The 71322-nt window shown below is 49.4% G+C and overlaps 1 protein-coding gene and 1 non-coding gene across 5 annotated transcripts; both read right to left on the bottom strand.

The window, feature by feature from the left end:
- Nucleotides 1-26467: 26467 nt before the first annotated feature.
- Nucleotides 26468-67883, bottom strand: JDP2 (Jun dimerization protein 2). 4 transcript variants are annotated; one of them, XM_032622720.1, is made up of 4 exons: nt 67706-67883; nt 56863-57086; nt 35637-35741; nt 26468-27339 (listed from the first exon to the last, which is right to left on the bottom strand). In XM_032622720.1, exons 1-4 carry the CDS (start codon nt 67710-67712, stop codon nt 27154-27156), a joined length of 522 nt encoding a protein of 173 aa, XP_032478611.1. In that variant the 5' UTR covers nt 67713-67883; the 3' UTR covers nt 26468-27153. The 4 variants fall into 4 exon arrangements, with proteins under 4 accessions (XP_032478611.1, XP_032478609.1, XP_032478612.1 ...); XM_032622718.1 differs by lacking the exon at nt 67706-67883 and adding an exon at nt 66946-66965; XM_032622721.1 differs by lacking the exon at nt 67706-67883 and adding an exon at nt 66541-66674.
- On the bottom strand, nt 54244-54315 carry TRNAE-UUC. The gene has a single exon. It is a non-coding gene; the product is annotated as a tRNA-Glu (tRNA).
- Nucleotides 67884-71322: the final 3439 nt, after the last annotated feature.

The raw sequence follows: 71322 nt of genomic DNA, 5'->3' as shown, positions 1-71322 counted from the left end.
GTTGCATCATGTGACAAGTCTTGAGTGCAAGTGTCCAGTGACTTCCCAGTTCCTTCCCAGAGCTAAGAACAATTTAACTCCACGGCTGGTCATTTTTGCAGATTGAATTTCACTATTGAAAGAACTGAGTCCCCAAAAGGAGAGGGACTTTGGGCTGACTATCTTGAGTCTTAAATTCCATATCTATCTATCTATCCATCATCTATCTATCTATTTATATCAATTTTTCCCCATTATCCTCCCAGATATACCTGTAATCCAATTCACCCTTAGGTGGGCTGGAAATGGCAGCACAAACACCTGCAATGGACATCAATCCTGGGAGCCTTGGGCTCACCAAAGCCACGCTTAAAATCAAAGTGCCCCCAGCAGCCCATGTCCCAGCTCAGGCTCTCATCTATGCAGAGATGCACCAATGAACAATTTCCCAACACCACCCCTTCTCTGCAGCTTGATAGAGAAAGAGCCCAGCACTTTGAGTTCCCTGCACCAAGGACTAAAGGTCACTTCTCCAGGAGCACATAGTGAATGGACACCTGAGTGGAGATTCCCAGGGACCCTGTGCTTCTTATTCCCAGATCATCACAGGAATGGAGAGAGTGGGTGGTGGAATCCATATTTGAAAAAAGAGCTACATCAGCGTGGCCTGCTACCATCCACTCAGGCCAGAAAAGACCTCAGACTTACCGGAAAAGGCACCTACTGATGCGAATCTTTAAAGACTAATTATAATACATTTCACTGTGACCAGACTTCTTTTAAAATAAGTACGTAGTTCCAATTTCTTTTATCACATTAATACATATAAAGAGTTCAGAATTTCTAGCAGTACAGAAGAATTTATAATGAAAACCAGAGAGATGCTTCCAGAAATAATCATCGTGACTACCATTTACTGAGCAACTACTACGTGCCATGCACTTTACAGCCATGATCTCATTCAAGGCTCACACCACTCTGTGAGGTGGATGCTGAGAGGGTCACATATTGCAGATGAAGAAACTGAAACTTGCCCAGTATCACACCATGTTAAGAAAGAAAGAAAGAAAGAAGCTAATATCATAAGTGCAGTGGATCTATGATTAAACTCTGAAGATTGGGATGGAAGGAAGCCCAAAAAACGAAAACAGTTGATATGGTGGGGTGATAAGATTATGGGGCCTTTTTTCTCCTTGGTAAATATTTCTGTTGTTTTCACACAGCGGTTCACTATACTACAGGATGGATACGTTGATTTCAAACACCCCAGGGGTGATGGAACCAGGAAGCCTATGGGGGAAGGGTCATGGGCTGTCAGCCTGGTGATAAGTGCCCCCCATTCCAGCTGCCCCTCCCCTTCCCCACCTTCTCTCCCGGCCACTTCCCGGCACTTTCTCAGCATCTTTGTCAATTGCTGTCGTGTGTGGAGGGAGAGTTTGGGGGAAACCCCTCCTCCAGCTCAGATGGGCTTTGGTTCTTTTTAAAACTGACTGGAAATTTGCTCCTTTGGAACCTAGGGTTTTTTTCCTCTTTCCCTTTTATGAATCAACACAGAGCTGGCCTATGTGGGCCAGAGAAGGTTCTGGAATACAAATCTTGCTGAGGTCTTAGTGCTCCTCAGCCTACAGACTCTCTCAGATTCACTGGTCCAGGCTTGCTTCAGCCCAGGCTTCAGGCTGCCTCCTGCCCTCCCTGTGCCCAGGAGGCTGGGCTCAGAGACAAAGCTCAGTCCCCAAATCCCAGAGGCAACCTGGAGGGTCCCTGTAATCCACACGCCTTAATGAAGGGAGACGTCAGCGGGGAAGGAACGGTGGTCTTCCTCCCCATAACTCAACTTCCCCTGGGGTGTCATGAGACTACCCTGGACTCCTCCCCAGGAAGAGCCCAGAGCTAAGTGACCCCACGATCCCATCTCCCCCCCATTTGTCCCCCTCCCATAGCTGGTACTGAGAGCAGTAGCCTGAGACATTTGCCCTTGTTAAGGGGTTCCTTGCAAAGTGTGTTGCCCCTCTGAGGCCATTTTGGTTAGCCCAACTCTCATACCGACCCAGGGTATCTGGATTCAGTTATCCCACTTCATAGATGAGATGATGGCAGCTCAGAAGCACGAAGTGACTTGCCAGCAGGCTCCAGGCTGGGATTCTTGCCCATCCCCCTGCCAACCATCCCCTTCTGTCTTGTTAAATTGGCTTTTTCATCTCATCTGAGGATAGTTGACAGCATAGCAGGACTGTCTTTTTGCTCATTGCTACTACCTTCATCTTAGCGCCAGTCTGTGGAAGGGGGTTTGTAGCAAGGGAAGAGGAGTGGGGATGAGCTCAAGGGGTTGGAGCTGAAGAGCGGCTTGGAATCCTGAAAAGAGAGGCTATGAGCTGTTCACAGTCCCCGCCCCAATCCCAGCCTCAGCTACAGGCCAAGGCTTATCATTAGCAGACACCCAGGGACAGTGAGGGGGAGAGAAGAACAAAAAGAGCCCAAGAGTAAAACATTCTAAATATTGTCCCGAAATAGAGATTTGGATTGTAAGGAAAAAACACTTATCTTGTTATGTCTGGAGCTACCAGATTTTCAATGATCTAATATCACCAGGACAGGACTGGTTTTTCCCTGCCATTCAAGTTGCTCTCTCTTATCGTGCTCATTTTATAAGCTACTGCAAAGTTTTTGGGGAAGTGGAGAGTATATAAATCGCCAACAGATAGATAAATGCGCTGCATCGTTTTACCTTTGTGGCAGTGGTTTGTTTCCTAAACTTGAAGCCAGGCCCTGTTGGGTACATGTGCAGGAGGAGATGTCTGCATGGGGTCCTCCTTGAGGGCAGGTGCAGAGGCACAGACAACCTGTGACCACACTTGGTGTCTCAGTTCCACTCTTAAAGCACAGACGCACCGACCTCAACCTCAGAGGGCTTTCCAGCCCTGTTCCCGGGTGAGCCATCCATGATTCTGAAACTCAGTGCCTCCAGGGGAGGAGGGGAGCACAAGAGACCACTCCCAACCACTTCCTCTGCCCCTGCAACCATTTGCAACAGATGTCATCCATTCAGCAATTATTGAGCACCTACTATGTGCCAGCTCTGTGTAAGAGCTGGGAATTCAGCAGTGATGGAAATCAGCATAGCCCCTGCTCTAATGCAGCCCACAGAATAATGGGGAGACAGATTATTAAAGAATTACAATTACACGCACCAAATGACACAAGAAAGGCAGTACACAGGAGAGACACCCAATCCAGACTCGAGGGGCCAGGCTTTTTTACTGGAGGAATTGAAATTTAAACCGAGACCTCAAGGCTATTTAAGACACAAGCCAGAGGGAATTCCCTGGCGGTGCTTTCACTGCTGGGGCCTGGGTTCAATCCCTGGTCAGGGCACGAAGATCCTGCAAGCTGTGTGGCGTGGCCAAAAAAAAAACAGAATTAAACAAAAGACATAAGCTAGGTATGGCAGAGACTGGCTGGCAGGCTGTGTTTCCTCTGCCTCCTGACACAGAGCTAGACTACATTTCCCAGCTTCCCTTGCAGTTAAGTGTGACTATGTGACTGAGCTTTAAGTTATGGAATATGGACAGAGTTGAGAAATGTCACTTCCAGGCCTGGTCCATGTTCTTTGCTCACTCACCAGTTAAATGCAGAGGACTCCAAAGCCCTTGGGGAGAGCAGAACCACGAGATAGAAAGGAGCCAGGATTCCTGAATCACCATGTGGAAGACCTGCCACCAAATGGGACTGCTCTCATGAGTTATTGCATTCGTGAGAAACACAGTTCTATTACGCAAACCACAGAGATTTGGGCTTTATCTGTTACAGCAACAGGCATCACCTTAACTTATAACCAAGTATTTCAGAAAAACATATTAGTAAAAACAAGCTACCTTAGGAGGCAGCAGTCAATCAGCCAGACGGGAAAGAACAGAGGCTCCAGAGCCAAACCAATGAAATTAAACTCTGGTTCCGTACTTCCTAGCTGTGTGATACTGGGTGAATTACTTAACCTCTCTGAATCTTAGTTTACTCATTTGTAAAATGAAGATAACACCTTCCTTGAAGGGTTACAGTGAGTATTAAATAAACAGTACCTAGAATGGTTTCTAAGACATAAAAGACTTATCAAATAATAAATCCCTTACTACTAACTATATGCATTCTTAGAGTGACATTTAACCAATAATATGCTTTGGGAACTGGTAACGGTAATAATAATAATAACAATTTATTGAGAACTAATTGTGTTCCAGGCATGGATCTAATCACTCACATGTATTAATTAATTCCATCCTCCCCGCCCTGTGAATTAGACACTGTTTTCCCCCCGTTTTATAGATAAGGAATCAGAGGCACATTGATGTTAAGTAAGGCATTCAAATGATAAGTGGTTAGAGCAGGGGTTTAAATCCAGACAGGCGTGGTCACAATTCCCTTGTTACAGATGAAGGAACAGAGAAGTGACACAATTTGCTTAAAGCCACACAATCTCAACGAGTCCCAGGTTGGGGCCCTGGAACCAGCCATTACTTACTGTGATTCCGTGGGAGTACAGGGCGTTCTCGGACCGTGAGAAGCACCATCCTTTTGCGTTTCAGCAGGTGTGCCGGTGGCTTTACAGTAATGATACTGACCAAAACCAAATACTGCTTTGATCGACTGTTAGAAAGCAGCAGGTGAGTGCGCACCAGGGCCCTTCAAATGATGTAACTCAAGCCTTCTGGCTATGCAATCAAGGCTGAGGGGGCTTTGGTCTTGACAAGAATGACATTTTCACAAGAGCTTTAAAGAAGCTTGCACTGGAACAAATCTCATTCAGTTTAATAAGGATGCTCAACCTCAGGGGGTAAAAAACAGTTATGAGAAATGGGACTTGGGCTTCCCTGGTGGCACACTGGTTAAGAATCAGCCTGCCAACGCAGGGAACGCGGGTTCAAGCCCTGGTCCGGGAAGATCCCGCATGCCGTGGAGCACCTAAGCCCATGTGCCACAACTACTGAGCCTGTGTGCCGCAGCTACTGAAGCCCGCGCACCTAGAGCCCGTGCTCCGCAACAAGAGAAGCCACCGCAATGAGAAGCCTGCGCATCGCAACGAAAAGTAGCCCCCGCTCGCCGCAACCAGAGAAGAGCCTGCGCGCAGCAACGAAGACCCAACGCAACCAAAAATAAAAAGAAATTAAAAAAAAAAAAGAAATGGGACTTAGGAAGGCAAACTTGGTTATTGGACTTGCTGAGGTCTCAAATGACCACCAGAGGGCAGCAAAGACATTGGTCAGAGGCAGGGAACTTCTGTTTGAGGTTCTGTCTAGAACTGTCCTCAAAGGATGGGAGGTGGACAAGAAGAGAAAAGGCCTCTTCTTTCACGCAGAAAGCATCCCCTAGACTTGGAATCCCAGGCTTTTAAAAGAGAATGGGCTTTGAACTTGTTCTTCAGATCATGTAACTAATGCATGATAAGAGTAGAAAAATTGGAAAATACAGAGACATGTCAATCAAACCATTAGAATCCCACCATCTAGAGAAAACTGCCATCAGTTAGTATTTCAATGAATATCCTTCTGGATAGATGTAGAGTTACCTATATATACATGTAAAGGTATACATTTACACATATTTTGGCTTCATGAAACTATCAGTCAGCATACTGGCATACCTTGGAGATATTGTGGGTTCAGTTCCAGACCACTGCAATAAAGTGAGTACTATACATACTTTGGTGATTGACTTTTAAACCCAACAGGAAAAAAAATGTGTGTATGTATATGTATATATGTGTCCTTCTTTTGTCCAAGTGTCTCTCATTTGCTCACCTGTGAGCTCCTTTGAAACCCAGTCCCCACTGCACCCAGCACGGGGATGAGAGATGGCTGGATCAGGAGCAGTGTCCTCTGAGCCTCACTGGTCACTCTGCTTTGTCTCTTCACAGTCTGGGTCTAAGCTTCCTGAATCTTGGGGGAGGGGAATCGTGGAGATTTCTAGCTAAAAAAGACTCTACTCGGTAAGCAGGTGCTCAGAGTTCGCTGAATTTCATCAAAATGAGTCACACTGAAGATGCGAAGCAGTGACAAGGTTTAAGGAGTTACCACTTCCTGGATCCACAGCAGCACATCATGCTTTTACCCCGACACAGGCACCATGATGGTGGGAATCCAGGCAGCAGCCACAGGTGTGCCTGTTCTCCCCCAATGCAGAGCCTCCACACCATTTCTTTGTCTTTGGGTATGACCATCTCTCCCTAGAGAAATGCATCAGCATCCTTACTCTGCGACCCCCTTGATCACTATGAGGTGAACGTCAAATCTAAAAAAACCCACTGAAAGTACAGCGGTGCTAGAATTGAGTCTTAAATGAGACACAAGTGTTCACCAGGTGAAGGGAGGGAGTATCACACCGCCTGGATTTCTAACACTTGCTTCATTCACAGGAATAGATGGTACACCACTGAGCCCCCAAGAGAATTCTCTTTGGCAAGTGCTTCGGAGTGAGACCAATCTGGTTTTGAATCAACTCCATCACTTCCTGATTGTGTGTTCTTGGGCATGTCATCATATAACCCTGGGCGTTCTAGGGAAGGACCAAGGTAAGAATGTCGGAATAGTTTTGGGGGAAGCATCTGCTCTTCAGTCTGGCTGGAGTCCAGGATGAGAGGAGCCAGAGCAGGAGGGAGCCAGGAGGATGGCCTTGATTGCCACACCAGGCAAGGCCACCAGGAGCTATGGCCGGATTTTAAGTAAAGGCTAAATCATGCAATAATATATATATTACCAATTGTAAAGCACTGGAGAATTTAAAGAATCTTTCATTCCATTAAAAAAACATATATTTAGGGCTTCCCTGGTGGCGCAGTGGTTGAGAGTCCGCCTGCCGATGCAGGGGACATGGGTTCGCGCCCCGGTCCGGGAGGATCCCGCGTGCCGCGGAGCGGCTGGGCCCATGAGCCATGGCCGCTGGGCCTGCGCGTCCGGAGCCTGTGCTCCACAACGGGAGAGGCCGCGACAGTGAGAGGCCCACGTACCGCAAAAAAAAAAAAAAAAAAAAAAATATATATATATATATATATATTTAGGGAATTCCCTGATGGCCTAGTGGTTAGAACTCCATGCTTCCACTGCAGAGGGCCGGGGTTCAATCCCTGGTTGGAGAACTAAGATTCCACAAGCCACACAGCATGGCCAAAAAATACAAATAAAAATAAGAAAATATATTTTTATATATTTAATAAATCAATATTCATTTATTAATATTTATATATAAATATACATTTAATATTACCTGTTTTACCAATCTCACAAGGGTCTTGGTAAAAACCAACAAAATGCATTGGAGGAAGAGCTTTGTAAACTAGAAATATACTTGTCACTGGCATTGTTCTCTTATTTGAGTGACCATTATTGGCTCCCAGGTGCAGCCTGGAGGGTCCCCACCCTGACTCTCCATCCTAGTCACGCCCATGAAACACTTCCAGTGTATGTGTTTCCTGCCCTCTCAGATCCACTGCAGTCACGGTTCACAGCTCAGAGGGTGTTTCTTAACCTTTTTCAGTCTTGCTTAAGCCTAGTCAAGTTGGTGTGGCAGAGCGAGGAGGTAAGCCAGAGGGAGGAAAGGAACGAGGCTTCCTGCCTAGCATTTGGGGACATCTGGGCACTGAACAGAGAGATGATGGTCAGGGGCAGTTTCCCCCAGATCTAAGTGCACCCAGGCCTCTCCCCATGCTCTGTAAGCACCCATCATTAAGTTGCAGCATTTCGCTGGCACCTCTACTGCAGTGGGTCCTTCATCCTGCCTTCCCTGCTGTAGATGGGAAGCAGGGCTCCAGACAGGGAAGTATCCAGGCATGTGGTCGCAGACCTGGGTCTGAATCCTGCCCCTGTCCCTGACGAGTTCATCACTGTGGGCAAGTGATGGCAACCCTCTGGGACTCCATCTCCTTGCCTGCCAAGGGAAAAATAATGTTATTTATTTACTAATAAATTTTGTATTTTTTATTTACTAATAAATTTTATTATTAATATAATATTTACTAATATTATATTATTTACTAATTCTTAGGTTATTGGGAGACTTAAATGAGATAAGCAAGCACTCAATACATCTGAGCTAGAATTATTGTTAATATTAGTCATTTTGTTCTTATAGCTTCCATTGAACTGGAAGCTCCTTGGCGGTCCAGAATCATATCGTATCATACTCAGCTTGTGTGATCAGCTGCGTGGACAGGGCCTGTGGCCCACAATACTTTTAGGAGCCCCTGAAAATGTTTTAATTTCTTTTACAATCAAAAGGAAAAAAATGAATAGAACCCAATCTTGGTTATATTTGTTTTTATATCAATGAGGTTGTAAACATATGATTTTTAATATATTTTTTTTAATGGAGGAAGGGGCCCACAGCGGCAAAGTGCATTCCACTCAGGAATGTCACAATGTGGTCCTGAATGCAAGGGCTTGGAGTGAGACAGATCAGGTTTGAACCCCAGCTCCACCACGTAGCTAAGAGAGAGATCTAGAGAAAGGTACTTAATTTTCCTGAGCCCCAGTTTCCCCATCTGAAGAAAGGTTCATCTGATAAATCCAACCTCCTAGGTCACTGAATTCTACTTCCCCTCCTTTTCTGTCACGTCACATTTCTAATTATGTATTCCATGTCTGTCTTTCCCCACTAAGCTGTAAGCTCCGCAGAGGCGGGAATCCCGTCTAATTTCATGCTTCCTACCCACAACCTTTACAGTGCTTTACGTGCTGTGCATTGTTCTGAAGGTTTTAAATGTGTGACATCAGTTATGAAGGGTTTTAGCCCCATTTTACAGGTGAAGAAACTAAATGGTTAAGTGACTTGTTCAAAATCACACAGTAGGAAGTGGCAGGGTGTGTGTGTGTGTGTGTGTGTGTGTGTGTGTGTGTGTGTTTGAACCCCAGAACCTGTGCTCTTAACCAGGGCCTCTAGCTGTGATATGGAGCTCAGAGCCTGGCAGACAAGACAGGGAAAGAAGCAGGTACCTGAGGATGCACGGAGCAGGGGAAACCACCCCTCCATGCGATTCTGATAAACTGAAATGAAGATTTGTTCATTTTAGTGAGTAGGTGGCTGTGAAATCGAGGAGACAGGAAATCATTAGGGAGAAGTCTTCCCCATAGACAAATGCTTTCCATTCATGAAGGGGGGAAAGTTTAGGTAGAGAGAATAATCTGACCACATCAAGCATGATAGTGATTGTGGCTGCAGTGAATCAAAGGTTCAGTAACCCTGGCGAGCCGGTCAGCTCAGGTCTCCCCGAGGTAGGGGAACTGACAAGCCGAGACGGGGCTCCCCAGAGTTCAAGTGTGGTCCAGGCTCAACCTGAACAGAATAGGTGCTTCTCAGCTGGAACCCCACCCCTGCCTGCTCACTTTGTGCGGCTCTCACACAGAGGAATTGGCTTTTTGTTTTTTATAATCATTATTTATATTGTTTTTATTTTATCATCTTTATTTTTATAATTTTCTTTGCTTTTATAATTATCTTTTCTGATTATAAAATAACACACATATCTTCATCTTGGAAAAATTGGAAAATACAAATACACATGCACACAAAATAAGTGAAAGTCAGTGATCATCTCACCACGTAGGAATAACATGTTTAATATTTTGTATATTTCTTTCCAATCCCTTTTAATGGCATATGAATACATGTTTATTCTTGCAACATTGAGATCGTAAATAATACAATTGTTTGTGTAGACAATTTTTCAGAAGCTTTAAGAAAAACAATCAATAATACAATTAGAATTATTGGTCTAAAATTTAAATATATAAAATAAAATGTAAATTTGGGTTTAGCATTCCTTACTTCCTTCTAGATATCCAAGGCTGTTGTAATGCACCTAAAACAAGCAATGAGTAGTCAAAAGTGAGACCTTTTGCTCTTATCATCACCCAGGAGTTGATGGACTTGACTTTTTTTTCTGCCAAGTGGGAGAGGAATCCTGGGAGTTCCATGAAGTAATAGACACAAGTTAGCTGTTCACCACATCTATTTCCCTTTCTTCCTGGGGACACACCTAGACTGTATTTCCCAGCCTCTCTTGCAGTTATGTGACCATGTGACTGAGTTCTAGCCAATGAAATGCAGGTGGATATGTATATTAGTTATCTATTGCTGTGTAACAAAGTATCCCCAAACTCAGCAATCTAAAGCAAGTCATTTATTTGCTCTATAAAAAATTATCCCCAAAGTTAACAGTTTAAAACAACAAATAATTACTACCTCACACAGTTTCTGAGAGTCAGGAACCCAGGAGTGGCTTACCTGGATGGTTCTGGCTGAGGGTCTCTCATCAATCTATTGGCTGGGGCTGCAGCCTCTGAAGATTTAATTGAGACTGGGGGTTCTTCCATTCCTCGCTGCATGGGCGCCCACAGAACTGCTCAAGACGGGGCTTCCTCCAGGGTGAGTGATGGTAGAGAAAGAGTGACAGCACCTGGGACGGAAGCTGCAGTCTCTTTATAACCTAATCTTGAAATTGACCTTCACTTCTGAACTCTATTTGTTAGAAGTAGGTCACTCATTAAGTCCAGCCTGCGCTCAAGGGGAAGAGAATTAAACTCCACCTCTTGAAAGAAGGTATAGCAAAGAATTTGTGGATTTTTTTTTTTTGGCCACACCGTGCGGCATGTGGGATCTTAGTTCCCCAGCCAGGGATTGAACCTGTGCCCTCTGTATTGGGAGTGCAGAGTCTTAACCACTGGTCCACCAGGGAAGTCCCTGTGGATATATTTTTAAACCACCACAATCTGCTGCACATTCAGGCTTGTGTGGCTCTCCTCTCTTTCTCCATCTGCTGGCTGAGCGGAGAGGACTCTAAAGTTCTAGAGGAGGAGAAGGGCACAAAATGGAAGGAACTTGGATCCCTGAGCAGGGTGTAAAGAACTCCCCACTCTGCAGCCATGTGGGCTTAGAAGAGGGGCATTGAACTCTCCTGATGTTAAGCCATTGAGATTTGGAGTTTCTCTGTTACAGCAGCTAATTAGCACATAAAGTAGATTTGTTTTGCTTTGTTTTCCTTAGGCTTATGCTTGTGGATGTAGGTTCTATCAGGAAAAGTCTACTTTCAAAATAATAGAAGTGCTTTAGAGAAACGATCCCTTTTACTGTGCAGAGAGATTGAAAGCCCTGACCTATGAGAGAAGTAATCACATTCTTTGGAGGAAAAGTGTGGGAGAATTGAGAGGCAGAAAGCCAGAGGACAGTGGGGGTCCCAGTGCAGGTGCAGAGGCTGAAGTTGAAGCTGGCTCTTTAGGGAATCTGTAGTGAGCACAGCAAAACCCTAACAGGAATGGGAGCATCTGAGCCCACCAGTGCCACACAGTGAGTCCCCATCCTCCTGAAACACAGGGAAAGAAGACAGGAGAGACAGATCAAGAAGGGCAAAGGAAAGTGACTCATTTGAGAGCTGTGTGCTACAGAAATGAACATACGATACGTGTAGGCATATATGTATGAGAATGTTCACTGCGGCCAGGTTTATGATAGCTGTTGGGGTGGGACATGGAATGGGGGAGAGGAATAGACTAAATACTCATCAACGTGGGAATGGTTGAATAGAGTTTATTCATACATACCATGGTGTATTGTGAGGGTTAATTCAAGCAGGACCGAAATTAGCGCAAGCTGATTTACTGAAATAAGAGACGTTTGTGCATAGCACAGACCCCTGGCCAAGTCATTAAATGTACTGATTAACAGTGTTGCTTTGTAACCACAGGTCTGAGGAATTGGTACCAGCTTGTCAGCAGGGTTTATTTTATTTTATTTTTTTCCTTGCGGCACGCGGGCCTCTCACTGTCGTGGCCTCCCCCGTTGCGGAGCACAGGCTCCGGACGCGCAGGCTCAGCGGCCATGGCTCACGGGCCCAGCCGCTCCGCGGCATGTGGGATCTTCCCGGACCGGGGCACGAACCCGCGTCCCCTGCATCGGCAGGCAGACTCCCAACCACTGCGCCACCAGGGAAGCCCAGGGTTTATTTTTTATTTTTACTTTTACTTTGTTCATCATTGTTTGTTGACAATAGTGAAATTGATGATTTGTACCTGGTTTTGGCAAGACCCCTGAAGGTCTCTGCTGCAGGGGATGATAAACCAGCAAGAAATATGCCTACGTGACCAGCAGGGTGTAAGAAGCCCTGGTGGAAACTCCATTTGGGGCTTCCTAGGTCTGAGGTGTTTTGTGGCACACCTGTGACCCAAAAGAGAAAGTGTCTGGTATGGCTCTTACAGAGGGAGGACAGTAGGAAATTTATACCTGGCCTCTCTGGATCCCTTGCTGTCTTACTTCAATGTTTTTAATACTTTTCCTGCAATAAATTGTAGATTTGCAAGCACTGTCTATTGGATTCTGTGACTCTTCTTTAACAGGCAAACTCTGCCTAATGACCACGGTGAGTGTCCATGAGATAGTAGCAGCCGTGGTTGCCAAGAAAGAGTGAGATCTACATGCACGTCCTGGAAAGAGGTCCTTAATGTAAGTGCAATAAGCAAGCTACAGACTAATATGTAAAACATGATTTCATCTTTTTTTTTTTGATGTGTGATGCTAGATAGGTATAAATATCAATATATTTGTAGAAACTTAGGGAAAGAATCAGGAAGCATATACATCAAGTTATAAACAATGGTTACCTTATTGGGAATGTGTAGAGTGGGGAATGAAATAGGCTGGAATATCTACTTCTAACTTTATGGGATTAAAAATGTGGAATTATAGATCTTTTTTTAAATGAATAGACTATTTTTTAGAGCAGTTTTATGTTTATAGAAAAATTGAGCAGAGTATAGAGAGTTCCATATATTCCCTTTGCTTCCCCCAGAGTCCCTTCCAGACACTTTCCTCCATAATTAATACCTTGTATTTGTGTGGTATATTTCTTATAATTGATGAACCAATACTGATATATTATTATTAGTTAAAGCCCTTAGTTTCACATTAGGGTTCACTCTTCGTGTTGTACGGTACTTAGAGTTTTGGGGGGTGTTCTGTTTTTTATTCTTTGTTCATTTTTTGGCCTCGTGGTGCGGCATTCGGGATCTTAGCTCCCCAGCCAGGGATTGAACCTGTACCCTCTGTATTGGGAACACAGAGTCTTAACCACTGGACCGCCAGGGAAGTGCCAGTACTTTGAGTTTTGACAAATGTATAATGTCACGTGTACACCATTACAATATCATACAGAATAGTTTTACCACCCTAATCATACCCTGGGCTCACCTATTCATCTCTCCCCACCTCCCCTCTGAACCCCTGGCAACCACTGATCTTTTTACTGTCTCTCTTGCCTTCTTCAGGATGCCCTATAACTGAAACTATATATACGTAGCCTTTTCACACTGGCTTCTTTCCGTTAGTAATATGCACCTCAGGCTCCTCAATGTCTTTTCATGGATTGAGAGCTCATTTCTTTTTATTGCTAAATAATATTCCACTGTCAGGCTGTACCGCAGTTTGTTTATCCATTCACCCACTGAAGGACATCTGGATTGCTGTCAGTTTTTGGCAATGGTGAATAAAGCTGCCATAAACTTTTGGGTGGACATGTGTTTTCAACTCATTTGGGTAAGTACCAAGGAGGGCAATTGCTGGATTGTACGGTTAGAGTATGTTTAGCTTTGTAAGAAACCACCAAACTGTCTTCCGAGAAGCTATACAATTTTGCATTCCCCCAGCACTAAATGAGAGTTCCTGTTGCTCCGCATTTTCACCAGGATTTGGTGTGGCCATTGTTTTGGAGTTTGGCCATTCTAATAGGTGTGTAGTTATATCTCATTGTTTTAATTTGTGATTCTCTAAAACATGTGGCGTGGAGCATCTTTTCATATGCTTATTTGCCGTCTGTATACCTTCTTTGATGAGGTGCCAGTTCAGATCTTTTGCCCATTTTTAATTGTTTGTTTACTTATTGTTGAGTTTTAAGAATTCTTTGTATATTCTGGATACATGTCCTTTCTCAGATATGTGTCTTGCAAATATTTTCTCCCAGTCTGTGGCTTTCATTCTCTTAATTATAAGCCATTTTTCACTTTTGTATTTTTCAAGTAAATGTTTAAATAAAGAAGATGACGGTGAACAGGAATGACTTAGTTTAGCCTCTCTTGCCTGGTTACATGACTAGAACTAATTCCTAGTGAGGAGGAATCCACGCCTATGTGTTATACTTTTAAACAGTTTTCGTATTTCTATAACTAATTTACTAAATCCCATTCATTGTTTATCTATAGTTTATGATGAAAGAACCCTCCCCCCACTTTTTTTAGCAAGGCCTAATTAAAGAACTGCTGTCCAGTATGGGGGAGGGGTAGAAACTGTGGACCCCAGGTCACCTTTGTGGGTCAACTTCTCCTTGGTTGGGAGCGCAGTCAGGGATGGAGGGTGAGTGAGGGGCTACCTGTCCCTCCACCTACTTGATGCAGAGTGTGTGTGTGGGTACCTGACCAGGCCCCCCAAATCAGCTCCCTAAGAAGCTGAATGTTTCACTTGACCTTATTTCATGAGACCCACAGTGGTGACCTTGGACTCCCCCTCTCCTCAGGGAAGGGACTCTGTAGAGATTGGGCTGGAAGCTGCTTAGAAATGCAAAGGTTCAGCTACTTGAAGGGAAAGCATTTGATGGAAGTCTCTCCTGATTCCCCCTGTACCTTCAAAGAGGAACAGAACTTTTTCAGAAGCCCTGTATAAAGACAGAGAGTTCAGAGGCTCTGGTCCCTGGGCCCTGAGGAGGTTTCTTCTCAGGCAGTGTTATGCAAATCTGGCTTAATAGAAGGGTGGACTGATTCTTATTTTAAGCAAGGAAAGGAAGGGAAGGAGAATGAATACCCTTCACCTTTGGACTATAAATACCACAGTAAATAGGACTGAAAGGGAAGGATTTGGGGCCTTTGGGGAGCTTGAGCCAGCTGTGAGGCCTACAGCTGGTGTGTCAGAGGTACTTCTCACAGGAAGGACAGGAGAAGCTGGGATTGAGTGACTGGAATGGGAACCAATTAGAACATCCTCCCTGAGGACATGGCCACCACTACCAGGGGATGAAGAAAAGGTTCCTGCCCTGTTGGCTGACCATCAGGGATCAGAGGGGCCAGGACTGCTGTCAAAGATTAAAACACTGGGGCTTCCCTGGTGGTGCAGTGGTTGAGAGTCCGCCTGCCGATGCAGGGGATGCGGGTTCGTGCCCCGGTCCGGGAAGATCCCACATGCCGCGGAGCGGCTGGGCCCGTGAGCCATGGCCGCTGAGCCTGCGCATCCGGAGCCTGTGCTCCGCAACGGGAGAGGCCACAGCAGTGAGAGGCCCGCGTACCGCAAAAAAAAAAAAAAAAAAAGATTAAAACACTGACATGAAAACTACATTTGGGGAAGCAAACTAAGATGGTCCCACACCAAGGTGTATGCTCAGCCAAAACGGGGTATTATTTTCCCTCAGAAGGAAAGAGCACAGGCCCGAGGGTCACCTGACCCAAGGTAGAATCTCCCTACCTTTTGCCCTAGACCTGCCCCTGCCACCTTCCCAAAGGACTGTGACCTCCGTAAAGGCAGGGATTCTGTCAGGTCCCTATTTGTCTTCCAACCTGGTTCAATAAAATGTTCTTGGACTGAATCCGGTAGTGCTACCTGCCTCAGTTTCCTCATCATTAAAATGGGACATAAAATTATAAGAACTTAGCACATGGTACATACTCAGTAAAAATTAGTATCTATCCTTTAGTTCATTGTAAAGTCATGCTACCTGCTGCAGTCGTGCAGTAATTTCTTTTTTGCAGCTATGGAATCGTGAGTCTGTGAAACTTTATAATCAATATCTACCCTTTAACTCAGAAAACAACGTATCAAGATATTAAAGTTTTGACTGAGACACCAAAGCACAACATATGTGAGGTCACATCACCAAGTGCAGACTTCACAAAAAAAAATTTTTTTAATAAATTTATGTTATTTATTTATTTTTGGCTGCCTTGGGTCTTCATTGCTGCGCGCAAGCTTTCTCTAGTTGCGGCAAGCGGGGGCTACCCTTCGTTGTAGTGTGCAGGCTTCTCATTGCAGTGGCTTCTCTTGTTGCGGAGCACAGGCTCTAGGCGCGCGGGCTTCAGTAGTTGTGGCTCGCGGGCTCTAGAGCGCAGGCTCAGTAGTTGTGGCGCACGGGCTTGGCTGCTCCTCGGCATGTGGATCTTCCCAGACCAGAGATCGAACTCATGTCCCCTGCACTGGCAGACAGATTCTTAACTACTGCACCACCAGGGAAGCCCAGACTTCACAAATTTTAAAGAACTGGTTTCAAGATGACTGGACCTTTATCCAATTTGTGAATATAAAAGGGGCTCCAGGCATGGAGAGATGGGGAAAGCATTTGTAGAATGCCATTTCTTTGAAAACAGAAAACTGTTGTGGTGCGGAGTCCTTGTTTCCACCAGGCCAGAGGGAGGGGCTGCTGCCTCCTTTTCCTAAAGCCAAGTGAGAAGGGGGCTGCCATGGGGCCTCTTGAAGAACGGTTGTACCAGGCTGGGTCTATATGCCCTAGTATTTCTGGGCAGGAGATGACTGAGAGCTTCCTAAGGCCAGTGTGGGCTGGTGTGGGCCAGCTGGAGACTGTCTAATAAGGCCATCTAGAAGATCCTGGATGTGCCAGCAAGAAGCTGGAGGTGAGAGACAGTCTCCTGGGCCTCAGGAAAGTGCTCGCTGCAGATATATCTGCCCAGGTGGAGGGACATGCAGGAGAGGTCCCTGGAGACAGAACCTATGAAGAAAGAATCAGCTTTAAACATTGGCCAGGCCCAGCGTACCCAAAGCCAGCTTAGGACCCTGACAGCTCTAGGACAGTAGGCCATTCCTACCCCTTCGCCAGTGCTCCAAGCTCCTGCTCCATCCCTGAGAGGGGCCAGAAACTGGCCAGTCAGCCCGGGGTGAAGGAAGGGAAAAGAGAGACAGGCGAGGGGAGAAATGGAGAAGAGACACCCAGCTGTCTCTCCCGGCTACAGGCTGTCAGCCTGAAGCAGGCCTGTGCTGGCGAGGGGAAAGGACTTGAGCAGATGAAGTTTGGCATTTCCATTTTTTTCTTTGACTGGACCTTCGTTTTTTGGGTTATTTATTTATTTATTTTTGGCTGTGGCGGGTCTTTGTTGCGGTGCGCGAGCTTCTCATTGCGGTGGCTTCTCTTGTTGCGGAGCACGGGTTCTAGGCACGCAGGCTTCAGCAGTTGTGGTGTGTGGGCTCAGTAGTTGTGGCTCGCGGGCTCTAGAGCACGGGCTTCAGTAGCTGTGGCACACAGGCTCAGTTGCTCCGTGACATATGGGATCTTCCCAGACCAGGGCTCGAACCCGTGTCCCCCTGCATTGGCAGGCTGATTCTTAACCAGTGCGCCACCAGGGAAGTCCTAGACTGGATCTTCTAATGAACGAGTTGAAGACTTAGAATGGCACAGGACTGTCTCTCACCTGAGAGTCAGCAGAAAATTCCTGACCTGCTGGAATTTTCACCTGGGGCAAGGAAAGATGATCCTCGTTGGATACATTTCAAGGAGACCGTGGGAGATAACATATTACGTTGTGAATTTAGCTTGAGTTGTGCATTCAAAACAGCCAGCACCTTATGGTCCACGGTACCTCTTAGCCTCACTGGGTCTGCCAGGTGATATGGTGGCAGCGTATATGGTGATACAGTATCAGTGGCAGAGCAGTCGGTGCTGCAGCCTGGCCCTGATGCGCAGCCTTTCTCGCTCTAGGTCCCACTCAAAACTAGCAGCTTTCTAAGCCACTGAGAAGTGGGTCAGAGCAGTGTTCCAACGTGAGGTGTATATGCTGCCTCCAAAATTCCGAAGCGGCCCACTAGGCCCTGTGCCTCTTTCTCAGTAGCGGAGTGCCAGGTGCAGTTACTTATCCTTTGTCTTGAAAGGGATGCTTCCAAATGCCCTAGACCGCAGGACCACTAAAAATACCATCCATGCGGCAGGCCCCCTGAATCCTCATGGAGTTTCTTTCCAATCCTCTCTCATGCTCATATACCTTCCTAGGGTATTAACCACTTCTGCTCCGCAGGTCCTATCAACACCGTTATCAATATAATGGAAGCAGCTGGATTCTTTGGAATGTCAAGGGGATCAAAGTCCCTGTGGATTATATTCTGATGGGGGGCAAGAGAGTTAATATAGCCCTTGGGCTAGTCAGTAAATGGGCACTTCTGCCTTTCTCATGTAAAAGTGAGCTGGTTTTGATTTTCTTTATGGATGGGAATTGAGTAGAACGCATTTATCAATTAATAGCTGCTTACCAAAGACCAGGTACTGTATAACCTGTTCTAATCATGATAACACCCCAAGCATGGCAGTAGTGAGAGGGAATACCACTTGGTTAGGTTTATAGTAGTCCACCATCACTCACCACTACCCATCTGATTTCACAGACATCAAATGAGTGAATTCTACAGGGAGATGATATGGACAGCCAGCACCCTCTTGCATCCTTTAAGTCTTTGCTGGTGCTGTTGCACCTAGGATGTAAAGTCATTTCTGATTTGCCATCTTGGCTGGGGATGGTAGAGTTTCAAGCACTTCCATTCAGCTTTTCCTACCAAAACCCTCTTATCAGTAGGAGCTGGGGAAAGAGCCACAGGGAGGGTCTGTGGGCCCATTAAACCCACTAGAGGCAGACTTGGGCCAGAACATCTTTTATCTCCTGGCCTCCACAAACCGATCTCCAGCTACTCCGGAAGAGCATAATAGCAGGTGCCCTGGTATCAGTGTCATCGCATACCCTTAATTTTAACGGGGATGTTGGGATTCAGTGCTCCTCAAAAGATGTGAAAATTCCTTTCCCCACTATATATAGTTACCCTTTAGGGAAGGATCGGGGAAATGTTTACTGAATAAATGTATTGTTTATTAAATAATGTATTGAATACATGTGATGGTAACACCGGGGGTTTCCTCAAGGGGAGCCAGCCTATCCTTCAATCAGTGGGCTCTGGGTCTGTGAACTGACTTAGATCTAGCAAGTCCATGAGGCCCTGCTGTCCATGATACCAGTTCATTGCCTTCACCTGGCCTCTACTGTTCTAGAATTGCATAATCCCCATTGACACTAGGGAACCCCAGTTCTACGGTAGCAACTCCTGCTGTCCAGCCTGGCCTGCAGAGGTGACCAGTTCAGGGCCTCTCCAAGGATCTAGTGGCCCCTCTGCTGTACCTCATCACTGGCTTAGTGACACTCTGGTTCTCCTGAGGAGCGTGGTCAGGTGATGGGGCCCCCAGTCTCGCATAACAAATCCATCTAACTATGGCCTCCTCCTCGGACCATCTGACTCTTCCTTAATTCCCAGCCAAGGCAGTGCAGCATCTCCACCTCATTTACTGTATAAGTTCATATCATGGGTAAGCCTCAAGGAGCAACACTGGCCATGTACTAAGATACATTTCAGGTGTCGATGCCATGGCATTGAACCTTGAGTCACAAGTGAGATTTTCCATGTAAAAAACTTATCCCCTTCCCAGTTGTATTCTGGGCCCCTCAAGACCCAGTCATTCTTCTATGTCTTCCGCTGCTGCTTGCTAAGATGGATCAGCCACATCCTGCAGTTCCTTCAACAGATAAGTGATTCCCCTCCGGAGCAGGGACTGTATTTCCCCTACTTGGGCTGAACTGAGACGTGACCCCATTTATCTGCCTGGCAGTAATGAGTGTGGCAACAGTGGATCTTGAGGGTAAACATCACACTGCAGGGTACCTGCTTCGAGTGCAATCTTTCCACGGTCTCCAAGCAAGGGAAGGCTGCTTTTAAGGGGCAGGGGGCCACTTTTGCCAGTCCAGAGGGCTCAAGGGATCCTAGAGGTTCAAGTCTCATTTACACAGATGCCCCATTTTAGGTCTCAAGGTCCTACATTTTTCCCTTTTAGCATCCTGACTTTGATATTGAAAATTTGTCAAGGATGGACATTGGTGCTCCTTAATGGGTCTGCCACCCTTACAATTAGATTCTGGGTCTGATTCTCAGCACAGTGTGCCCTGGGACTGGGAGAGACAAGTGTCTCCTTAAATACTGCCAGAGATGCAATCTGGTTTTCACAGCACATCTTGAGATTATAGTTGTCTGAACTGTTTTGCATTTTCTTTTTCTGAGGTTTCCAAAATGGTTAACAAAAGGCAACTAACTCAAGCTTTATAACTTATCCCCATACCATTCAGATGCCACAGCAATCACTTCCCTTCCCATCTGTATCACATCTCAATCCACACAGGAGAGTCTGAGTAAATACAGTAGGTCAGGGATTCTCCCCACCCCACTCACTATCACTGCCACCTGACTGGCAAATAGACTCAGCTCTAAATATCCCATCCTAAATATCCCTGAGGGTCTGATTTCTAGGGTTACTTCTGATACCACCTCTTTTCACTTGGGTGCCCTCCCGAAGCAGAACCTGAGACAAATGCGTGTGCTCAGGTAGTTTATGTGGGAGTGAGAGGAGTGAAACAGAGAAAGAGAGGAAACCAATACAAGGTGTGTTATTGAGTTGGGTACCTCTGTCAGTCACTTCTGCAGGTCTTGCTTAATCCTGCCCTGCAAGACCTTTTGAGGAACCTAGGAAACGTGCCTCAGAACTCTCCACCTGGAGGATGAAAGGGGAGAGCATCTATCCGTTGATTCTTCCCCCCAGTTAGTCAAAGGGGACCCTATGGGCATCGAGTCCCCCGAATTTCCAAGTTGCATATGTGTAAGTGCCAAGGGGGTAGTCATGGATGTCCCCGGGACAGAGGTGGGAGGCACAATCTGTGTGCGATCTGCACACAGATTGCACCTGTGTGAAGTTGCTCACACCTGCTCAGAACCGGTCACGTGATAGAGCTGGGGTCAGAGGACTTAACGTGGGGCACGACGGGTGCCCGGTACAGTCCACCCAGGTGAGCACTGTCCTTCCGAACAGCAGAAGCTGATGCTTAAGTATGACTTCACTGAAGTTCTTCCAAAGCACTGGGAGTCGTTTCTTTAGGAATAACCCACAGAGCCAGTTTAGGACTTAAATGAGAAACGCAGTCTCTTCCTGTATTTAGTTTTTAAGCCAAAACAGTATGCCTGGATTAATTAACCTGATCATTAACCATAATTTAGCTCTTACCAAAGAAAGACAATTTGCCAGTATGGAGAACAAGCTCATTTCAAAGTTACAGAAATGTAATATAAAGGAATAAGATTGGCATCAATCTCATTGCTTTGTACTTAGTCACACCTTATATGAATAAATGTGTGTCTATATATCTGTGTGTTGTGTATGTAACTGTGTCTGCCTCTGCCTGTATTGTGTCACATGTCTGAGTATATCTGTGGATTTGTGTGTGGTGTCTGTGTTCATTGTGCGTTGTGCGTGTGGACCATCCACTAAGTGCCAAGCACTGGGCATGCCTGTATAGAGACTCCATCCTTATGGCACTTACTCGGAAAACAGTCTATCTTGCCAGGGAGTGAGGAGGGCTGCCATTAAGAATCTCCAACTCTTGGGACTTCCCTGGTGGTCCAATAGGTTAAGACTCCATGCTCCCAATGCAGGGAGCCCGGGTTTAATCCCTGGTGGGGGAACTAGATCCCACACGCATGCCACAACTGGGAGTCCACACGCTGCAACTAAAAAGATCTCGCATGCCACAACGAGGATTCCGCATGTCGCGACTAAGACCTGGCGCAGCCTAAATAAATTTAAAAAAAAAAAAGGAAAAAAAAGTTTCTCCAACTCGTAAATTCCTACTGTGGTAGGCAGAATAATGGCCTTCCAAAGATGGAAACTGTGACTATGTTATGTCACGTGGCAAGGGGGAATTAAGGTTGCAGGTGGAATTAAAGTTGCTAATCAGTTGACCTTAAAATAAGATTATCCAGCATTATTCAGGTGGGGCCAATATAATCACAAGGGTCCTTAAAGGATGTAAGGCAGAAGAGTCACTGTCAGAGTGATCAACAGGAGAAAGACACAAGCAGCCAGTGCTGGCTTTGAAGTTGGAAGGGGCCATGAGCCCAAGGAATGTGGGCAGCCTCCATAAACTGGAAAAGGCCAGAAAACAGATTCTCCCCCAGAGCCTGCAAAAAGGAACACGACCTGCTGGCACCTTGATTTTAACCCAGTGAGACCCATTTTGGACTTCTGACCTCCAGAACACTAAGATATTAAAATTTGTGTTGTTTTAAGCCATTAAATCTGTGGTACTTTGTTATAGTGGCAACAGGAATCCGATACACCTGTGACACCCGGGTCTTTAAAAGGTTCCCCCTTTGCTTTAAAGCTGCACTTAAAGGTGTGGTGGAGTTGCATTTTACACAGGGATTGGGTTGAATATTCAGGATGTAACAAGAAAAGGTAGAGTCGGAATTAACCTTGAACATAACTTGCATGGCTCATTATGTAGAGGGCAGGGACCAGGACCCACTGAAGTGGTACAGATAAACACTCCCCAAGGTGCCCTCACCCCGGGGTACCCTCACCACCAGGCACTCGGCTTATTAACTGGAAGGACCAGCTAAACAAACCACACGTTTTGAATCATCTTTCTCTCCCTCAAGGCATGCAATTAAATTCGCATAAATTCAAAGAACGTATGCTGCAACTCTATTGTAATTTCAGATTTTGTTTTATTTTCTGAGTTTGCCAAGGAAAGAATAGAAAAACAAAACCTTCTATTTGTGGTGTTTGTGGCTTGTTCTTTTTATTAGGAAATATACCAAGCATACAGAGAAGCATGAAGAAGATAACCCGCATCTGTGTGCATATCCCTCACCCCTGACAAATTCTAAGATTATTCTACATTTGATTCAAATTTTTAAAAATAAATGAAATGTTACACATACAGTTGAAACCCAGTGTCCTCTTTAGCCTTGCAGATACCATCCCCAAACCCCTTCCTCCCCACCCCCCAGGAGTAATTCCCTATTACTTCCTTTTCTTTTTCTTTTTTTTTTTTTTTGCGGTACGCAGGCCTCTCACTGTTGCGGCCTCTCCCGCTGCGGAGCACAGGCTCCGGAAGCGCAGGCTTAGCGGCCATGGCTCACGGGCCCAGCCGCTCCACGGCATGTGGGATCTTCCCGGACCGGGGCACGAACCCGTGTCCCCTGCATCGGCAGGCAGACTCTCAACCACTGCGCCACCAGGGAAGCCTCCCTATTACTTATTTTGATGTTGACAGCATTCCTGTGCATGCTTTTGTACCTCTATTACCCAGATCTGTGTGTACCTATAAACAATAAAGTATCAATTTCCATGTTTGGAAACACTGTATAAATGGTGTACCGCATACATGCTTCTGCAGCTGGCTCCCCATCCTCCAGTTCAACAGTGTGTTTCTGAGGTTCACCCACGTTGATACCTGTAGCTCTGATTCATTCTTTATAACTGCTTAGTAATACTCGATTTTATGAAAACACAATTTGTTGACCCGCTCTTCTGTTCATAGGTATTTAGGCTGTTTGCAACTTATCTTTATTACAGACGAAGATTCAGTAAACGTGCTTGTACTTTTCCTTGTGCCCCTATGCCAGGGTTCCTCCAAGGTGTATCCTTAGGAGGGAAATTGCGAGGTCAAAGATGTGTGTAGCTTTAGTGTCACCGCTTATTGCCAAGCTGCTTTACACGGTAGTCACACCAGTTTCCCACTGGCAGTGTAGGTAAGTTCCCTTTAACCTGAATCCTGACCAATACATACTAGTTGCTGCCTCTCTGATTGCTAATGGTCTTGTCCTTCTCGGGTTGCCCAGCTGATTCTCACAGCAACCCTGGGCAGATGCGGCACAAGTCTCATATATGACCACCTGGCAGGAGGGCACAAGGAAGCCCAGGGAGAGGATGATGAGCCCAGCACAGCTGGCTGTGGCGGTTCAGGAGCCGAAAGAACCCAGGAGTCTTGGATCCCGGGCATCCATCATCACAGGAACCAGATACATGGCCAGAACAGTAACTCTGCAGCCACTTTTAGAGAATAAAAGATATTCAAGTAATTAGTACTATGTGGTAAATAACAACCATCCACGCTAACAGAGGGCAAGATAATTACCATTTTGTGGAGCTTTGTATTTCACCAAACACTTCTACATGCGTTCCATATTTGACCTTGACAACAACCCCATAAGGGGGTTGTTGGTTGGATTACTGTTCCTACTGTACAGATAAGAAAAGTGAGGCTCATGGCTGGTCAGTAGAAGACTGGATCTTGAACCTACTTGCCTTTAAAGTTATGTCTTCTGTATGTACACTTGGAGATGCGTGTCTGAGAGTTGGGAATTCTCAACCTGTGCCATCTCTCCTGGCCCTCTGCACACAAGTTCTCCCAGTAACTGAGGTCACACCACAAACACAGAGCATTTCCCCCAGGGTGAGGCCCAGGCCAGCTTTTTACACCTGGAGTCAGACTGTAAGAACATCCTAACTCTGTCACTCAAAGGACTGTGATCTGGGGCAAGTTACTTCGTCTCTGTGCCTCGGTTTTCTCATCTGTCACGTGGGAATGATGGCACCTACCTCCCAGCAAGGTCGTAGTACGGACTGGCTGCGGTAGGTAGCACATCTAACCTGTCAGGTACACAGGAAACATGGGAACATTAGCCCTTATGAGGCAGACTGTGACTGACTTCTGGCTTCCCACAGCAGGGAGCGGTGGTCCTGATGAGGAAAGGTGGGCCGCAGCACAGCACATGCCACTGATTCCGGGAGACAGCCCGTCCTCGGAGGCGAAGGAGGGCTCTGTCCTGGAGGTACAGGCTCGCGGCACCCAGCACAGGACCAGAGGAACCACAGCCAAGGGCAGGCGGTGGTCCTGCAGGAATGTCCACCAGGTCACATGAGGGGCCTGTAAGTCCACATCTTCACTTTTCTCAAGGCTTGGTAAATGTCAAAGGATTACAGCCTGAGGGTTCGCCATGTGCCACCACAGCTGCCAGTGAGCTGACCAGGCACTGCTTCCAAGGCAGGGCTCGGAGGGTGACGGCTGGGTGTGGCGCACCAAGCGTGTTGGGTAGAGGGGAGCTGAGATAAGGCAGTAAGGAACCAAAGGTGTATTAATGACCTATTCTTGGTTCCTGTCCATCCCAGAAGGAATCGTTCAAGATCTGAGAAGCAACCCAAGCTCACTGCTGTCCTTGACATGAAGCCTCACCGTGAGCAACTAGTTATCTAGCCCCAGTAATGGAGAAGAGAGAACACACAAGTCTAAGGACAGTAGGGTTCAGCTCCTGGGTCTGCCTGTTTACGGCTGGGTGAACGTTAATCTTCGTAAGCCTCAGTTTGCACAGCAGTACAATGGGACTAAAACACCTATCCCACCTGCCTCATAGAGCTGGAACATCAGATGAGTAACTTGCATGGAAGTGCCCTGTGAACCATCACATGCCACGTAAACGGTAGCTCTTGCCTGTGGCACTGAGCTGTTCTTGTTCTCGGTGTGGGGGGGGCAGGTAGTATTCATTCACACCATTTGCTCACATCACTGGTTCACTCCATGACCGTGGCACAGCCTGGAACTCTATCCAGCCCTCCCAGAAACTAGATCTGTAACCATGGCCTCATAGGCCTCCTGTTCTAATCAGGTGAGACATTCCACCACGGGGACAATCTCACAGTCAGCTGGCCACAGGTGGAGAGAGTCACGGGCCTTTGGACGCAGAGTTCAAACGTCAGCTCTGCTCCTCACTAGCTGGGTGATCTTGGATGAGCCACTTACCCTCTCTGAGCCTCAGTTATTTTTAAAATGGGGGTAATGAGGCCTATTTTGTGCTGTTGAGAGAAGTGAATGAGACTATATATGCTGGTCACCCAGTAAGTCCTCAACAAGGCAAGTTTAAACTCCCTGGGCCTAGAATTCCTCATCTACAAATGGGGACAACGGCTGCTCCCTGATAAGGCCGTTGTGAAGATGAACAGAGACAGTGTATGGAGCACACACAGGATTTAGCTCATGACCGTCAGCTCCATAAGCGCAGGGCCTCGGTTTGTTTTATTCCCAGGGACTACCCAGCCCCTTGTAGCGTACCTGGCACACACCCAGCTGGCACTCAGGAAACATTTGTTGAGTGAACAAGCAAAGTAAGTACTGCAGATTTAACTTCTCTGAGCCTCGACTTCCTCGTCTATAAAATGGGCATGTAAATACTTACCTGGGAGGGCTGTTGTGAAAACCAAGGGCCCACGGCAGATGCTCCAAACATTCTCCGACACCGCACACCGGGAGGTCACCAAGTGTGCCTTGCACCCCATTCCCCAGGCAGACACCACAAGAGGCGGCTGGGTAAGTAAGAGTAACGTTTACTGAGCGATACAGGACTGAGTACTATGAAGGGTTTACCAGGATGGAAACGCACCCCACCCCCTCCCCGGACACCCCGCAACACCCAGAGACTACAGTACTTAGGAGTTACACACAACGGCCATAACTGCTGGATATCTGTTCGTAACAGACAAACCATAACATATTTATACTGTATCACATCGAGTGATTATAGAAATCCATATATATATTGCTTGTATAAAATCTTTTTTTTTGTAAAAAATATTAAAAAAAAAAAAAGAAAGATAAAAAACATGTGCAGTTGAAAGCCCTGCCAGGACAGCCAGTCTGTAAACATTCAGTGAGTATGTGCTTTGGAAGGGCGCCCGCGCCTCGTGCCCGCAGCAAACTCCAGCAGGGCCGGCGAGGGTGCACCCGGCTGCTACTCCCCAGCAAGGCCGCACCGGGCCCCGCGTCACTGCCCTCTCCGGCCTCGCATCAGGGTCAGGGGTCAGGGCTGGGGCAGGCAGATGGCAGTGTTACTCAGCTCCATCCTCAGCCGTGTTTGGTTGTAACTCATGGCTTTTCCTGGCTGCTCGGAGGTCCCTGGGGTAGGTGGCCTGGCGGAGAGGCCGGAGAAGTGCCCAAGGCTGCCTGGCTGGGCGTCTCTCCGGCCTGGGTGCCTCTGTCCTGCCCCGTTTGAGCTGGGCCCCAGCAGGACAGCCCCACCCTCAAGTCTACTTTGGTCTCAGCGCTTGGTCCTTCTGGGTTTCGTCAGCCTGCTCTTCCCCTTATGCGGCTGATCTGAGTTTCACAAAAAAGCCCCACTAATTACTGGCTGTGCTGAGCCTTGTTGTAAAGTTTTTCATGCACCAAGGAAGGGCCCTCTGGTGGCCTCCTCCTCCTCTTCCTCCTCTTCCTCCTCTTCCTCCTCCTCCCAAGCCCATGGTCACTTCTTCTCTAGCTGCTCAAGCAGCGGGTTGCCTTCGGACTCGGGCGTCTTGACGCTGTCCGTCCGAACGATGCAGGTGGGGCGATGCCGGTTCAGCATCAGAATGAGCTGCTGTCGCTCCTGCTTTAGCTCCTCAATCTGGGTCTTTAGCTCTGCGTTCATGAGTTCCAGCCGCTCGGATTCCTGCATGCAAAACAGACACATGGCTTTAGGCTCTCACCGGGAACCAGCTCCGGGAAGAGACTCTCTCTCCGGGTAGGCACAGGGCACAGCAAGCTGGCGTTTGCCTGTTTTCTGTCTGCCAGGTTCCCACTAGAGGAAGCACAGAATCTGCTACTGAGTCCCCCTGGGGTAACTGACTTTCTTTAGGCCGTGCCTGTCACACCTGTGACACTGGCCTGTGTTGCTAGTGGGATGAACCCAGGTTATATCCTGGGGCCAGCCTGGCTCATGTCCCACCTCTCTTCCCCACTCAATCCACTCCAGCCACAGTGGCTTCCTTGCTGTTTGCTCAAATACGCCAAATACTCTCCTGCCTCAGGGCCTTTGCACAAGAAACAAAGGGTGGGACAAGAACGGAGGCCAAGCGGATCCAGAACAGATGCACGGAGGGTCCACGGAGGGGTTAAAGGTGGCCCACGATGGCAGTGCAATGGCAAGGTGCTTTATGTATGATAAATGTATGTTGGGGATACATTGGCCTGTAGGGTCCACAAGCCCAGTGTGGTCACGTAATTCCTCCTGAAACATGTGCTTCCTGGTTATTAGTCTGTAATTATTTAAATAGCCTCTTCCTTATCCCCTGATATCTAGAACCTCTGCCCACTGTGAGGCAATCAATAGTCATCCTTCTGGATCCAAAATGTGGCTTTAAATAGACCTCAAGTGAGATTTCCGGAGAACTTCCAGCTCAGCTGGAGAGGCTCCAGGGCAAGGAAGCAACGTTGATTTGATTTAGGGTGGTTTACCTGTTCATGATGACAGGTGATGGGCATACCAATTCAAGGCTCTGGGGGTCAACACAGGAAAATACAGAGGCACCGGAATGGTATTTCTTGGACTCTGTCTAAAAACTTATGACCAGTTTGGAGGTTGGAATTTACTCAAGGGCCAGCAAAGGTTGACCAGTGATTCTCAACTAGAAGCAGTTTTTGCCTCCCAGGAGACATTTGACAATATCTGCAGACATCTTTGGTTGTCACAACTGGGGAGGGTGGGTGCCCTTGGAATCCAGTGGGTAGGGATCAGGGATGATCCTAGATATCCTTCAATGCACAGGACCCCACAACAAGAACTATCAATCCAAAACGTCCACAGTGCCAAGGCTGGGCAACCTGCATCAGACCGAGTGTGGGCTGTGGTTGCGATGGGCTGAGCGGCCCCGCCTGGGGGCCCAGCCGGGCAGCCTCCCTCGGGGCTCTCCAGGGCCCCAGGGCTGCTGTCTTCCCCACACCAGCCAGGCTGACTGAGTTGTTCCTTTTGCTCATGTCTGCGGAGGCAGCCCAGTGCTGGGGACTCAGAACTGCTGAGATATACAGTCCTCGTGACCAAACGCTGAGGGAAAACAGCCTCAAAGAAGGAAAAAGTGCTCAGGGGAAAATATTAAAAGCCAGCTAGGGTGGTTTTGGATTCAGCCGGATAAAGCGTGACAGGGAGGCCGGCCTGGTCCATGGTTCTCCAAATTCCGAGAGAAGAACATCGCTGCGGGCCAGGAGAGACCCCATGTGAAACCATGAGTCTGGGGCAGGTAGGTGCCCATCTTAGCTGCCTGCTCACTGGGTCTACAACCTGGTGACCTTGGGAATGTCTCTGACCATGCGGTTCCCCCCAGTCAAGGTTTTAGCTCCAACTTCAAAGCCTCTGAGCCTCTTGCTTCCAGGAGTTTCGCTTCAATCCACCCACCCACAAGCGTGTGCTGAGAACCTGCTGTGTATAGTGAATGCTCTAGGGGGTCCAGAGGCCCGTGAGCCCCTAACAAGAGCTTATCATGTGTCCATCAGCCATCCAGGGTCTAGAAGACCATGAGAGAGTGGGCTAAATGGCCGGATCTGACCTTGCGTTTGAATAATGGGTTGACTCTTGTCGAGCAGAGAAAGTCGGTAGGAGTGGGGGGGGCATTTCAAGAAGCAAGCCCTGAGTGAACAAGGACGCAGACAGGGGAAAGCTTAAGATGTGTTTAGGAGATAAAAATCCTCCATTGTGACCATAGGTCACTTTAGGATATAGTAGGGTACAAAGCTGGGAAGGTGGATTTATAGCCAGAACCAGAAAAGCTGGTGGGGTCTGGAATCAGAGTCAAGAGTAAGTTTCCTAACTTCCCTGAGCCTCAGTTATCTCATCGGTAAAAAGATGATGATCCTGGGGATTAAATGACTGCACGTGGGAAAAGCATTTTGTAAACTGAAGGGTTAGGGAGGCTTAAGGAATTTTTACTTTAAGCCATGAGCAAGGGAATATGAAGACAAGAAGGAGGAGAAGCAGAGGAGGAGGCCGTTTCCAAGAAAACTTGGCAGGTGTCGGAGACTGCCTGCATTTGCAGAATGGGCAGCTGGGAGGAGAGCTGCCCTTGAGCCTGGGGTGGGGGGTATCCAAGGAAGCAGGGAGGTGGGAGTTGTTCTGGAGAGCAGTGGGGAGGGCAAGGAACGAGTTGGGTTGCACAGTGAATGGAAGTTACAATGGACATGCAAGGGGCAGGGTCCAGCAGCCCTGCATACACAGCCTTGTCCTTCAAAAGACCACACGTCAAACCTACCTTACACGTGAACGCCTGTATCGCACAAAAAGACCCAATGGGTATGTGGCGACTTGCTCCCCTGTACGTGTATCATAGGAATGGCATGATGTTTTGCTGGTTTGAAAATGTATGGGTACCTCATAGACTATCCTGACCTCTGACAGTCTGGCTATCAGACTGTAACTAACTGCTTTTTCATTTTATTTTCTTCTGTTTTATTAGTTGGTGCTATGCATTTATTTAATGTGTAAGTATAAGTTGAGCTCAGAGGAATTTTTTTTTTAAAACCATGATTGTAGAAGTGGTTTGTGGTTTTAGAACAGCAATTGCCTGATCTGTTTTCCTAATAAATTCAGGAACGTGGGCTAGGATCTTCGCACCTTAAGTATGAAATGAATGACCCTTCTTGCATTTTTGTTTATCGTTTTGCCTCTGGTAGATATTTACTGCCCTAGAGAGAATGTAACCATTTGTCGTTTCAGAATGGAATTAATGCAAGTGAAGGAGGTTCTGTCTCCTCCACGGTGGTCTGTGAAAGGAGCAGAAAAAACACAGGGTGATGGGGCTTCCCTGGTGGCGCAGTGGTTAAGAATCCACCTGCCAGTGCAGGGGACATGGGTTTGATCCCTGGTCTGGGAAGATCCCACATGCCACGGAGCAACTAAGCCCATGCACCACAACTGCTGAATCTGTGCTCTAGAGCCTGTGAGCCACGACTACTGAGCCCACGTGCCACAACTACTGAAGCCCGCGCGCCTAAAGCCCGTGCTCCACAACAAGAGAAGCCACCGCAATGAGAAGCCCGTGCACAGCAACGAAGAGTAGCCACCACTCGCTGCAACTAGAGAAAGTCTGCGTGCAGCAACGAGGACCCAAAGCAGCCGAAAATGAAAATTAATTAATTAAAAAAAAAAAACCCACAGGGTGAGGGGCTGGGCATCCTTCTGTGTGCCCTTGGACTAGTCACTTCCCTTCTCCAGACCTCATTTTCCCCCTTAAAATATAATAATTGGCCCAGGGAAATTTAAGCATTAAGATTCTCTGACTCTATTATTTTAAAAAGTTACCCTAATGCACTTAAAATAGGGCTCCACTTCCCAACTCTTTCTGTTAAAAAAAAAAAAGCCTGGTGCAGACTTCTGAGCCCAAAAGCCCTGTCTGAGTTAAAATCTTGACTCTGCCACTGGCCAGCTACACTGCTGTGAATAAGATTCCCAAGTCCCGGAGCCTGGGCACCTGAATAGAGTGCTGGGCCACAGAGGAAGCTCTGGGCTCCGGTCCTGACTCGGCCCCTGTGTGACGCTGAGCAACTTTCATCCCTCCGAACCTCAGATGCCAGTCAGTGGAATGGGGCTGCCTTGCCTCCTCCAGAGTCACTGTGACCATCAGGGAGAGAGTGGCTATGAAGAGCAAGGAACGCTGTGAGGGTGTGAGACTGTGTCACTGATGCCCACACCCAGGGAGCTGTGTCGGGCACAGCGGGGTTACAGAGGCCGGCTGTACAGCCGTGGGGAGCCAAGGGGCCGCTGCTCCCGAATGCAGGCAGCGGAGGTGGCCTGGGGCCTGCAGGGCGCGGATCTGACCCCCACAAAGGCCTGCCTCCTTCAGGGATGTGGCTGGTCCTGGCAGGTGAACTCTGAGAGGCTACAGGAATCTCCCAGGGTGGCCCTGAGTGTCCAGGGGCCAAGGATGGGAGGGTAACTTTTTACATTATACGTATATGTGTGTATGTGTTTATATGTGTGTGTGTGTGTGTTTGTGTGTGTGTGTGTGTGTGTGCACATACACATACATATACCTTTGTACCTCCGAGCCTTGTAAATATGTGACGTGTTAAAAATAAATTACAGAAATGCAAATCAAATCTACAGTGAGGTATCACCTCACACTAGTCAGAACGGCCATCATCAAAAAAGCTACAAACAGGGCTTCCCTGGTGGCACAGTGGTTGAGGGTCTGCCTGCCGATGCAGGGGACACGGATTCGTGTCCCGGTCTGGGAAGATCCCACGTGCCGCGGAGCGGCTGGGCCCGTGAGCCAGGGCCGCTGAGTCTGCGCGTCCAGAACCTGTGCTCCGCAACGGAAGAGGCCACAACAGTGAGAGGCCCGCATACCACAAAGGAAAAAAAAAAGCTACAAACAATAAATGCTGGAGAGGTGTGGAGAAAAGGGAACCCTCTTGCACTGTTGGTGGGAATGTAAATTGATACAGCCACTATGGAGAACAGTATGGAGGTTCCTTAAAAAACTAAAAATAGAACTACCATACGACCCAGCAATCCCACTATTGGGCATATACCCTGAGAAAACCGTAATTCAAAAAGAGTCGTGTACCACTATGTTCATTGCAGCTCTGTTTACAATAGCCAGGACATGGAAGCAACCTAAGTGTCCATCGACAGATGAATGGATAAAGAAGATGTGGCACATATATACAATGGACTATTACTCAGCCATGAAAAGAAACGAAACTGAGTTATTTGTAGTGAGGTGGATGGACCTAGAGTCTGTCATACAGAGTGAAGTAAGTCAGAAAGAGAAAAACAAATACCATATGCTAACACATATATATGGAATCTAAGAAAAAAAAAAAAAGGTCATGAAGAACCTAGGGGTAAGACGGGAATAAAGACACAGACCTACTAGAGAATGGACTTGAGGATATGGGGAGGGGGAAGGGTAAGCTGTGACAAAGTGAGAGAGTGGCATGGACATATATACACTACCAAACGTAAAATAGATAGCTAGTGGGAAGCAGCCGCATAGCACAGGAGATCAGCTCCATGCTTTGTGTCCACCTAGAGGGGTGGGATAGGGAGGGTGGGAGGGAGAGGCAAGAGGGAGGGGATATGGGGATATATGTATACGTATAGCTGTTTCACTTTGTTGTACAGCAGAAACTAATACAACATTGGAAAGCAGTTATACTCCAATAAAGATGTTAAATAAATAAATAAACGAATTACTTAATTACAAGAGAATCCCCCATGTCTTCGGGTACTGACACGGCCATCTGCCTTCACGCCCTAAACCTCACACCCGGCCTCTGCTTCCAAGGCCAGAGGGGAGGAGGAGGTGGGCGTGGGGATGAGGGGGGCTGGACTTGAGCCCCAACAGACTTCCCGAAACCTCCCTCCTCGAGGCCTGCACTTCTCTCGGTCCACAGCTGCCTGCTCCTCTCACCAGGATAGCACCACCGCCACATAACCGGTCTTCCCACTCTACTCTCAGCTCCCCATTCCGTGCCCCACGCTGCAGCCACAGCGACAGGGTGTATCTCTCTCCTCCCGAAACCCTCCCGTGGCTCTCCATGACCAACACACTTCATCATCCTAACAGAGACAGGTGAGAGAGTGAAAGAATGTGCCATTAATAATCAGGCCAGGCCAACAGGCACAAACCGGGACTGCCCCAGACAACCCAGCACAGGGATTACCTGACAGGTGAAGGCTCTGGGGCCCTATTCTCTCCATGGACTGTACACTCCAGCTACACTGGTATTTTTTTCACTCCCTTCACCACATCCTTAAACAACACCTCTTGCCTCTGGCCTTTGCTTTGGCTTTGGTGGTGACTGACCTCTCCAGCCCTGTCCTTCCACGCGTTGCCTCCCGCTCCTATCTTATGTCTCAATCAGCAGTCTTTCCGCAGCCTAGACTCGACAGGGCCCCTCCCTCTGTGCTCACAGCCCGCCGCGCTTGCCCAACCTAACGCTCAGCACATATCGCATCCCTGTTTCCTGCCTGCCACCCCACTGCAGCCATGGCCTGAGGGCCCACTGTGTGGCGGGCACTCACTCAGCGCTAAGGATGGACAGATGGGTCAGCGAACAGCTGGGTGAGTCCCGGCTCCACCGCACACTAGCAGTGTGACCTCAGGCAAGTAACCTGACTCTCTGCGCTATGGGTCCGTGTCTAAAATGGGGATCATCAATGTCCAGCTCAGTGGAATGTTGTAAGATTAAACGAGATACGGGAAATGCCTGGCACACAGTAGGTGCTCAGCGGTGTTACTGGAATGTGCGGAGCAGCTCGTCCCGCTCACTTGGCGCTGACCATTCGCTGCACTAGTGTGTTACTGGTGTGCGTTCACTTGGCCCTTCTTGCCTGCTGACTGGCTGACAGGCCCTTGAAGGCGGGGATGGGATGTGAGATTCTCTGTTCCCTGCTATGCCTCGCCCAACTCCACAGGCACTCAGGGCTGGAAATGAGGGGTGTGACACTCCATCTATCTTAAAGGCCTATGTGAGACCCATGTCTTAGAATTTTCTTGAAAACTTCCCTCCTGGTGTTGGTCCACCATCTCTTCCAAGGGGCTCCCAGCTCCAGGAGTCTAACTCCGCCTCCATTGACCTTTCCCCTGCCCTAGATGCTCACAGCCGGAGGTGTACACACTGCCCCATGGTGTTGACACCCATGATCTCAGATTTGCTCTCTGCTTGTTGCAAGCATGAGAAGAGACCCACAGAGCCCCAGTATCAGAGAAAACCCATTCCAGCCCGGCCTTGTCTCTCCAGATCCCACAGGAGGGACCACGACTGGTCCTTCCTGTGTGTCCCCAGCGCACCTAGCACAGGGCTGGGCACTCAGTACATGCTTAAAACTACTTGTCCACAAATCAACGAACGAGCAAAAGAATGAATGAACAAAGGAATGAACAAACCCACGAATGAATGAATGAGACCCAGCAGGGCAGAGTGCTGAGGATGGATGCTCTGAAGTTAGCCTCAGGCCGAATCTCAGTTCTACCGCTTAGTTGCTGAGGGACCTGGGCAAGTTACTTAACTCCCCGTGCCTTCCTTAGTGTCCCCGTGTGCAGACAGAATAATGCAGCCCCCTACCTCATACAGTTATTATGCCAATAAAATGAGCGAATATGTACACTGCGCTTTGCACAGGGCCCCACTTTACACGTTAGCAACTAGTGTTAGCGGTTGCCCGCTGTAGAAGGGAGCCTGACCTGTGATGTTATTATTCTATGGTGTTACTATTGTTATTTAGAAATCAACAAGGGATTGGGGGTGGGGAGGCTGGAGACCACCGGCTGGGACTAATTAGCTTTCTGGTCATGTCCCTTCACAGCCATCTACCGTTTTTGAGGAGCAGGGAAGGCCCATTTGGCACATTCCAAATGAAAGGGCAGGGATGTGCTCCGAGGGCCACGAGGCAAGGCGGCCCTCCACTGGCCTTGGCACGCAGAGCTGACCTCTGGTCCCAGAGGCAACAGCCAAGAGCTCGGGGGTCAGCTTCGGTGGGGCTGAGGCCAGGCAGATGGGAGGCAGAGCCAGAAGAGCCTCCTGCACGTGAGGGAGAAACTTTTCTCTGCCCCATCGCTACGCCCACTGCCCACGTGCAGGGAGCTCTCACTGACTTCATCTGCACCCGCGCCAGACAACTCTGACAGCCCTCAGCGCACCGGCATGGGTAGTGCCAGTCCTGGGCCCTCTGGGCCCATTAGCATCGCGGGTCTGACCTCAGTTAGAGGCGGGGAACTTGGCTCCTCCCACCTTCTCTGGCGGTCCAGGGATCTGGGTGGGCGGAACGGCTGCTGGCTGCCCCTGGGCGTCTTGGCTCAGGGAGGGGGCATCGGAGAGAAGGCAGGGAAGGCAGAGGGGTCGAGGCTGGTTGGGCAGATGTCAACGAGTACACATTGATTCTGCAGGCATTCGATGGCGTCTCCTGGTCTATAAGCACACTAGCCACTAAAGGACAAGGCCAGGGTCACCAGTGGCCACTGCCCTGCTCACCCGCTGCAGAAATTCCGTCCGTTCCTTCTTCTTGTTCCGGCATCGGGCGGCCGCGACTTTGTTCTTCTCCCGACGCCTTTTCCTTCGCTCTTCTTCCTCGTCTAGCTGTGAGGGCAAAGAGCCACGGATGAGACATTGAGGCAAGCCTGGCGTACAGCTTCCCTCCTTACGCTCAGACCGGCAGATGGACAACTTAACCCACACCTCGCCGTGAGTGAGCCACACTGCCAGCCCGCTGGCCTCTTGGCGGGTGGGATGGCAGCGTTTCCCAGCCGGCCTGAGGATGCTCTCGGAGTAGGTGGGCATCTCTGGGAGAAGTCAGTGCCCCAGGAGGGCAGGGCCACCTGGGTTCTGCCAGAGTTCAGGAGGCCCAGAGCCTGGCGCTCTCCTCACACAGAGGTGACACCCCATGGGCAGTGGCGGTCTGTTCTCTTGCCTGGCCCAAGCCCTCTGGGCATTATTTTCCAGGTCAGTGGCTCCCTGGCACTTTCAAAACACCTTGGGCATGAGTGTTGATTTCACCTTCTGCCCCCACTGTCACCTCCCTGAGGTATTCTGTCCTCCCTCTCGGTCCTTCCAAACCCTCAGATCTGTCTTCTGGTGATGGAAAACTCTCCTCAGCCCCCTCACCTGGGTTCATCCTTCTCTCTGCCTCTGCATGTTCTTCCCCCAGGACACCCACTTGCATCCCAGGATCCCATGGGCTCCTTAAAGTGCCCTGCTTGGGACACAGGCACAGGGGCCTTTGGAGTCTCCAGGCTTGCTTCTCCCTGAGACACACTAGGAAATTTACCATGCATGAAACAGGGCCCGTAGAATAGGAAGGAGAAGGCTCGCTGTCCGCCAACACGGACTTTCAAAGCTGCAGTTATTGTTGTTTCATTAATAATAATAACAAGAGCTGCCATTTGTTGCCTACTTTGCTAAAGCCTTTAAACACAGGTCATGTAATCCTTACAGAGTCTGATGAGGAAGGTACTATGACTGCCCCATCTCACAGATGGTGAGACTGAGGCTCACCAGCCCAGTTTGCCCAAGGCGCTACAGCGAGGAAGCGGTAGAGTCAGGCTTCCAACTCAAGATTTCTCTGACTTCAGCCTTCCTGCTCTTGACCACAGCCCCAGCCCATTAGGATCACTTTGACGTGATGTCTCTCACTGTCCATTACCCACCAGGAGAATCTGGAGGATACACAGGACCAGCCGGTCTGGGAATGGCCTAGAGTCCGAGGCCTCTGGAGAAGTGTTGGGTTGCCAACTCTCTCACTTCTGGAGCCAGTTGCGGGTGCTTCTGGCAGCCTGAGGCCTGGAATAAGGTCTCAGCCGAAAGGGCTTCAGGCCAGGAAAATAAACAGCCTCTCTGCCTGCACTCCCGGCATGCTCTAGGAGCTCAAGACCGAGGGCCTGGGCTGGAGACCAGCACCCACGGCCCTCAGCACAGGCCCTGGCAGGGCAGCCCCTTCTCCTTCTCCACCACCTTGGAGCTTCTCCCTGACCCACTCCCACCCTGCCTGGGAGGCTGGCTGGAGAGGCGCCTTGTCAACACGGCCGCACCCAAGCACCTCCCAGCCCCTTGGCCTCCTTTGAAACAGAACCAGAAGTGACAGCTCCTCTGGCTGACCCGCATCTGGGGAAATAGAAACCCGGACAAAGTTGATTCCAACCAACCTCTACCTCACCCCCAACAAGGCCGAGGTAACCGTGACGACAGGCAGAGGGAAGGAACTGGAGGAAGTGGCTGGCAGTGCAATCTCCCCTCGGCCGAGAGGGTTTGCCCACAAACTGCCAAGGTGATGTGTGCAACCTGGGCCCTGCCAGGCTCACAGGGTTCTGGGGTTCTGGCAGAGCTGCCGTTTCCTAGGAGACACAACCTCTGTCCTCCAGGACCCACCTCCCCACCCCACCCCTGCACAGGGCCTCATCCTACATAAAGCTGGAAGCCAACGGAAGCTGCGCTAGCAGCAGACGCAAAGAGGCTCAACGCTGGAAGTTTAAGAGATCAACTGGGCCAGGATGACACCCAGATGGGGGGCTGCTCCACCCTGCCTCTGCAGCCACATCAATTCCCTCCTGCCATTCCTCTCGACTCCAAACGTCTCACCCTTCTCCAAGCCAGCCAGGTCCTTCCTTTCCTATTTGTAAACTCTTACAACCCTCAAGAGCAAATGCCACCTCCTCCAGGAAGGCTCCTTTGACTCCCCAGATAGAATTAACTGCTTTTTCTATGCTGCTACAGCACTTTGAGTTCCCCGCTGTAAGAGTCTCTATCATACCCCACGGTAACTCTCTGCTTATGTAGTAGCTGCCTTCCCTGCTAATCTGGAGAATGGGCGACCTGGGTATCCCCAGCACCTGGCATAGAACATGGCACTGAGTAGGAGCACAGCAAATGTTAGTCAAATGAATGAATGGAATAAAAGATTCAAGAGAAACATGCCACGGGCTTGGATTCTATAATTATAAAAGTGATTTATTGCCTACATTTGCATCTGCATAACCTTTTCTCCAGTGCTCATAAGGAACTGTCTCTACTGAGCCTGCGCTCTAGAGCCCACGAGCCACAACTACTGAGCCTGTGTGCCACAACTACTGAAGCCCGCGCACCTAGAGCCTGTGCTCCGCAACAAAGAGAAGCCACTGTGATGAGAAGCCCGCGCACCGCAAGGAAGAGTAGCCCCCGCTCGCCACAACTAGAGAAAGCCGGAGCGCAGCAACGAAGACCCAACGCAGCCAAATAAGAAAAAAAAAAAAAAAAAATTCAGGGTGCAGGCCACCGATGGCTGTGGTGGGTGCACAAATCCCAAGCAGGCCCTGGAAGGATCCAGGCTGTGCTCTTAAGCCTAAAGACCCCAGCACCACAGCACCACCGGCTTCCACGTCCATCCCTGGGCCTTTCCTGTACCCATGCCTTGGCTAATATCTCCCAATAAAGCAAGAAATGGCCCCAAAGCCCCATCGTCACACTTTCCCCTTTGAAACTGTGCTGCCTCTCCCCCAAATCCTCCTTCTGCTATTTAAGAGCCTCCCACAGGGCACACAGAAAACGGATGCTGAGGTCCTGCTGGAAATAAGACAGAGGCTGGGCAGCGCCCTTGGCCTTCTCCATCCCCACGGGCTCACTCTGGCTCCTTTCGCTGGGCCTGCATGGTCTGCGTCCTCTGATTGGAGCTGCCTGGACCGGCGCAGCCCTCCCCCAGGCCTTTGAGCATCCCCGGAGTTGAGGCTGCTGCCTTCTCCTTGCTGCTCCCCGGATTCTCTGAAGCATTTGGTCCCGCGTGGGTGAGAGACAGCAGAGTGTTTTCACCACCCACAGCTCAGACATCTAAAACCGGAACCCCAAATGGGAGATATGACTTTTTCTGCAGATACAGCGGGAAGATCCAGCATGTTTGAAGAAGAGGCAGCTTGAGGCTCAAGACGTTTAAAAACCATGAGATGGGGGCAGGGGTGGAGTAAGCCTATCATTCCCTCTTCTCAAACTGGATCCTAGCTCTGTTTATCCCCAATTCCCAGGAAGGCCCAAGGACAAAGCTGTCTGTGTTCTGGCAGTGAGGGGGGCCCCTGCACCACCCTTCACATTGGAGGGACAGACCTGGGGATCCACGGCCAAGGGTGCCCTCCTGTTGAGCAGTCCCTCCTCAGACAGCCTGTTCCCAAGCCCCTGCTGAGGGCCAGGGCGACCCCAGCCCCTGGCCCAGCTGACTGCATGAGGTGTGAGCGGCTGACCCAAGCTGGGCTGTATTCACCAACTAGAAATTTGAAACTGAACTGCTGGACTGGGAGGCATACAGGCTAGACAACCAATTTCAACCCAGAGAAGCAGAAAGATCAGGCTGCTGATGTGTGGAGGTGAGCAGAGACCACGCGGTAAGAGAGAAACCAACACTCAGATATAGGAGGGAGTTGGACAAAGAGAGGGAACGGGTGACAGAGAGAGAAGCAGGGCTTGGATAGGGTGTGGTGAGTGAGGTACCCAGGGCACACATTTCAGGAGGCGCTCACCCTGGAGCTCACTTGTGCCAGGGCAGGGCCAGCACCTGAGGGTGGGTGCCTCCTTAAATGCCATGCCCTGGGCATCTGGCTTGCCTCACCCTGTCTAGACCCCGAGAGATGGAGGGAGCTCCAGAGAGAGAAAGGTAAAGACAGAGACAGAGAGGAGAGACAGAGGAACACAGAGAGACAAAGGTGGGTGGAGAGAGACAGAGGGAACAAGGCAGACACAGAGAGAGAAACACAGGGATATGGCCACAGGCCGATGGTACAGACAGACAGAGGGATAGACAGAAACTCTCTTGGTCCTTCTGATTCCACCCCTGGAGAGGCCTGACTATGCTTCATCTCTGTGGGGTCCATGATGGGTACACCTGAATCTACCCTGGAAATTCCTCCTTTGGCCTGAAGGGAGCTGGAGAAGGTTTCTGCCTCTTGCCACTGAAAGATGCCTGGGACACCAGGGTCCCACCCTTGTGAAGTCAGGTGATGCAGAAGGTGGTCCTCAGTAATCCAGGGGAGAAGGCCTACCCAGGAGCAATGCTTCTAGAACAGCTGGGAAAGTGGCAGAACCTGGATGCAGAAGAGCCCTTGAACAAACAGAGGTGGGTCACCTCAGCAGGTAGAAAATCTCGGGTATCAGGGGTCCCAGGGGGTTAAATGGTCTCAGTAAACCAATCAGGACAGGCCTATTATCTTCCTCACTTTCACAGATGAGGAAACTAAAGATATCAAGGCTGTCCAGAAGGTCAGTGACAGCTTTGAATCCAGGCCTTTTGGCCCCAGGGCCTGAGCGTCTTCTGCTCTTGGAGGGGCAGGTGGCCTAGGTAACAAGCCCCCCACCCTTTCAGCTCCACCCTGATGATGGGACCCTAAAGCAGCAGCAGAAGCGTCTGACTCTGAGCACGATGACCGTTTTGTTTTTTCCTACCCGGGTATGTTTAAATAAAAAATATTTTTTGCACAGTTAACATTAAATGTGTAACGCTGAAAGCAGGAGGGGGGCCTCCTCTCACCCTGGTCATGTTTCTCAGGCCCCGTCTGCCAGCCACGTGGCTCTCACACGGTGGCAACAGTCACCCAGATGTGATTTTGAATTCTGACATTTCATAAGCATTTCCAAATATGTATCTTGCGAGACCCACAAAAAGACAGGATGAGAAAGAGCAATGACACTTTTTAACCCCAGGCGCTGCAGGTACAGAAACTCTCACATGGACAAAGCAACAGAGAAAAGAGCAATAGAGCAGGTGACAAGCAGAAATAGAGAGCGGGGCAAAAACCAAATCAAACCCCCAGCACTAGGCAGAGCAGTGAAGGTCTGAGAGGCTCATTCAGACCAAGAACTGTCTCACGGGCAGAGAGAAGTAGGCTTATCTGAGACTCAGGGCATCAGGGTCGTCAGCATGAACTTTGGGGTCTAAGAGGCCTGGGTCGCCCTCAGCAGCTCTGCTGTGTGCTCCTGGGCAAGTCACTCCGCCTCTCTGAGCCTCCGTCCCTCACTTGTACAAGGAAGGCACTGAGCCCTGCTGCACAGGGTCGTCATGGGGACTAAGTTCCAGCCCAGAGCCGGGGACCCAGGAAGGGCTCTGAAAATGCCAGCTTCCCTGCCTGTCTTCCCAGGTGAGGCCAGGGCTGCCCGGGGCCCACCCAGCCTCCCGCACAGGCAGAATCTGGCATAAAAGGAGACCTGAAGGTGGGGAGGCGGGTGCAGAGTGGAGGTGCTTCAGGGCACGCGCAAGCTGTCAATGGGCAGGCCTGGAGTGACTGCCCCGCTGCCTCCAAATCTAGCCCTGGCCACGCCCACTGAGGGCCCTCCCCCCTGCATGGAGGAGCCACATTTCAACACCAGGGACCCAGGAGCACCCTGGGAAGTAAACACCCAGATACCAAACATACCAGACATTCTCCCACATAAGCACGGCTGCTCGGAGCCAGGGGCTGCAGAACCTCCCCACCCCCTGCCTCCACCACCCTACCCTTCAGACATCAACAAAGCGGGCCAGTCCAGGGGCAAGACCTCGGCCAGGCCGGCCAGGCTGGGCCCACAGTCCCCTCTGCCTCCTGCCACCCCTGCAGGGAGGAATGAGGAAATGCCAGGGGCCCTTGTCCAGCACCCTTGCTGACCCCCTGCAGCCCGCAGGGCACAGGCTCTCTCCCCAGTATCTCTCCTGGGGCTGAGCCGTCGGAGACTCCACCCTCCTCTCTGTCACATCTTCTCCAGCCAGGCCCTCTCACTCTGAACGGCCAAGGTATGGACCATAGCTATGAAATACCGGACAGTTTTAGTAAACAGTGGGCCAGGCTGTAAGAAAATTCAGGACAAATGGTCAGTCAAAGGGCTGGCGTTGCAAACTCAAGCCACCCCCAGGAGCCAAGCAAGTCAAGGTTAGTGAGGGAGGATGGCTGGATGAGGGTCTGGCCCCCAGAGGGGACACCCCCCACTCGCCCCAGGGCAGAGAGGGCTCAGTGTGGCCAAATCCTCCAAGTTTTCAAGTCTAGCTGAAAATGTGAGCTTGTGGGTAAAATCTCCCCATTTTTAATGTTGGCAACGAATTCCATTTTGAAAAGAACGCTGCAGGAGCCAAGCAAAACACATCTGTGGGCTGCCCCGGCCGTGGGCTACTAATTTATGAGCCCTGGCAAGAGACAGACCCCGGCGGGGTTGGTCACCAGACACCCGATTCCAGTCACCGCGCTGCCCCCTCTCTCTGACCTTGGGCCAATCAGCCCACCTCCCGTCCCGTGGCTCATCTTTAATAAACACAAAGGCTCCCACTTCCCCTAACCTTCAAACATTTCTACAGGGTGGGTGCTAGGGGCCTCATTTTACAGGTGAGGAACCAAGGTAAAGTGTCTGCCCAAGGCCACCAAGCTGGGGAAAAACAGGGATTCAGTTCCCATACATCACACTGCCTTCCAACACTGGGCCAGACCAAGAGCTCCCCAGACCCCAGCCAGCTTTGACTCCCTGGGGTTTCATTCGTGTGACCCTCAGGGGTCACGAGTGCAGTGTTGGCTTTACTGAGGGGAGAGGGAGGGCCGTGTGGGAAGGGGACTCTTGGCAACACTGAGGCCAAGATGATGAAACCAAGGCCCAGGGGAGGGAGCGCTCTCTCCAAGGCTCACGCTGGAGGGCAGGGCCTGGGTCCTCACAAAGTCCAAGGGACACTGAGGGTCAGTCCCTGGGCCTCCTGGCTCAACCTCCTGTGCATCACACCCTCTTTCTGGAATTCTCTCCGCCCTGGACGCTCAACACTGACCTTGTGTGGTCTCCTACTTCTCTGACTCTCCTTTCCTGTCTCTTGCCCGGGACCCTCTATACATACTGCCTCTAGATCACCGTTTCCATCTACTCGTGTGGTTTCAGCCACCACCTCTTCTCAAATGCCAAACAAATCTTTATTTTCAGACCGAAAGCTCCACTGCCAGCTGGACATTCAATCCGGATGTCCCTCAGCCCCTCAAAGTCTTTATCCTCAATTGGTGGCTTCACCTCTATTCTCCACCCCACCTGGCACCACTGCCGAGTCATTCAAGGAGGCAGAAACTCAGGCCTCGCCCCTCACCTGTCCCTCTCCTTATCTCCAGTTTTCACCAGACAGGCCATCCAATTCTACATCCTAAATCTTCCTCAGATTTGCTCCCCACTCTCCATCTCCCCTGCCACTTTCCAGGCTCTCTCTCTTCTCGCTGTCTCTGTCTCTGTTTCTCTCTGTCTCTCCACTTCTGTCTCTCTCTCCTGCATCACCTCCTAGGAGGCCTCCTGACCCTGCACAACCATCCTCTATCCCAGCCATTGGAGGGAACTTTCTAAAATGCAAATATGATCCAGTTACTGGCCTTCAGGGGCCTCCTCAATACCCTCAGGATAAAGCCCAAGCTCCTAATGTACCCAGCAAGGCTCCCCATGACTGGGCCCCACCTGCCGTGGTCTCACCTCCTATCTATTCCTACCCTACACGCCATGTTCCTGCAACCTGGAGCCTCTATTATACCTCACACTTCCCTGGCCTCATGCCTTTGCCTCTGCTGTCCCCTTGGCTTACTCTCACGCTGTACCTTCAGCTCAAGCATCACCTCCTACAGGAAGTCCTCCCTGATTCTCATCGCCTCCAAGTTGGGGAGGTGTCCCTCTGCTCCGGGCTCTCATAGAATCTTGAGTTTATCCTGGCCTCTACTGTGCTATATACTAGCCTCAGTTTCTGCCCCCACTGAACTGGGAGTTCCATGAGGGCAAAGTCCATGTCTTGTTGACTTTCTGTGTGCCCAGCATCTTGTAGAGTTTATGGCCATCAGTAGCACTCAATAAATGTTTGCTTAAGGGAGGCCTGATCCACAGAGCTGGTGACCTGGACAAGAAGCCAGGACTCCTGACTCCCAGTCCAGTGCCCTTTTCAACTGCTCCCAATGCCAGGCTGTAATCCAACACTTTCACCTATGAACAAACCCACACATCTGGACGCCCTGTTCACTCAAAGCTCCAGCCCAGCCAAACACCAGTTGAAGGCTCTGAACAAGAGCTGGCAGAGGCAATGGCTCCACCTGCCAAGACGATGCACTCGGCTCTCCCGGCTGGGGGCACGCGCAGGTGGAGAAGCGATGGCTCGGTGCGCTGGGCCTCTGCAGGAAAGCGTGGGGAGCAGCAGGGCTGAAAACTAAGCTCCATCCTGAGGTTCTGGAACTAAGAAGACCTAGAGATCCTTGATTCCTGCTGCATCCGCAGGCCTGGGAACTCTAGTTCAGGGAAGGAGAGTGAGTCTGCCCAGGTCTCTGGATCAGACAGCAGTGAGACCAACCAGAACACCACTGCTTTCTGGAAAGAAGCAGGGAACACCTCCTTTACAAACTGAAAGCCTGCCCCCACTCTGGTTGCATTAGAGCCATGGGGGATCCATCCAAACTGACCTGAGTGCTCACATCTCAGCAAGAAGAAGCAACTCTGGACCTCGGCCTTCCCAACCCCCGCCCTTACACCCGTGGTCCTCAGAAAATCCTCCCCCTGGATTAAGAGAACCCATAAAACAATAGGCTGCCCAAGGCTTGGGCCTGGTTTATATGCACAGAGTAGGAAAGGGCCATTCTCTCAGAAAGCAGTGGAGAACAGCCCATTTCCACTGCTAAGAAAAGGCGGCACTGTGTTTGGAACAAAGCCTGAGAAAGCCGGCTGGGCAGAGTGGCAGCCATCTGTGGACCGCCCTGCTAAGCGAAGAGCAAACGCGGTTACTGCAAAAGCGAGGGGGAGGCCAGGAGACGGGAAAAATCACCTTGGCTCCGGCAGCAACGTTAACATTGAAGAGAAAAGGGACAATGGCTGCCAGGATATCCTTCTGTGGACAAGAGCTATCTGAAGAATGATGGCTCTTTTTTGTTGAAATACGTCTATTACAGGCCCGTTTCATATTTATGGTTTAGGGAGGTTTGGTTTCCCACTAGGCAATCCATCAATTTTCTTGCCCAATTGACACTCACTTCAAAAAGATGAGAAAAGGAGAGAAATAGTGGCCCCCACAAGATTCTCCCCACCCCCAAAAGACTGGTAAGAAGCAGAATATATCTGGCAGGGAAAAATCCATTTTCTTCTCAAAAAGAGTTAACCATACAGTTGAAACTGGGTCTTTAACAACAGCAACAAGAAGCGGTGTAGCATGCCTTGATTACACCAGGGCAAAAACAAAAAAACAAAACACCAATAGCAGCAACAAAAAAACAGAGACAAGAGCTCCTGCAAAATGACTGTCTACAATTAAATGAAAATGCAGTTGTTGCAAAGAATATTTATGAGCAGGGATGTTCTGAAAGTCCCAAGCTGGCCAAAGTAGAAGAACATTTCAAGTGTCATCATCCTATTAAAGCCTTGGAAGTCATTTGTCTTTCATCATGAAGGTGAAAAACAAGGTCCTTGGCTTAATTATTCTCCACCAACGCGGTTCTGTTTAATCTGTACGCAGGGGGTGCAGATGAAATACAGATTTCGGCCAATTTCTTTCAGGCACGAGGCACAGACAACAAATCGCTAAGCAGAATGGCGAACTCTACTTCAAGGGAACAGAACGCCAGCTAATAAGAATCCCACTCAGATGACAATGGTCAAAGGAACTCACGACCAGAGATGCCTGGCCTGGAGGACGGAAGGGTGATTTTCACCATGCGTGACTTATGCAATGAAACGGATGCAGCTAAAGTTCATAGAGGGGGGAAGGAGGGGTTTCACAGCACCCAGACAGATGAGGGGGGCAGAGAGCAGCCCCCTGCCCCAGTTTTCAGACCACAGCTGCTGAGACTCTGGGCCAGATTCAGCAAACAAAGGCGCCTTTGGCATCAGAACAGTTTATCTGATTCTCCCTCTTCTAAAACAATAAAGGAGCTGGCCTACTGACAAGCTCAGCTGCTTAATTAATTGGAAAGTCCCTTCGGGTGTGAATGCTGGCAGCAGGAGCGTCTCAAGACCTGGAAATAACTGGTTTGGAAATGCTAAGGTGTTTGCAGACTCAGAGAGCAACCCTGCCTAACACAGATTCAGGTACCACGTGATGGCATGCGGGTTGCTCCAGGAAGCTTGAGATAGGTTTGGAGAAAAATGTGGCTTTAGACCCTAGTAGCCATTCTCAGAGAGAATCATTGCCAGTCAGAGCTGGAAGGGACGCTCAGTTCTGAGAGCATCAGAACCCACTGGAGGGCTTATTACATCACAGATTTGGGGGGCTCTACCCTCTAGAGAGTCTGCTTTAGTAGGTTTAGGGTGAGACTCAAGAGTCTGTGCTCCTCACATGTTTCCAGATGCCAGCTGGTCTGTGCACCCGACTTTGAATAGGGCTGATGTAAACCAGTGGACTTCAGATCGGTTTCAGCAGAAGTCTCTTCTCCAAAGGATACTGCAATATACTAAATAGATAAAGGTGGTATTTTATTAAGGGGCTCATATTGTATCATACACTTATTATAGTCATTCAGTGAGAACATTAAGATGTGGTTGATGCCAAATCTTTAACTCAGAGGTTATGAGGGACATTTGCAGGTTTCTGACAGTTTCAAGATGCAGATTATTCCTGTCTTATGTTTTCCCTGCACACACAGATCAGTAGTTACAAACGGTGTTTATGCGTATATATGTGTATACATATATACACACAGATGTAAATAATGTTTTTTTCAGTTTGCCTTGCACTTTCAGGATGCTCATCAGTAAAGAGAAGTAGCAGAAAGAGCTCTGTTCCGAAATCTATGCAAAACAGATTAACCTGGCACCAGACGTCACCTTGGCAGCGCTCTCCAAAGTGTTAGATTTGATAACTAATAGGTATGAGCATGGGTGTGGATCTTGCTTTTTCTAAAAAAAAGATTAGATAAAATTATGCCTTAAAAATGAGACCCTGGGGGCTTCCCTGGTGGTGCAGTGGTTAAGAATCCGCCTGCCAGTGCAGGGGACATGGGTTTGAGCCCTAGTCCGGGAAGGATCCCACATGCCGTGGAACAACTAAGCCCGTGCGTCACAACTACTGAGCCTGCTCTCTAGAGCCCGTGAGCCACAACTACTGAGCCCATGTGCCACAACTACTGAAGCCCACGCGCCTAGAGCCCGTGCTCCACAACAAGAGACGCCACCACAATGAGAAGCCTGCGCACCGCAATGAAGAGTAGCCCCCACTCGCCGCAACTAGAGAAAGCCCGCATGCAGCAACGAAGACCAAACGCAGCCAAAAATAAAATAAATAAAATAAAATAAAATAAATTTAAGAAATGAGACCATGGCAAGTTACTTAATCTCTCTGAGCCCTGGTTCCCTAACAACTAATGGTACTAAAAGCACCTACCTCACAAGGTTTTTGAACAGATCAAAGGAGATAATCTCTACAAAAGCAGTTGTCAAACCATAAAGTGCACTGCTCACGTGATCCTTCTGTCCTGAAGGCAAATGTCCTCACTCCTTCAAAGACCTGGGCTGGTTTATAAGGTACCACGGGTCTCAATCAATGGCTACAGATTAGAACCACCAGCCCGCCCCACCCAGACCAACTGAACCAGAATCTCTGGGCTGAATGTCAGTATTTTTTTAAACACTCTCCAGGGGATGCTAATGAGTAACCAAGATTATTCCATATTTCCTTCCGAGTTCCACACAAAACCCTGTCAGGCTGCTCCCATTGCTTCTGGATGGCCACTAGCAACAAAAGAGAAAGAGAGAAAAAATGTCCCTAACCAGACCCTGACTTTTTCACTGCTGTTGGCCTAAAAGGGGGGCTTTAATCACCACAGCTACTAATTCTGGAGCACCGATACGTGCTGGGTGATTTACATACATTATCACTTTTAATCCTCCCTGTACCTGGGTGAGGTAGATATTATTCTTGCCCATTTTTACAATAGCTTTATTGAGATAAAATTCACATGTACTGTACAATTCACCCACTAAAACTAGACAAATTCAGCAGCTTTAAGTATATTCACAAAGTTGTGCAACCATCACCACAATCAATTCTAGAGCATTTTCAACACCCCCCCCCACCGCAAAGAAACTCCATACCCTTTAGCCATCACCCCTGACTCCTCCCATCTCCCCCAGCCCTGGGCACCAGGAACCTGGTTCTCCTTCTTGTCTCTATAGATTTGCCTATTCTGGACATTTCATATCAATGGAATCATACAATACGTGGTCTTTTGTGACTGGCTTCTTTCTTTTTTTTTGGCTGCGTTGGGTCTTCGTTGCTGCATGCGGGCTTTCTCTAGTTGTGGTGAACGGGGGCTACTCTTCGCTGCAGTGCGCGGGCTTCTCACCGCAGTGGCTTCTCTTGTTGCGGAGCACAGGCTCTAGGCGTGCAGGCTTCAGCAGTTGTGGCGTGTGAGCTCAGTAGTTGTGGCTCGCGGGCTCTAGAGCACAGGCTCAGCAGTTGTGGCGCACGGGCTTGGCTGCTCCGTGGCATGTGGGATCTTCCCGGACCAGGGCTTGAACCCGTGTCCCCTGAATTGGCAGGTGGATTCTTAACCACTGCGCCACCAGGGAAGTCCCATGACTGGCTTCTTTCACTTAATGTTTTCAAGGTTCACCATGTTGTAGCATGTACTTTATTCCCTTTTATGGCCAAATGAGATTCCATTGTATGGATATAGCACGTTTTATTTATCCATTCATCAACTGAGGGACATTTGGGTTGTTTCCACTTTTGAGATATGAACATTCCTGAACAACTTTCTGTGTGGACATATGTTTTAATTTCTCTTGGTCATATATACCTAGGAGTGGAATTGCTGGGTCATATGGTAACTCTATGTTTAGCCTTTTGAGGAACTGCCCGATTGTTTTCCATAGTGTCTGCACCATTTTACATTCCCAACAGCAGTCTATGAGGATTACAACCTCTTTACATCCTTTACTAATTCTTGTTATTATCTGTCCTTTTTGTTATAGCCATCCTAGCGGATGTGAAGTGGTATCTCAGCGTGGTTTGGATTTGCATTTCTTTGACAGCTAATGACGTTGAGCATCTTTTAATGTGCTTATACTTCTTTGGAGAAACGTGCATTGAGATACTTTGCCCACTTTTTAATTGGGCTATTTGTCTTTTTATTAGAGTTGTAATAGTTCTTTATATATTCTAGATACAAGTCCTTTATCAGATGTATAATTTGAGAAAATTCTCATTCTGGGGATTGTCTTTTCACTTTTTGTCCTTTGAAGCACAACAGTTTTCAATTTTGATGATGTCCAATTTATTTTTTTGTTGCTTGTGCTTTTGGTGTCATATCTGATCCAAGGTCACAAATATTTGTGGCTTTTTCTTCCAAGAGTTTTGTGGTTTTAGCTCTTACAGTAGGTCTTTGATCCAACTTGAGCTAATTTTTGTATATGTTTGGAGTTAGGGAGGAAGCTGAAGCTCAAATGTCTAGTAACCTCCAGAGCCAGACTGTTCCAATCAGCAGTCCTGCCTGGCTACATGGCTTCCAAAGAGCCACGGTTCTGTACTGGTGGTGGCTCGTGGTAGAGGCAGGGAGAAGGGCCGCGGAAGCAAGCCGTGGAGGAGCTTGTCACCCAAGACAGGCACAGGCAGTGTACTCAGTAAAGGGGGACCCTGCAGCCAAAAAGCAGAGCACAGTCAATGAGCCCCACAGAGGGCAGGACATGTGCAGGCTCACGGGGTCGCTAAACCCAGAGGTGATCCATCGACCTCACTCCAGTTATCTCTGCAGCCTACCCGAATCTGCCCCAGTGTCCTTCTAGGTCTCCGAGCTCCAAGCTCAAGTGAAGTTGTCTTATGTCTTTTGGGCACAGTTGAAGGGAAAGAGATTTGGCTGGCTCCAGAGTTGTTCAGCCAGAGAAGGACCCGAGAGGGGACTCAGTTTCCCAACTCTGAGTCCATATCACCAGTGGGTCTGGGGACACCAACGTAAGATGACCAGCATTGATAGAAGAGGCCACTTCATAGGGCTGCTAAAAAACCTGAGGATTCATGAGAATCCTTAACACCACAGGAAACAAGATAAGGGGTCACACAGGGCAGCTTAGTGGAAATCACAGGGTTGAAGGGCCTTTTCATTCACAGTTTGTGATGGTAACTAAAACTGTGGCTGCATCTAAACTATCAATACATAAACAGTGAGAAACAGGAAGGTCTGCTTGCTTCCCTGAAACCCAGGTCATGGGTACAAGACATTGGAAAGACAAGTGCTGTCAGAATTTGTAGTGTGATTCACTGCAAGTGGACTCAGTCCCTAGTAAAGGTGATTTACAGGTGTAATGCACTGTAGTCAAGGTTATCTCTACACACAGTAAACTTCACAACGAAATTCCATGAGCATCAGTTTCCCCCTTTTGCAAATGAGGAAACTGCGCTCAAAAAAGACCAGCTGGGCTTCCCTGGTGGCGCAGTGATTGAGAGTCCGCCTGCCGATGCAGGGGACACGGGTTCGTGCCCCGGTCCGGGAAGATCCCACATTCCGCAGAGCACCTGGGCCCGTGAGCCATGGCCGCTGAGCCTGCGCGGCCGGAGCCTGTGCTCCGCAGCGGGAGAGGCCACAACAGTGAGAGGCCCGCGTACCGCAAAAAAAAAAAAAAAAACTAACTTGCCTGATCCACATATATGAAAAGTAATCCCAATCATGTCTTACATTTGTTGTGTATCTTATTAAGTGCCAGGCATATGTAAAGCCCTTCTTTACCTGCATTAGTTCACTTAATTATCACAGCAGCACTAGAAGGTAGGTGCTATCATTATCCCCATCTTAAAACAGAGATCTAAGAAGGCAGCATGGAACTCCTTGAACTTTTCAGAAGCGTCTGATTTCTGCTAAGAACATACAGATCCAGCCATGTCCCTACAACCACCTCTCCAAGGGACCCAGTGCTAGGACAACAGTGGGTGTGACCAACCTATGATGTTAAATAAGAGATTTGGAACCCTCGTGAATGCTCAGGGTATGGTATCAAATAAGACTCAATACCACAGGGACCAAAGTTAAACACACGCATGGTTGCCTTTAGCTATCACTCGTTTGCCCTCAAATTACATGATTAAAGATAAAAAAAAAAAAAAGCTAACAGCTTTGGAAAATGTGCTAACAAAGTGATGGAACTAAAGTGGAAATTTAGGATTTCAAAGATGAGTTGGGAGACTCTATTCCAAGAAGGGACAGATTGGATCTCTCTGCCAAGCAAGTATGAGACAGAAAAAGCGTCTGAGTCAGAGGGAAGAAGGCCAATGCTATTCCAAAGAGCCACAAATTAAAAACCAATTATGCAAGGCTTGCTAAAAAAACGTCAGTGGGCTGCCTTTATGTTTTAAATCACTAAAAACATAAGCATGCTTATGCCAACATTTACCCAGCACATCAGCTGGTTTGGGGAAACTTTTTATGCTCAGGCTAAACATGGATGAACATTTTGGTCTTTTTGGTGAGCAAACTCCTAGGGTGAGCACACCTTCCAAGACACACTGTAGTTCATGGATTCGAAGTCCCACTTCTTCCAAAGGTGAAAGCCTTCTAAATGTTCTCTAGGGCCCCTGGAGAAGTTAGGAGATGCCAATGTGAAATCCACGAACAGCTAAGTCTCCTCTCCTGTTCTCAAGAGGAGAGGAGAAGGATCTTGTCACCACATGCAGGATGTGCTGGAGAGACAGAATCCACGATGGAATGCACACACTGATTCCTCAAGGGGACACCCTCAGAAGCCTCCCTGATAGGGATCAGAAGAGAACAAGAAGTACAAACAGATAAAGTCAGGTTCCCAAATGTAGCCAAGTACTCTCTGGGCCTACTAAAAACACAGATTCCCTGGACTCTGCCCTCTGAGATTCTGAGTTCATGGGCCCCAGGCTGGGTCTGGAAATCTGGATTCATAAGAAGTTTGCCAAGTGGTTTTGATGATCAACCAAGTTTGGGAATGGTTGGTTTGATTTTCATTGTGTCCTCTTGTCTTTGGCCTGAAGCCGCTTATGTTCAGAAATAGAAAAAGAAAGGGACAAATGCTTGGAGGTGAGAACTGGGAGATATAGAAACCAAGGGATGGAAAGTGTAAGTGACTTGCCAAGTTGACACAGCTAATTAATGTTCAAACCAACAAGCATGTGTTAAACAGTCTACAGGCCAGGCACTGTCCACCGACTGGTGGAAGTAAAAAGGAATGGAAGATGTAGTCCCCATCCTTGGGACCTAAGCACAGGACACAAACTCAAAAGCCGGCTGGTGACAATAGGCATTGTGAAGCGGGCTGGGAAAGGCAACAGGAGGCGGTGGGGACTGCGGAGAAATGAGGACCACATGCCAATACAGTGAGCTCAGCTCCAGCTTCTCGTTGCATATAAGGGTGTAGGTCTAGAGTGCCCAGATATTCTGGGTTTTTTAAAGAAGCCAAAAAGTCCACATTTCCTGGCTTTTAAATATAGCAACTCATTCAATAAAAAAAAGAAGAAGAAGAAAAAAAACCCCACACTGTGAGGGCCAAACAAGATTCATCTGTAGGCTGACTCCTGCCCATGGAATGACAGTTTGCAATCTCTTTCTTAAAAGGTCATCCAGACTCTCTTGAACTTGAGTACCCTCTAGAGCACTGCAGAGTGACACAGAGGGTGAGGGGTCCCATCCAGCAGGTTGTGAGGTCATTGCTTGCTCTGCGTGTGTGTATGCGTGCTTGCACGCACACGTGCACACACACGAGGGCAGGGCTTCTGGCCTCCCTCCGCCACTACTGGAAATGCATTCCAGGCCCAGAGGCAGGGCATGGCCACTGCAGCCCACTCGGAGATGACCCACCCAGGAAGGGCCGAGATCTCCAGGACAACAGGGAGTGCTTGGTGGAGGACTCCAGCTTAAGGGGCTGCAGAACAAAAAGTGGAGGAAGGAAGGAAAGCTCTGGAGAAAGCCAGAGAGCAAAGCTGTCTTGAAAAGGAGTATTGAAAAGGAAAGAAGAACAAAGAGAAAGAGAGAAGCATCGGCTCTAAAAATCCCATAAGCCACAATATAACGTGCCCAGATTCCCTAGCCAACCCTCACAACGAGCAGTCTGGCCACTTCCCATCCACTTGGTTTTCTCAGCTTTTCTTCATGACACGGACCACTACCTGGCCTTTTATATTGTATATGAATTTGCTTATTTTTGGATATCCCCACTCCAATACATAGTCCAAGAGAAGGTGGACTTTGTCGACTTTGCTTATGGTTTAGTTCCCAGTGTCTGGCCCGGTGCTTGGCACATGGTAGGTGCTTAGCATGTATCTGTTGGACAAATGGACTGTGGGGAAGCACCTCCACAAAAATGGTTTAACGTGATGTGACAACCCCATAATATTGGGTTGGCCAAAAAGTTCGTTCGGGTTTTTCGTAACATCCTACAGAAAAACCCGAACGAACTTTTTGGCCAAGCCAATAAAAACATCAGCACAAAGCATTTCATCATTTACAAAACCCGTCCTTTAACTTAATTCCTCTGATTTTCTTTTACCCAACTGCTTCATGTATTTGGACATGGCCCAAGAGGCTGCTGGCCTCTATACGGCGGACAGCCCAAGAGCCAGCTGGGACAGAGCTGCCTGCACAGCGGCTCGGCCCGTCCTCTCTCCGGGGGCCTGGGAGATGATACGGCTGCAGAACTGACGGGCTCAGCGTTAATCTGGGCGTGTCATCAAAATGATGGAGGATTCTGGGGCCAGGTTCATCCGGCTTCCCCAGCCCAACAGAGTACTGATTAGAGCCTGGAAGTCTGGCAGAGAGCACAGGAGGCAGCATAGCATAAGGTTTAAGCTTCGGCTGCAAAGTCAGACTGCCTGGCCTTGTTTCGCAGCTGCGTGACCCTGGATGTCCCCAAGACTTGTTGACTGCATCCACAATGTGGACATAACAATAACAACAGCAATAATAATGACCTCAAAAGGGTTCTCATGCGAGTTCGACAAGATGCTGCACAGAGAGCACCCAGCACTGTGCCTGGTGCACACCGCTATCCCAGCAGCAGCGTCTTGCCCACGCAGGGCCCAGCTCTGCCACCTTCCAGCCGTGCGACCCCGAGTGACTTGACCTCCTCCTCCCTGGACCTCAAATTCCTCTTCTTTATTTTTTAATTTATTTTTCAATTTTTCAATTTTATTATTATTATTTTTGGCCGTGCCGCGCGGCTTGCAGGATCTCAGTTCCCTGACCAGGGATTGAACCCGGGCCACAGCAGTGAAAGAGCTGAGTCCTAACCACTGGACCACCAGGGAATTCCCAAATTCCTCTTCCTTAAAATGAGGAGAACCAGATCACCAGGATCTGGTAAGGAATAAACAAGACTCTACATGTTGAGCCCTTAGCACAGGGCCTGCTACATATTAAACGTTTAATAAATGTGAGCTCATATCTTATTATTATTCAAGAAAGTTTTAGTAGTCCAAAATGCCAGTGTGAAAATCCACCAAAGGCAGTGTGCCATATGCAAATAAATCTTCGGGACATAAGGTTCTCCAGCTGCAAGTTTCTCTCCCAACCCCCTTTATCTTTCAGTTGCTCTCAGAATGAACCCCCACCCATCTTGGGTCTGACCTAGAACATCGGAGGTCGGTTCCCAGTGCAGGGCTGACCTTACTCCATGCCAGCACCCACTACACTGCAGTCTGACAGCGAGGGAGGGGACATGCAAATATGCCCTAAAAATGGCTTGTTATTTTCACAGCCTGGATGGTGTGTGTTTGTGGGTGCCTGGGAGGATGGCACGTCACTGTCAGGTACAGGGCATATGTCACCAATTTGGGGGAGGCTGTGAAATGTAAAAATACCCAATCCAAATAAAGACCTTTTCAAAAAAAAGAAAGAAAGAAAGGAAGGAAGAAAGAAAGGAAGAAAGAAAGAAAGAAAGCTCCTCTGGTACCTTTTGCGGAGGGGGGAGGTGGTAACTCAGCCCCTGCCTCCAGGCAGATCTCAGAGACCAAAGCACCAGCCCCTCATCAACCCCACAGCCTCAGTGCCCCTGCTCAGCTACTGGTTTTAAATACTATGGAATGACCCAGAAATGAATGCTTTCAAGTTCTGGGCCTGGGAAGGCAAAATAGCACAAGACCAAAGATAAGGGCTCTCCACAAAGAACACAGAGCACTAACTAAGCCAGGAAGTGCTATCCACAGCACGCTCATTGACAAAATCAATTCAGAAGAATATAATTACCCGTCAACTCTCATCTTGTAATCAACCGTCTTTAGTGGGCAGCTACAGGGCACCTAATCCAGGTGTCTCCAGCACAAATGTCTACAGTAGGGGCCACGCGGTCCAAGGTAAATGAAGGCAGCCGGCGGCAACAAAAGCAAAACTGACAGTGTAAGCAAAATCGAGAGGAACAGGGAGGCGCCGGGCCTGTGGGAGACTGGAGAGAGCAAAGAAGTGAAGCGGCTCCCCCGCTCCTGGCCGTGCCAGAACAGGGCACGGTGTGGCCACATCTTCCCGCTTTGTAATCAAAGATTGAAATCCAAATTTTCAAGTGAAATGTTGGTTCCAGCTTCTTTTAAAACACTGCGCAGGCCAAACAAAACACACCTGAGAGCCACATCCGGCCCGCCAACAGCCAGCGTGCCACCCCCGGCCGAGCTCCCCAGCAGCCCTTCTGTGCAATTTTTATGGTACTTATGGGGCGAGGGGGGGCAGAGCAGGAATGGCATTAAATACCCGACTCTCCCTGCTGGTACCCAGACACCTTTCTCCACTAAGAGTCCCCCTTTCTGGGACGTCCAGCCCTGTGAGCTCCATCCCACAGGATGAGCCCCCATCCGGGCGCACCTCTGTCTGTGAAGGCTCCCTCCCCGCAGGGCGGCCCGGCACCGGCCGTTCAGCTGCCTCCCCCCAGGCCTCTGGCCCAGCCGCCTCTCCAGCTCTCCAGCTCCCACCACCGGCTCCTTCTCCCTTCCGGGCGGGCAGCTACTCTGTCTGGCCTCTGAAGAAATGGCTCCGCTGGGGACCTCACTGGGGCAGGCCTTTGGACAAATCACCAGCCCTGGAGAAGTGACCGGGGGCGTGCCCAGCACTGATGCTCACCCACGCTGGGGACTTCTGCTTCGCCCCGGTCCCCAGGGAAAAGCTACTCTTCTACAAGTACGGCTCAAGAGCACTGCAGCTCCAAGGGACCCGAGGATGGCGTGCTCCACGTGTGGGTCCTCTGCAAACACCAGCTAAGGCAGATGGTGGCGGGCCACTGAGGCCAAGTCCAGCTCTGGCAGCAGCTTGCGAAGGGAGCCCACACCACCCCTCCTCCAAGTTCCTGCTTTCAGCTCCAGCCTGGGGCCAAGAGCAACAGAGACAATGATGTGACCAATGATAATAACTGTTGAAGCTAACCCAATACTGGCATTGCCGTATATACTTTCCAAAGCATGTGCACTTTCCCATTATCTCCCCTGTCCCCACCCCCAGCACCCCAGAGAGATGGCCAAATGTTATTATTCAATACTTTTATTATTAATCACTCTTCCCTTGCCCCTCAAAGAACCAGAGATAGGTTGGGCATCCTGCCCTAGCCCAGTGCCTCTCAAACGCTAACATGGCCCTGAATACCCCAGGGGAGCTTGTTAAACCGCAGAGTCGGATTCCGACAGTCTGGGGTGGGGCCTGAGATCCTGCACTTCTAACAACCTCAAGATGTTACTGACATGGATGCTACTGGTCCTCAGACCCCATGTTAGCAAGGCTTAGGTCACACGGTGAGTTTAGGGCTAGACCTAGGACACTAATCCAGGCGTCCTACCCTCCCCCCAGGATCCTGCCCTGGGGGAACAAGGCTCGCTCACCTCACTCTTCACGGGTTGGGGCCTCTTGCCCAGTTTCACCTCCAGGAAGTGCAAAGGGGCAATCATGGCCCCAATGTTGCGGATGTCGGCGTATTTCAGCTCCTCTGCAGTCAGAGCCGAGCTGGGGAGTCCGGTCAGGGGGCCGAGCCCTGGCAGAGAGCCCGCAGTCATGGAAGGGTCTGGGATCTGCCCAGGCATCATAGCAGGAGGAGCGGCAGTCCAGCCTGGAGTGGACAGGAGAAGAGCAGGACAGGCACTGTCAGCCGGGTGAGAGGTTCCATGAGGGGTTTAAGTCCCTGTGTCTCACCAGGACCTCACCTTTTCTTTCACCAATGTCCCCCTAAACCCCTTCCCCACCTTAAGGTGCTCTTCCTGCCCTTAAGTCCATTCTGTTATTGAGGGAAACTTGATCGGTTAATTCACACCAAGGTTACTGTTGGCACTTAGGCAATGCTTAACCCAATCACAGGCCACATTGATTCAGCATTTGCTATGGGCTGGGCACTGCGGTAATCCTTCCATCAGTCCCCTAAGACTGGGTCAGAGGCCATGACACGGAGGAAGAAGCCAAGGCTTAGAAAAAAGAACTCGCTCCAGACTGTACACAGTTAAAACCGGAGGAGCTGGATTTAGACTGCAACACGCTGCCTCCGAAGAGAATGGATCAGAATGGAGGCATCTCAAGCACCTTTGCACCTGTTTAAGAGGGAGCTATTTTGGGGCTGTCATGGTGCTTCCCCTCAAATCACACATCCCATTCCGCATACTTGTTAAGACACCCTGAATACGAGATGAAGCAGATCTAAGTTAACAGTGAATGTGTGTGTGAGTGTGTGCATCTTGCATCTATGAGGCACGGGAGATGGAATTCATTAGCATGTGCTTCCCCAGGGGAGCCCAGTACGAGAAAAGTCCTCCACGGGCTCTTCACTTTCAAAGCCAACACATATTCTAGCTCCACCAGACCCACAAGGTTTGCAAAGGAAGGCAGATTCAGGCATGAAAGAAAGACATAAAGTAGACAGGTCAACACTAAGGGAATTCTTTTTCGTTCTTTTCACTGGGGGAAGCTCATGGGTAAGAAACTATCCTTTCAAGGCACAGATGGCAGGGAAGAAAGCTTGTCTGCTAATAAAGCCAGACTTTCTGGCCACTTAACAGGGCTCCTACCTATCCATCCATCCATCCGTCCGTCCAATTGTCAACCACTTACTATGAGCCAAGCGGCACTGAGAACACTACAGGTCAGTTGTGCACAGTCTTGGCTTCTAAACAGCCTTGTAAGTAGCATTTCAGTACAAAACTGCCTCTGGATTCTAACCCTAAGGAAAAAAAAAATCATTTCTCCGGCTTCCCTGGTGGCGCAGTGGTTAAGAATCTGCCTGCCAATGCAGGAGACACGAGTTCGAGCCCTGGTCCAGGAAGATCCCACATGCCGTGGAGCAGCTACGCCCGTGCGCCACAGCTACTGAGTCTGTGCTCTAGAGCCCGTGATCCACAACTACTGAGCCCGTGTGCCACAACTATTGAGTTCACGTGCTGCAACTACTGAAGCCCGTGAGCCTAGAGCCTGCGCTCCACAACAAGAGAAGCCACCACAGTGAGAAGCACGTGCACAGCAATGAAGAGTAGCCCCCGCTCGCCGCAACTAGAGAAAGCCCGCGTGCGGCAACGAAGACCAACGCAGTCAAAAATTAAAAAAAAAAAAAAAAAAATCATTTCTCCCCCTTCCCGCCTCGCTGCACAGGGCTATAAAATTAAAACTTCATCTGTCTTGGAAATCCTGGGGGAGAAGCTTTGACCTATCTTTCTATCTTCACTCTCTCTTCCCATAGAAAGGGGTGCATTTGGCAAGACAGAGAAGATGTGATGTCCGTCAGACCACTTTCAGTGAGAAAGTCACTCCCTCCACCCTCTGGAGCCAGGCCTGCAATGCAGAGAGGGCTGCAGGCTGCCACGCCAGGAGGCTGCTCTGGGGCATGGTGGATGAGCTACATGTCTCCCCGGAACTCCTCCAGGGAGAATAAGAAAGGGGCCAGTGTAAGGACTCACTCCTCTGTGGCGAAATGATGCCTGGACCCAGCCATGTGGGTATTTGGCAGGCGGTGGGGGGTGGGGGTGGGGAGCGGAGGGGGGTGATTTCAGGCTACCTGAGTCAAACTGACAAAGGAAACTCGTATCTTTTCCTCAGAAGAGGGAAAAGAAACCCTACAAAACTCCCCCTTCTAGACCTGAACTGATGCTACAAGGAGTCAGCAACCCCAGGAAGGATGTTTAACTGAGCTAGTCAAAATGGACAGGAGATGGGAAGCTTGAAAATGTCCTATGCCTGGTGTTTCATCTGGACACAAAGCCCTACCAGGGGAGAGAGGTATCACACCTCAGGTATGGAGCAAAGCAAAAATATAGTGCAAAATCCCCTCCTTGGTCAGGAGCCCCAGAACCTCCCGATACTGTAAGGACCCATTCATGTGGGGCAAAATGTGCCATGTGGCCACTTAGCGAGTGGAGGGGTGATTTCAAGGGGTGAGTAATGCACATTTCTGGCGCAGAAAGGATAATCAACAAATACTTGACAAATGAATGAACGAAGAAACAAATGATAAATTCATGGCGGAGCAAAATTCAGTGAGTAGGGTAAGGATGTGTCTCTGGAAGTTTATATGCTTGTTATCCACCTCCAGATTATTCGTTCCCACGGTAGACCCCAAGAAAAATCCTCCAGAGGCTTCTGCACGTTTCCCCGCCAGAGCCATCTCAGGAGATGGAAGCCAGACCCCACTCTGTTCTGGGAATGATAGGCTCGGCTTGCAGCTTCTGTTTATTTTCAAACAGAAGGTATAAATGAGATACTAACACATGATCCCAAAATATAATGAATTCTCTGCTACTGTGAGAACCCCCCTGCCAGAGGGAGCACCCACTGGGAGCTGCAGCCCCATGAATTCTTACCATTCCTGCTCCCCTGTGAACCTGTCCCACTGACAACCCTCACCCAGGGAATTAGGCACCAGGTTTTCCTCTGCAGAAACAAAAAATCCCCCTCTCCTGCCTTTCCTCTCAAGGGTGCCCCTAACTGCTCAGATACAAACCACAAAGTCCTTAACACATGCCATTCCTAGGAGACAACCACAACAGCTGACATTCACCAGTGAGAAGTCATCCTAAAGGGCTCCGGGGGTGGGGGGCCGAAGATGGAGGAGCTAAAGCAGCTGCCTTTCATAACTGGATCCCCATTAACTGGAAGGAGCTGACTGATGAGCCAAGGCTGAAAGGCAACTTGGGTGATTTGAAAAATAAAACAAGTTGATGTGATTTAGGAATCTATAAAAGGCGGGGGGGCGGGTGACAGGGAACCAATAACAGCCAGGAGGAATTTACCCACTTCAAGGAAGACAGAGGAAAGATGACAAGATGTGAAATCATCTCCCAAACTGGTTATTCCATACAGAAACAATTTAGTGGGAGAAAGAGAAGTACACACTAAAAGTTGTAAGGGAAGAACCCAGAGTCTCTTCCCTCTGGGGCCCAGAAGTCCATAAGGAAGATAAACACCCTCCATGTCTCCATTAGTAACTGGGATGCATAAATAAAGAGCAAACGCTATACACTGGCAGATGACCCATATCGGCAAATAGTGCCTGTGCTTCAAAAGACAGGCCTAGAATCCAAAAAGACTTTGGTACCCCAACATTCACTGCAGCACTATTACCATAGCCAGGTCATGGAAGCAACCTAAGTGCCCACAACAGACGAATGGATAAAGAAGATGTGGTACATATATACAATGGAATATTACTCAGCCATAAAAAGGAATGAAACTGGATCATTTGTAGAGACGTGGATGGACCTAGAGACTGTCACACAGAGTGAAGAAAGTCAGAAAGAGAAAAATTTCGTACGTTAACGCATATATGTGGAACCTAGAAAAATGGTACAGCTGAACCGGTTTGCAAGGCAGAAATAGAGGCACAGATGTAGAGAACAAACGAATGGACACCAAGGGGGGAAAGCGGGGAGGGGGGTGGTGGTGGGATGATTTGGGAGATTGGGATTGACATATATACACTAATATGTATAAAATAGGTAACTAATAAGAACCTGCCGTATAAAAATAAATTTAGGGCTTCCCTGGTGGCGCAGTGGTTGAGAGTCCGCCTGCCGATGCAGGGGACGCGGGTTCGTGCCCCGGTCCAGGAAGATCCCATATGCCGCGGAGCGGCTGGGCCCATGAGCCATGGCCGCTGAGTCTGCGCGTCCAGAGCCTGTGCTCCGCAACGGGAGAGGCCACAACAGTGACAGGCCCGCGTACATCAATAAATAAATAAATAAATAAACAAACAAATAAATAAATATAAATAATAAATTCAAAAAAAAGACTGGCAATTCAGGACACTGACCAGGAACAACTTGGAAAACAGCCAATGAAGAAAAACCGGGTGATGCACAGATCAAAGATGAGACTGACAAGCAAGGCATGAATAAGACAGAAAGCATTCTGGAGGTCACAAGTGGACCCTAAGCTGCTGCTGAGACTAAGATTTGGGGTGGTTTGATGCAGCTTCCTGAGAGGCAGCTTGAAAGAAACAGGGATCAGGTGGATCCGAGGGAAAAGAACCTAAAGAAAAAATCTGATATCTGTATCTCTCTATCCTGACTTCCTCAGGGACTCGTAGGCACACGATTTGGGATGCTGCCTTGTACAAGTAGAAAAAAAAGTCACAAAACACTTCAAGTCCAGAAAATGGGCCCTGATGGGAGATATTAAGATGAAGTCATTTCAGCCAAAAGAATGAAGAGATAACTTAAAAACTTAAGTTTTTCCCTCTTATTTTCTTCTCTTGTTTACTGTATGTAAATCTGTAAGATATTATCATATTCTTTAATGGGAGTATCTATAAATAAACAATAGTCTTGCTTTGATGTGTCAAAATCGTAAAAGGCTACTCGTATTAGAAAGTGCCCAGTAATTGGCATCTTCATCTAGAATGGCAAAGATAGATTTTCTTTTTTTTTTTTTTTTTTGCGGTACGTGGGCCTCTCACTGCTGTGGCCTCTCCCGTTGCAGAGCACAGGCTCCGGACGCGCAGGCTCAGCGGCCATGGCTCACGGGACCAGCCGCTCCACGGCATGTGGGATCCTCCCGGACCGGGGCACGAACCCGTGTCCCCTGCATTGGCAGGCGGACTCTCAACCACTGCGCCACCAGGGAAGCCCTAGATTTTCTTTTTTAAAGGCAGATCAAGAGAAAGTTAGGATCTGCATCATGAACTTTCTGTCCGTCCACAGGAAAAAAGTTTAAGGAAGGCTCTAAAATCCCTGGGTCTCTTTGAGAAGGTTTGCTCCCCTCCAGGCAAACAGCTGGCCTGGACTGGCATCAGGAGGCAGGAATGGGTGTGCAAATGAGTGCAGATAGCCTAAGGCTGCAAGGCTTGGTGCTAAAAAAAAGTGGAGGTGAGTGAGGGCAGCTCAAGGAGCAAGGGAGTTCATAGGGTCAGGCCCCAGGAGCACTAGTGCAGTTGGAAGTCAAGAGCAAGTAACTGGCAACTGAAATCAACAGGTGGGAGGTCTTGGGAGCTGGAGCCTGGGAAGATTCCCAGGAGAAAGATGTGAAGGGCAGCAGTCCATGGCAGGGGCCGGGGCGCAGAGAGGGCAGAAAGGTGCCAGGCCAGTCATCACAGAGCATAGTACTATCATGAATCTTGGAGAATTAAACACCAAATCTGTTCTTGGAGCTAAGGAATCACCTGGGATGACCTCTCTCCTGGAATCTGAAATGATGCAGGTCCCCCAGCTTCCAAAAGTCAAGGAGATCCAGGAGGCAGGGAGCAAAAGGATGGTGAAGCTCCAAGAGGGAGAAAAGGGCAAGCAGCAAAAGACCAACTCCGATGGCTGGTTCAGCTCTGCAGGCAGGAGAGTGAGGCAGGTTAAAGTGGAAACTCCAGAGCCAGATCATCTGGGTGTGAATCCTAGCTCTGCCCCTGCTAGCTGTGTGACCTTGGGCAAGTTCCCGAGACTCTCTGTGCCTCACTTTCCTCAGCTGCAAAATGGGACTAATAACATTATTTGCCCTGTAAGGCTAAAAAGAAGATTAAATTCGTTAATACTTGGAAAGCACCTGGAACGGCACCCGCACTTGGTGAGTGTGAAGTCAGCGTAGCTTCAAGGGCCTTCCTTCCTGGAGCAACACTAGTGCTTGATGACCCCTCAAGGTCCCTTCTGCACAGTTCCCAGTTCCCATCTAACACCGGTCTCCCATTCCTATGGCCATGAGGAGGATCCCCGGAGGATTCTCTGGAGATCCAGCCCAGAGAATTCTCTGCTCTCCCACTTTCCAACTCTAAATCTCAAGGAGGCAGGACCATCCTGCATCCACGCAGTTACTGCAGAAGAGAAACAACAGGTGGCAGATCAGGGCTGGGTACAAAGGTGCAGAAATGAGACCCAGCACCTGCCCTCTGCCTCAGTTTCTCCTAAGTCCTCCTCCATCTCACAGGCCAGAAGACAACTGCATAGATCACTGGCAACAGGGCACTCCCAGCTGGCTGGGTTTCCACGCCTGCCTCCAGAAGCACAGCGCCAGCATCTCCTGTGTCCTTCAATCCACTGTAACCCTGCACTGCTTAGAAGGAGTCACTCCTCAGATCTTCATAAGAGAATGCAATGTGGTGGGTGTCAGGAGAAGCCACCAACACAACCTGATCCCTGCATAGCCATCCCAGCCATAGAAGAAACTGGAACCTCTCCCCAAGAAAGATTCTTCTCTGGAGACCAGGGAAATGCTTTTGACAAGCCCTGCCTGTAAACACAGCTTTCTCCCCTGCCTAATGTAGGTGCTCAATAAAAACACAGTAAGTCATTTCTGCCAGGATCCTTATCCTGAGCAGCGAGAATAAGCTGGGAAAGAACTGCCGGCAGGCCAGACTTCTCGACTCTCTTCCCACCTCACCCCATCTCTGTTCCTTGGTGCCAGGAGTTCATAGCATCATACATAACACAGACACACACACAGAATGTGACCGATCCTTTGGCCCTTTGTAAAAAATATGCCATTGGCCAGTTAAAGCTTTGGAAATGGAGCTCCACGAATGGAATCCCAAGGGCTGCAGCAAGAAAACAGACGGAAAAAAAACCCAGAATGGTGGGCTCTGGCCGGGCCCCCCGCAGCGATTAGTGTAAAGAAACACAGGCTGAAAATTCCAACCGGGGGTCGCTAACGCGCTTGTCTCCGCTGAGCTTTGGGAGGCCAAACCATACACCCACGCACAAGAGCAAGCGTGCGCACACACGTATGTGCACACACACAGGCACACGGAGCTTGGCAGCCTGTGAGTTCCAGAGCTGGTAACACAAGCCACAGAACCGACTGCCAAGACAAGCAACAGATTGAGCCAGGCCCAGTTTCATTGGCCACCATACACTGCATATGGCCCAAGACGCAGCCAAAACAGTGTTCTCACCCTCCTCAAAGGCATAGGAGACCCTCTGTTTTCAAACACACCTCCACAGAGCCTTAATTAAAGGAAAATGGAAAAATAATGTGCCCGCTGCTCTCCCCCTGCCTATATAGGGTATGCACACACACATACCCACATACACTCACTCTATTTTTCTCTTCCTCCCATTTTGGTTTCCAACATAATTCATTCACATGGAAAAAAAGCAAACTGCATCCTGCAGCAGAAAAGAATGTAGCTTGCCCTCAGCCCTGGCTCTGATCGCTCAAGTTGAGCTGGGGCTAAATGAATACAGAGCAGGCCAACCTAGAGTCTGCACTGGCCCCTTTCTTTCAGAACAGAGCTGGAAACAGAGACACTTGTGCGAGGGACAGTCGCAACACCAGCAGCCCCATGACAAACGAGGCCTGGAGAGCCTAGCCCTTCTCAGCCTTCTGCCAAGTTTTCTGCAGGTTGGAAAAGATGCCCACACATCCTGCAAACAGGTGGTAGCTGCAAAAGCCAGGTGGCGAGTGAGTGGAGAGATCCTTGTCCAGATTCTTCCTTAGGGGACACTGTTACCAGTTATCAACACATCTCCTTGGAGGTGGCTGCAGCCCACCCAGGAGAAAAGTCAGAAGCCTCCACATCCATGCCTTCCAGCTGCCCTTCAGATCTCACAGCGCCCAGCTCTTCAGGAAAATTCTGGAGCTGCCTGCAACTCTGAACCGAAGCCAAAGTAGAAGGGAAACAGAAGAGTCTTTGAGAAATCCGTCCTCCCTGTTTTAAACAAGGCAAAACCTTAACCAGCCAGAGGCACGAGAATAGATCTTGCTTCTCTTCCCTGGTCGTCAGGTTTATATAAAATCAGAGCCATGCTCACACCTGATACCTAGTTAAACTCTCCCCTAGAAACCTGCAACGGAAGATAAGGCGTCCATCCAAACTGCAGCCAGATTGGCTGGAAAGATGAAAACAGTGGGAGGTGTTTTAAAAAACCCTCAGGGAAGGGAGGTTGGGGGGAAGGGAGATAACATGTGAACACAGTTCACTGCAAGGCCTTAAAGGACAAGCAGGCACCCAAGCATGGTTCAAAGCTTCAGCTTCTCACAGTTCCTCAAACTAAGACCCTGAGGAGTCCACGAAGATTTGAACCTGGGAACACACACCCACACAGTCTGCAAGCCCTTTTTAGAGAGGCAGACCTGAGCCCAGCTGCCCTGAGCACATGTGGTCAGGCCACAGCCCAATGCCCTGGATGCGGGGGGAGGTGGGGGGGAGAGGCCCAGTGCAAGGGTCACGCAATTTTGCTACGGGAGCTGACCCGAGGGGTCAGTTGAGCTCCTCTTTTACCTGCCTCTCCATCTCCAGCCGCAGGGATGGCCCATCCATCCCTGCAGAGGTGCGGAGGCCTCCCTGTCCCCCCTACCCCACCACTGACCCAGGCAAAACCGGGTCTGCAACCGCAGGGTCAGGGGTCCACAGCCGCTCAGGCTCCTTTTGGTGGTGGTGGGGGGGGGGCAGAAGACAGCCGTCTGGGCTCATTACCTAGAGGAGCCGGCTGGCCTCCTTATGTAACCTGGCTTGGGAGCTGGGGGAGACCAAAGGGGACCCAGCCACCCCGAGACCCCCTCCCAGAGGGGGAATCCCGGAGCAATGGCCTTGAGAGAAGCCCTCTTCATTGTATGGAGAGCCCCAGCCCTTCTCAGTGCCTTCCTCCAGGTCCTCAGGCGGCCGTGCTTCCTCCCTGCGACGGGGTTGGGGCAGGCAAGACTTGCCAGCAGGTCCCTGTCATCCCTCCACCACCAGCACCCTGCACTTCCCTGGCCTTTCACCCTCCATCTCCACCCCGCGTCTCATCTCCCCGGGCAGTTTTCTCCCCCACTCACCCGCCTTCCCCGCCGCGCAAGGAGAGCACCTCCCTGCAAACGGACGGGGGAGGAGAGCACGGGAGGGAGACGGAGAGAGTCTCGGCTGCCCCGGGAGCGGACGGAGCCTCCCGTCCCAGGGTGGGAACCAAAGGGAAGCCACCGGCTCGCGGACCCTTGGCGGGAGGGGCCGGACTGCAGCGTCCCCCTCCGGGGCAGCGCGGGTTCCCGGAGCTGCGGGAGCCTCCCCGCGGGGCTCGGGTTTCGGGGCCCGGCGCTCTCCGCCCGCGCGGGGGCGGCAGTCCCAGGTGCCCGCGGCCAGCGCGCCCCACCCAGCCCGGCCCGGCGCCCCCAGCGCGTGCCCTCGCACCCACCGAGCAGAAGCCGAGGGCGGAGGCTGCGGCCCCGGGACCGGGACCCGGCTGCAGGCGCCGTGCCCGCTCAGCGCCGCTGCCGCCCGGCCGCGGAGCTCCGCCCGGTGCCCAGGCCCGTCCCGGCCCGGGAGCCGCCGCGGCGCCAGCCCCGCCGCCGCTGCAGCGTCCGCCGCCGCCAGCGCCCCCCCGTCGCGGCCGCCGAGCGTCCCTCCCGCAGGCTGTGGCGGGCGGCGGGACGGGTTGCATCAGCCCCGGCTATATAGCGGCCCCTGGGCGGCGGGGAGGGGTCGGGAATGCGGAACCGGCCGAGCTGCCAGCTCCAGACGTCAGAGGGGGACGGAGAGGAAGGGAAGGAGGGGACAGGGGAGGAGGGGGGTGTGGATCCGGCGCTTCACACCCACTGACCTTCACCTCCCCCGCCGCATTTCGCGCCCTCCTCCCGCGGCTCCTCGCGGTCCGCTCCCCGCGGGGGCGGCCCCGGCCCCGCAGCAGCGGCCCTGACTCCATCGCGGCCCCCGGCTCTCCCAGCCGGCGGTGCAGGAGCGCGCGAGGAAGCAGGACGCGGCGGGCGGTTATGTAAGAGCATCCCCAGCGCACAGCCGACCGGCTTCCACCCCGAGACACAGCTCGGGCCGAAAGCAACGAGAAGGTGGCGGCCGGACAAGTCAAAAGGCCCTGGAAGCAGACGTAGCCTGTGTTGAACCATCTTCCTCAGTCCTTAGCTCTTTTTTCCCAAACCGAGAAAGAGAGAGAGAGAGAGATTTCAACACATTTTCATCCTTGGACACTTAAGCACTGAGTGAGGAAATGATCTCGCAAGCCTGTTTCGTTTTTCTGGGCAGAAGGATGGGCAGAGGATCAAGGCGTTTGGGTGCCTCTACCCCCGCCTACTAGCCCACCTGGCCACCACAGCCGCCCTTCAGCCCTGGGGTGGTTCGCTGCAAAAGACCTGCCCTCCTTGGACTGCAGCCTGAGCCCCCCACCCCTTTCCCTTTCCCCATGGCTTGCACAGTTTGACCCCTGGGCTTTTTATCACACTCCAGCAGGCTTCTCCTTTCCGCTCACGGACGCGCGGGCGGACACCCGTGTGAGCAGCCGCCGCCCTCAGCCCACCCCGAATGGCCTTCTTTCCCTTTACAACTTCCATTGCCAACTGAACTCCTACCTTTCATCCTCCTAAGAGTGGCAGATGGTTAAGGGTGACTCCAGAGGAAATGCGTCCTCCACGGTGCCTTCAGTATGTAAAGGCACAGAGACACCGAGCCCTCAAGCACACATGTGGCACCTGAGACCTTGGCATTCTGGTTTGCATCTCCTTCCTCCAGACCCCCTGGTTGCTCAGCCAACCCCCTGCCTTTCTGCCTCAGCCAGGGAGGAGTGACAGTGTTTATATTCAGTGACCTTCAGCCTCCTTCTCAGAGTGATGTCAGATCATCACCCACAGAAGAAAGGAAGTGAAAGAAAAAGTTCATGCCTTCTTGGAGTGCAAGAAACAACCAGCCTTGAGACCGATGGAAGCAAGTGAGCAGAGCCCAGTGAGCAGGTCTCTTCAATTTGAGGACAGTGAGCTCCTTTTCTTATTCCCAGTGCAGGGAAATCTTTCTGCATCAGAGGACTGGTCTTATGGAGGGAAAGACAGAGCAGGTCCCAATGACATCGACTGACCATTTTCACCTTCACTGTCAGCTCTCTCCCGTGAAGCATTGAAGTTAGCAAGTAAAAAGAAAGTAAGGTCCTAAGAGAAGGTACAGTAGAAAATGAGTAGTAATTTGACAGTCTTGTGGAAGAACATGACTCTCAGCCCCAGAAAGGCCAACTACACCTTTACTACAGCAGAAACATCAAACCTGGGTACTATGAAACGGCCTTACAATGTTTCCCCCATGAGCCTGAGGTTTGGACATTTATATGGAAGAAAACACTGAATGGGGGCAATGTTACTTTATGCGTCTTCGTCTGGAACTTTGGAAAAACTACACTGGTCTATGTGTAGGGACCAATAATTAGTGTGCCTGGTTAGAGCAATCCTTTCCAGGGCTGCCTTTGGACGTGGTTAGGCCACCGGCAGGCTGACTGGGCCTTTGCTTCACTCACAAATTAAATATACTACAGGGGGTGCACCGAGGGGTAACCTGGAGGTCTTTAGCCCCTTCAATCTCCCTATAATATCCATTAGGTCTCCTCCATTATTTGATATGGATGCTTTTTAACTTTATATAAAATGCTATGTAAACACAGCTTCAAGACCTACAGCCACATTGTCCCCTACTAGGCCCCTCTACGTAGTTATTGCCCCTGGAAGTGGCTGGAGAGAGACCATAAATTGGCCCGTTTATGTTGACATTGGTCTGCTTCTCCCTGCCTTGCTGGTTGGAGCTGATCTACCACTGGCTCTTAGAGATGGACTAGTGACCCAGCCTAAGGCAGTTTAAATTTAGGTTTCCTATTGCTTGCAACTAAAGAAGTCCCAATTAATACATCCAGCCCTGGCCAGTGGGCTGCCTCAGAGATTGCCATATATCCAAGTGAGTCTGATGACACTAGGAATTTTGTGGATCTGCTAGGAAGAGAAGCGGACAGAAGCTGGACCTGAAAATGCCTGAAGCTACCACGTGGAAAGGGTCTTCTGAGAGTGAAGCTAATGCAAAGAAGAGTAGAGTTTAGCCCAGCAACAGAGGGGAAGACAGATCAAGTTCAGGTGTCGTTGTCTGCGTTCCTGAATCCAGACATGCCTGACATCATCCCTACCTCTGGAGTTTTTAGTTATAGGAAACTATATTATAATTTATATAATATAATATAATTTCTATATTACAGAAATTATATCTTACCTAAGGCAGTTTGAATTTAGGTTTCCTATTACTTGCAACTAGAAAAGTCCTGATTAATACACTGGGTTTTGTGTCTCTGACTTATTTAGATATTGCCTTTTAAAGCTTAACGGACATTGATGAATCCCAACCTCTTTGCAAACAGGAAAAAGGGAACCAACAAGGTAAAATAATTATTTCCCCACACCTGTTTCTCCAGTATCAATGGAGGAAGTGGTAGTTCTGAGTAAACAACCAATTGACTTGTCTTTATGCTAGGATTTATGGAAACTATATTTTGTGCCTGTGAGATACACAAACTTTAAGACATGATTCCTCACCTGTCCCCATTTCCCATCTATTTAGGAAGAATAACTTGAACACTTATAAACAGCTAGACCAAGGGTAACTAAAAGCTACTAAGTGACGCCAACTATAAGCACTGTAGGAGTTCAGACAGGATTGTTGCACAATAGAAAAATCATTTGTTAATTGTTCCATTCTCTACTCAAACTGTGTAGACCCAAAATTGCAAACTAGCAGCTGCCAGGCTGAACTTGGCTTTGATGGCCAAATTTTTTTTTTTTTAACTTGAAGATTACACACAAAAATCTAGATTTCTATTCTCTTAAAAAAAAATCAGGGCTTCCCTGGTGGCGCAGTGGTTGAGAGTCCGCCTGCCGATGCAGGGGACACGGGTTCGTGCCCCGGTCCGGGAAGATCCCACATGCCGCGGAGTGACTGGGCCCATGAGCCATGGCCGCTGAGCCTGCGCGTCTGGAGCCTGTTCTCCGCAACGGGAGAGGCCACAACTGCGAGAGGCCCAAGTACCGCAAAAAAAAAAAAAAAAAAAAAAAATAAGTCAGGTAACATATAATAGTCAGTTTAAGAAACAGACTCACAGACTTACAGAATGAATTTATGGCTATGGGTGTGGGGGGAAGGGACAGTTAGGGAGTTAGGGATTGACATGCACACACTGCTATATTTAAAATGGATAACCAACAAGGGCCTACTGTATAGCACAGGGAATTCTGCTCAATATTATATAACAACCGAAGAAATGGGAAAAGAATTTGAAAAAGAATAGATACATGTATATGTATAACTGAATCACTTTGCTGTACACCTGAAATGAACACAACATTGTTAATCAACTGTACTCCAATATAAAATTAAAAAGTTATTTCCTGAAAAAAAAAATCGAAAGGACTAGATTCTTCCTCCAGAAGAAAAAAAAAAAAAAAAGTCAGTTTAGGACAGGTTATGCGGCAGTAGCAGACATCCTCCAAAATTCAGTGGCTTAACACGATAAGGGTTTATTTCTCACCCTCACAAGACAACTGTGGATTGAGGTGACTGTTCAAGGCAGCTGTCCTGCAGGTGTTGGCTCAGTATGGCACCTCCATAGCAGCAAGTGTATCCGTGGTCAGGATGGCATGGGAAGAGAGAGAGGTAGAGAGGGCCAGGCACCAGCAGTTAAATATTTCCTCCTGGAGTAACATTTAGCACTTTAGCTTACATCTCATTGGCCAAAACAAGTCACATGGCCATTTCCCTTAATTTCAAAGAGGCAGGGAAGTTCAGTCCTCCTATGTACCAGGAGGAGAAGGGAACTACATATTAGTGAACAGTTAATATTTGCCACAACATGCACTCCCTAATGGCAACAATGGGCCGTAGCCCGCTTGAAGCTGCCGCCTTGCATGGGACTTAAACACCCCAGTCTGACACAGTTTCCACCCAGCCTGCCAGGGCATTTACATGGCCTGCCTAGACTCTGGGGGCATTTGATTTTGCAGCTTCTGTTATAAACAAAGCCAATCTCAATATCAGTCTTTCAGTGTCCCTGGTGATCCATGGGGTTATCACAAATTTTTCAAAAACAGGGTTTTAAAAATTTGCTAATTAAAAAAAAAATGCCACAGAGAATTCTTAGGTGAAGGGCAGGATGGTACAACAAAATCAAACA

This window comes from Phocoena sinus, chromosome 2 (genome assembly GCF_008692025.1).
Source record: "Phocoena sinus isolate mPhoSin1 chromosome 2, mPhoSin1.pri, whole genome shotgun sequence".
Taxonomy (NCBI): domain Eukaryota; kingdom Metazoa; phylum Chordata; class Mammalia; order Artiodactyla; family Phocoenidae; genus Phocoena; species Phocoena sinus.
This window is presented reverse-complemented; position numbering and strand designations above follow the sequence as displayed.

Coding starts and splice junctions, on each gene's coding strand:
- JDP2 (XM_032622719.1), bottom strand. CDS start 67,126: ATGCTCTTACATAACCGCCCGCCGCGTCCTGCTTCCTCGCGCGCTCCT. Junction 57,087..66,945: donor ATGCGGCGGGGGAGGTGAAG/GTCAGTGGGTGT, acceptor TGTCCACTCCAG/GCTGGACTGCCGCTCCTCCT. Junction 27,340..56,862: donor CCCAACCCGTGAAGAGTGAG/GTGAGCGAGCCT, acceptor TTTTGCATGCAG/GAATCCGAGCGGCTGGAACT.